General features: G+C 35.1%; 5 protein-coding genes across 5 annotated transcripts; 2 read left to right on the top strand and 3 right to left on the bottom strand.

Annotated features, from left to right (window-relative positions):
- Nucleotides 1–5,640: 5,640 nt before the first annotated feature.
- On the bottom strand, nucleotides 5,641–6,661 carry LOC131046526 (protein SRC2-like). The gene has a single exon (XM_057980289.2). It carries the CDS (start codon nucleotides 6,529–6,531, stop codon nucleotides 6,019–6,021), a length of 513 nt encoding a protein of 170 aa, XP_057836272.2. The 5' UTR covers nucleotides 6,532–6,661; the 3' UTR covers nucleotides 5,641–6,018.
- An 8,269-nt stretch (nucleotides 6,662–14,930) lies between these two features.
- LOC131859938 (BON1-associated protein 2-like) lies at nucleotides 14,931–15,866 on the bottom strand. Its single transcript, XM_059214233.1, has one exon. The coding sequence runs from the start codon at nucleotides 15,714–15,716 to the stop codon at nucleotides 15,078–15,080; it is 639 nt and encodes a 212-aa protein (XP_059070216.1). The 5' UTR covers nucleotides 15,717–15,866; the 3' UTR covers nucleotides 14,931–15,077.
- A 22,954-nt stretch (nucleotides 15,867–38,820) lies between these two features.
- On the top strand, nucleotides 38,821–39,749 carry LOC131046530 (BON1-associated protein 2). The gene has a single exon (XM_057980294.2). The coding sequence runs from the start codon at nucleotides 38,971–38,973 to the stop codon at nucleotides 39,607–39,609; it is 639 nt and encodes a 212-aa protein (XP_057836277.2). The 5' UTR covers nucleotides 38,821–38,970; the 3' UTR covers nucleotides 39,610–39,749.
- A 14,688-nt stretch (nucleotides 39,750–54,437) lies between these two features.
- LOC131046536 (protein SRC2-like) lies at nucleotides 54,438–55,507 on the bottom strand. The gene has a single exon (XM_057980301.1). It carries the CDS (start codon nucleotides 55,377–55,379, stop codon nucleotides 54,795–54,797), a length of 585 nt encoding a protein of 194 aa, XP_057836284.1. The 5' UTR covers nucleotides 55,380–55,507; the 3' UTR covers nucleotides 54,438–54,794.
- A 3,373-nt stretch (nucleotides 55,508–58,880) lies between these two features.
- LOC131046538 (BON1-associated protein 2-like) lies at nucleotides 58,881–60,031 on the top strand. The gene has a single exon (XM_057980303.2). It carries the CDS (start codon nucleotides 58,929–58,931, stop codon nucleotides 59,496–59,498), a length of 570 nt encoding a protein of 189 aa, XP_057836286.2. The 5' UTR covers nucleotides 58,881–58,928; the 3' UTR covers nucleotides 59,499–60,031.
- Nucleotides 60,032–72,089: the final 12,058 nt, after the last annotated feature.

Raw genomic sequence — 72,089 nt, 5'->3', positions numbered from 1 at the left:
TATACATATACATACATATATATACACACACACACACACATATATATATATACATACATACATATATGTATATATACACACACATATGTATATGTATACATGTATACATATACATATATGTATATATATACATGTATATACATACATATACATATATATGTATATGTATACATATATACATGAATATTCGCTATGTATATATGTACATATGTGTATGTATGGGTGAACTCACAAAGTTGGTTCCCACTTTTGCCAACGAAGGAAATTGGTGAAAGTGGAAAATTTTGTTTACGAGGGGTTCGAGCGAAGTGGGGGTGTTCGAACGGAATGCCCTTTGGGGTTCGAGCGAAGTGAGGGTGTTCGAATGGAATGCCCTTTGGGGTTCGAGCGAAGACCCCACTTCGCTCAAACCCCATCTTTCGAGCGAAGCACCTTTAATGCCTGTTTATGTCATTTTTCAGTTATAGCGTGGGGGTTCGATCGAACCTCCCTTCATTCGAACCCCCCTAAAAATGGGGGGTTCGCTCGAACCCCCCTTCGTTCGAACCCCCTTTTTAACACTTCTCTGAAGATTTCTACATTTTTTTGCAGATTTTTGGCCTTGAAACCCCTGGTTGAAGGCTCAAATGGAATGATCTTGACAACCCAAAATGTAGTATTATAGTCCCCGAAGCAAGCTTTCCAATGAATATATTTTTATTACATATTGAGTTTATTATGAACTTGTTTTTTTAATTTTACCAAATATAGGTTTTTCACCAAACACGAACTTCTTTGTTCAACGCATTGGGAAAAATAGGAAACTAATTCAAAAAAATTCTGAAAAATATCTAAGCCTGGGTATTGATGTCTTCTTTCTAACAAAAAAAATAAAATTGAATTTCGATATATATAGAATAAGTTATGTGTTCAAACGTAAACCTATGTCTGAATTTTGACTAGTCGGACTTCAAAGCTTAATAAAATGAAAAATATTGAACATATCACTATCAAACCAACTGCAATCCTTGGATATTGATGTTACAAACCAAAATTTGAAAGAATTGAGTTTTGATCATTTATAGAAAAAAATTTATGCATTTCGGGAGGCACATCACTTTTAAAAAATGTAGTTTGTTGTAAAAAACTAATTTTCGAGGGAGATTGAAAAATTAAAAAAAAAATCCTTCAAAAAAATTTGAAAAAAATACATACAGAATCTACAGACAAAATTCTACAAATCACTAATTTACATCATCTTCAAATTCTTAATAGTTTAAAAGTTATAGTTGTCGGAAGTTGAAGATTATTTTAAAATTGTTCATCTGAGTGTCAAAAGTGGCAAAAAAGTGGGAACCATTATTGTGAGTTCACCCGTATATATATATATATCTCTGTGTGTGTGTGTGTGTGTGTGTGTGTGTGTGTGTGTGTGTGTACATACATACATACATACATACATACATACATACATATACATATACATGTACATGTATCTGTATATGTATATGTATATGTATTTGTATACATATACATATATATATACCCATGTATAAAGAGACACAAAATTTATATATGTATATACAGAAGCACACGCACATGCACACATACACACAAAATTGGAATTGCACGTTCATCAAAAGCAATAAAAAAAGGTAGAATCTTCAAACATTAAAATTGCAAAAAACCTCAACTCTCCTTCCATAAACTCAAAAATGCATAGAATTTGCAATGTCCTTTCATTGATTGCAACTAAAATCAAAAAAATAAATAACCATAGCTATGTATTTCCAACCACTACAAATTAAAAAAGGATAGACCTTGCAATGTCCTTTCATTAACGACAACTACAATTAAGAAAATAAATTACCATAGCTATAAATATTTCCAAATGCTAAACTAAACAATGGAAATAGTGCATAGCAGAAGTTTGAAGCCCTAAAGAACAATGCAAACCTTAAAAAAAAACCCACACTTATACAACACAGAGAATTTGAAAATTTACGTCCATAGAAACAAAAAAAAGTAGAGCCCGCAACAGATGCAAACAGTGGTATCTTGAAACTCAAAAACACAGAGAACTCCAAATTTTCTTTCATTAACCAAGAAGGTAAATAATTTAACACATAGAATCGGAAATGCACTTTCATAAAAAAAAATCAAAATGTAGACCTAGCAACAAATGCAAATAGTGGAACATTGCAACCCTAAAAATGCAGAGAACTTGAAATTTACTTTCATTAACTAAAAAGGCATAGAACCTTATATTTCTTTCCATAAACTACGACATTAAGAAACATAGCTATATATCTTAAAAAACAACCCACACCAGATGCATATAGCGAAATTCTGAAGCCCTAAAGACATTGCGGAGTAGAAAAGAAACCCTTGAACAGACTACAAGAGATAGACTGAAAAGGTACTTGATTTCCATAGCTCAAATGAATTACCTCCCTTATGCACAAACAGACATTTAATCCAAACACACCCAATAACTAGCGTTTCAACGAAACCCACGAAAACCTTCAATAGGTCTAGACACCATGAAAACAGAGAAGTATCCAAACAATGAAAACCCAAAATTAATTTTGAATTGTGAATGAATGCAAAGAATGCAACCCCAAAATTAATAATAATATGGCATTCAAAATGATAGAAAAGATAGACACACTGCCCAAGTACAGGAAACATCCCTCATAACAACCAAGTTTTCAACCGCATTTAATGTAGGTTCCTCCCTCACGTGACCACCAAAGACATCAATACAAGACGTGGTGAGTGATATATGATCTCAGCGCCACGTTCCTCTCGCAGAACATATAAGACGATGTGGTTTTAGCCATCTTGTCATCGGGTATCGAGCAGACAACATGACAGAATATGTCTACTCATCGCCCGACAAACAAGAACTCACCGAAAACATGCCAGAAAATGCACCTCGCTGGAAAGGTGACACTTTGGCGGGGAAAAGCCCCCACTATAAGCCTATTGGCTAATTAGCGAGTGGGTTTTACTTTAAGGTTCGCTAATAAATAAGATTTTTATAACTCTAGAATTTGAATTTATTTTAAGGTTGGAAATAAGGGATCCCACTTTTAAAAGATGTATCTTTTATCTTGGTTAAGTTTGTGTGCATACACACACATTATTTTATTAGTTATAAATTTTCATACTTTGATTTGTTGAATTTCTTGATATTTGTTTTATTATCTAAAGTAATAGTATTCAAGAATATTTTTAGTGGACTATTAGTTACTTAAGGGACAAGTTCTTCTCAATTGACTCCTTTGATTAGATTTTCTTTATGGTTGTGTAAAAGATCGACATCCAATAGACAAGAATGCAAGTGATCTAGATGCTAATTCAAGGAAAAGTACCCCTATGATTACTACTTGTATGTTCTAGGATTTCATATGATTCTAAGATGATGAAAAAAATCCAAATGAATGTTTTAAATACCTAGATATTACAAATCATTGCACAAATGTGCACCAAGGCCACTCTTAATGACTATGATGAATCGACGAGAGTTGACTATGAAGAATATAATGCACCGATAAGGAACTAAAATTGGGAACTTGTGTCTCTACCAAAGGGTAAGCATATCATCTTTCATGAATGGTCTTATTAAAATAATAAATTAGACAACACTATAGAAAAAATTGGAGTTAGATTATTGCTAAGGAAAAATTGAAATAAAAAAGAGGATATTGTTTATGATGAAATATTTGCTAGATCATATTCAAAATGGATGTTAAAATTCTCTCTTGAATGGAAATTTATAGGAAGAAATTTAAACATACTAGGCATCTAATTTTAATATGGATAAAAAATATCTCATCTATTTTTACAAATTGAAGAAGTCACTATATGGTTTCAAGAAAGCACCTATAGCATGAAATGAGAAGATTGATAGATGTTATCAACTTCACGGACTTTTAAAATGTAAATCAAATTTGTATCTTTATGCGAAGAAAGTTCAAGATGAGATTATTCTCGTTGTGGTTTATGTAAATTGTTTGTTCATTGTTGGACCAATTAGTGGGCTAATAAATTATTTGAAATTAGATCTTAAAAGAGCATTTAATATGTGTGATTTGTGAGATTTAAACTATTGTGTTGTTTACAAGTTTGTAGGCTATACACAATGGATTATTCCTCACAAACAAAATATGCAACATGTTTTTTTAGAAAAGTTTAAAATGCTTGATTGCAAGCTTAATTTTTATCCCTTTATTCTAGAGTTAAGATTAGTAATAATTGATCTACAAAGATGGTAATTGTCACAATATATGTGATTTGTGAAACCTAATTTTATTTTTGGTTTACAGGTTTGTAGGCCACACAAAGGATTATTCCTCACAAATAAAATATGCACCAGATTTCTTAGAAACGTTTAAAATGCTTGATTGCAAGTTTTCTTCTACTTCTTTTTAGTCTAGAATTGTTCTACAAATAGGAGAAATGCCACATTATGGATGTAAGTTGTGGTAGCTTTTTTTTTTAATTCTGTAACGTAGTCAACTAGATATTTATTTTTCAATCAATTTAGTTTTTAGATTCATGCAAGAGATCAAAAGAGATCAAAGAAAGCCATTAGCTAGTTGCTGAAAGGATTTTTGGTATTTGTGGAATGATTCACTTGGACATTTATTATGCATTCAAATATTAAATTTCTTTGAAGATTATACACATTCAAATCATGTTGGTGATATAGATGAAATGAAATGAATCAGTGGTTGTGTTTTTCAGCTTGTATCAAGTCTTATTACATGGAGTGTCATTAAACAAATAATTACATATTATTCTTCATGTGAAATAGAATATAGAGTAGCAAAAGAAATAGTTTGGATATTTTGTAGAATATTTTGGTACCATTTAATTTATGATAAGTAAAGTGTCTTCCAAAATTACAAACAATCTAGTTGTGCATGTTAAAACAAAGAATATGGAAATTCATCATTCAAGATCTTGCTCAAGCAAAATTATATGCGTACAATTATGTCCTACTAAAGAAAGAAAATCAAATATATTTACCATAATACGACAAAAAGACTGGTTGACATGGTAGAAGTGAACATTAAAGATAAATAGTAATATAACATTTGGCTTCTCCTTTATAACTTTGTTTATTGTTCTTACTAATCTTAAAGAATTATATTAGGATAAAAATAAAATAGAATAAGATTGTCTAAAATTTTCTGTAAATAGAAAATAAAGCATTCTAAATTTTAGAAGAAACTATTAATTGGACTTTTTCAAATATGCACCTATAAAAGAGGCTTGGGCTGCCATTGAGATGGAGGAAACATCAATTGGATGTAAAGAGTTGAGTTCCGATATGAATTCGTAAGTGAAAATTCTTCTTTTTGGTGTAAATCAATTTGGTAGCATATGTTATTTATTTATTTGTGCGCTGCCCTGTTTTTCCTCTGTTCTTCTGTATTTATGACAGTTTCAGTTAGAAATCATTTGGTGGAATGTTATTAATTCAAAAATTCTTTCAAAACAAAAGGAGGATAGAATATGTGGCGGCGAAAGCTTTTGTAAGCGCAGCAAATCTAAAATTTCTGATTTTTAGTGTAAATCGATTTAATATTTGTTTTCTATTTATTTGTGCGGTGCCCTGTTTTCCCCTGTTCTTCTGTATTTGTGATAATATTAGTTACAAATTAATTGATGGACTATTATTAATACAAAATTTGTTCCAAAACAAAATGAGGACAGAAAAGGGGGTAGAGAAAGCATTTACAAGGGCAGCAAATCTAAAACTGCTTCAAACAACAACTGTGTTGGCTTCTACTAACGGCAGGCAATGCTACACCTGCTCTCAAGCTGTTTGAGATGAACAAAAGTAGCAGCTAAAGCCACAAAATGACAGATAACTGTTAGAGTTTATCAGGCCTGTGATATAACAGCTAATTTACACAGCATAATTCTGTTTGTGGTGTGGCGGTGGATAAACAGAGAGCGGGATAGGATATAAGTGGTTGGCGTTGGCAAATGGAGTAGAGGAAGGATAGCCCATCGACACGCCACTTAAACTCGCGCTCCCTGTCGTGTTTTGCTGCTCAATACGAGAGGCATTTTCATAACTCCCATGCTGTGGAAGTTAATTGGAGAATTGGTGAAGAATTGAGGGGGATTAACATGTTGTAAGAAACGAAGAGAGAAATGGATGGTACCATGAGGCCTCCCTTTGCCCGTCTTCAAACGATAGCTGAGGCAATGCAAGCCATGGGGAGCTCCGAATCCATTCAAGATTTCAGAGAGAGGCACTTTACTCCATCCTACGCTTTTCTTGCCATACCTCGTCTTGCAAAAGATTTGTATGTTGAGAGCGATGGGCGACCCCTTGGTGAGGGTGAGCAGTAACTTGTCGTTCCAGACTGGATCGCAGCCTCCTTGTGCGTCAACATGTGTGGATGCAGAGTGCGACAAATCATTATCGGTGCACACAAGGGCGTATGTGCGCATCCTACTTCCCAACCTCCTTACATTCTCAAGATCATCAGCAGATATCCCCGTTATCTCCAGAGTCCGTGTGTCCATTAAAATAGAGGTGAATAAGCAGTATCAGGTATTGCGAGTAATTAGAGATATAGGTATCACGAAAGCTCGTAATTTGCTCCCTAGGAGGGTTTCCTTTTCTGAGAAAACTATGTATATATGAGTAAGAAAGTTAATTCTGAGAAATCAAACAGACTGCTGAGTATAAATATGAGTGATGAAAAGTGGTCAAATTTGGAGGGTGGACGTCAAGGAAGTTGCAGACTGGGTGATTGTGCAGTTTCTTAGACAGAAGTTTCGCAGAGAGTACATCCTTTTTCTTAGAAGTTTCGTAGAGATACTTTCTTTTTCTTCTTTATCCGACGCGGTATGACTTCCGTACAAGAAAAGTGTTGATTCCGTCCACTGCTTTGCAAAGAGCACACGGTGTTCGAAAACAAAAAATATTCTCTATCGTAGCAAGTTCTGAGTTCAATCGGAGCACTTGCACCGTTGTTTTTAACAAAGTGGCATTTTTTGTTTGCGGTCTCATAATAATTTGATTGATTTTTTCTTTTAATTTATTTATTTATTAAAGAGATTCGAAGTTGGTAATAATCTGATTGTTAATTTAGCCAGTCTATGTATCTTATCATTAATCTATATAGAATATACTCTCTAAAAAAAAGAAAAAGTTTTGCAGTTAAAAGTATTAAAAATAGAATGTTACAATCATTAAAATCAAATCAAATCTAATATGAAATAATTAAGTTTATAAAAATAGAAATATGTCTTTATTTTCTCTTTCAACGATAAAAATAAAAAAACAAATGAAATCTAATATGAAATTAAATCTTCTAATAGAAACATGTCCCTATTGTTTTCTTTGTTTACTCTTGACTTTTTGTTTTCTTTGATGAATATGTTGTAGGTCACTCCTATCGACATAATTATAAAAGTTATTTTAAGACATATTTAAAAGGGTAGATGTGTGTACTAGTACTATGCTTTCTAGAAACTTTTTTTCGTGGATGGGGGCTTCCTAAAATTTTTTGTGGGTGTTGTGGATCAGGGCTTCCTAAAACAATTCACCAACCACAATATCCACTTCCTCACATTTATCGCATGTTGTCTACTCTTTCCCTTCTAGCCAACCACATTAACTACATACCCTTTCCTGTTTACTCAAGTGTCTTGGCACACAATTTCAATACATCTATCCATTGAGTGATTCACAACCTCGCACATCCCACTCACCCACATGCATCTTTGGAGTGTTTGTTGCCTTAGGCACTAATACATGTCTGATTCTATTATGTGAAGGTTTTGATAGGCACCAATACATTTTTGGCAGCACTCTATGTTCCTTGCAACACTCGGCAACGGTGTGTTGTTGGTTCACCATCGACTTCACCAGGTTGCTCTCCATTAAGATAAAGACATCAACTCTTTTCTTCAAGCTACCTTTAATGGTTTACTATTTTTTTTTAATACTTACCCATTCACTATCTTCTTGAATGCTTCCTCTAATAGCCTTTTTTTTTTTTTTTTTTCATGTTTTGCATGCATGATTTGATTGTCTATTGTTGCTGGGTTTACTAGGACCTCATCAAAGTAGTGTTTGGCCTAGGTGTGGTTTAATAACCTCACTAAGGCAACATCGTATTACCTATTTGTGGGTGCTTCTTTCATTTATGTTTTTTTTTTTTTTTTTTTTTGTCTTTGCTCTATAATCTATAATTTGAAGGCTCTATTGTTTTGTAGGTTCTTGTTTAATGAATGTGTCTACGATTTATCTGGTTTTGGGTACTCAAAAGTTTTTCTCTTTTATGGGTGCTTCTTTAATGAATATTTTCTGACATAGTCTACCTTTAAGTTGAGGTGCATTAGGTTTTTTACGAACACTAAAAAAATTGTGTTCATAAACACATTAAATTTTACCAGGAATTATAATATTTTGTTGGGGCATCATTATAACTTAACTTACAATTTTAAGACCATCTTTTGTTCAAATGTCTTATGGAAATGGGATTTGAAAGGTTTATTATTGATTAAGAATATAGTGATTTTGTTATTTTAATGCAAATTGGAAAAGGGTTTTCAAACACTTATGATTTTCAAATGAGAATATTGTTAGCATTTGCTTCTTTTTCTTTTGTTTTCTAGATTACAATTCATAATTTCTTTTTTGATTATGGATTACAACAATTTTTCTTATATAATTTTTTTGATTTTTTTGTGTATGATTAATTTTTTTGTTAATATTATTTGTATTATAAAAATATAGAATGTGAATTTTATTGTTATGTAATATTTGACATGTAACTAGGTAGAGAGGTGTGAGTTTTTTATATTATAGTATGAAACTTTATTTATAAATGAATGATTTGGAGTTATTTGAGAACAATTTACTTATTAGAAGAATTAATATATAAACTCAATATGTAGTAAATAATATTTAACTATTTTTTTATGAAGTGTTTATATTACAATATCATAAATATATTAAAATTATTTTATTTGGGAATCAACAAAGAAAAAATGAGAATTGCAACTTACTCTTTTAGAAGCTTAACTCTCTAAGAAATGAGGCCACCCTCAGTTTAAAGAAAAAAAACAAATATGCAATTTTAAAAAACAATAAAAAAATAAAAACTAAAATATGAATTGCATTGCCATTTCAAACAAAAAAAACAATAAATATACGATTTTTTAGCTTTTCTCAAAATTAAAATTAAAATATGAATTGCATTGTCATATAATATTTGGTACATAGTTTGGTTGATAGGTGCGAGACATAAAAAATTGAATGGAATATTTACCCAAACATATGATTGGAAGCTACTCACAAATGATTTAGTTGTTTAGAAAATTAATATAGCAGTAATTAAGACCTAAATTTAATGGTTGATCTTGCCTATCAAGTAAAATATTTGTGACAATTATTCATTTGAAGTTACCCTTTACCTTTTTTAATTTTTTAATTTTTATAATTGAATATTATATAAATTATATTTTTGAATATGCAAAAGAATAATTCTATAAAAAATTTGAGAGTCCATTTGAAATCATCCCTTTCATGTTATGCAATCTTTTGTAACTTTTTATTATTATTGTGTCTTAAGTAATAAAATATCAAAATATGATCATATGAGCATCAAAATTAAGACCTCCTTACAATAAACAAAACTAGAACATTATATTAATAAATAATTCAAAATTATCAATTTTTTAAAAAAATGATTTTATTAGGTTTATAAGTTTTACAAATTATAAAAATATTTTATTATATACATGTATTTGAATTTGTAGTTTAATTCATAAATTAAATTCTAAATTTTGAAATTACAATATTTTCTTTCATCCAATCATCTCATCCTTTTTCCATTATTTTATACATTTTGTTATACTCTTCTCTTTTTTGTTGAGTAGATTATCATCAGGTATTAAAATTTTATCATACCAAAATCTCCTAAGTTATTATAGGGTTGTCTGTTTGGGTATAATAAACATATATGTATGCATGCATGCATATGTATATATGTATGCATACATGTATGTATGTATGTGTATGAAATATTTAGATAACTCTTACTTATATTCTTAAATTCTTAACTAAATCGTTTGTATGTATCTATACATGTATTCTTAAACTTTGATTTAGTTAACTCTGACTTAGTCAAAATTGACATTAGACATGTTTATAAAATAAATTTTTAATTGCACCTTTACACATTGCAACAAAAGATACATTGCTTTTTATATTTTCCCTTAGATAGATTTGTGCTATATAGATTTAGCATATGCAGATGCAATTTTTTCACATGTATGTTCCTAATTGGTCCAACATATTCAATAGTTTCATGTTTGGATGGTTGATTGATCCTTCATTTTAATCATATCAATATTGTTGGTTTGTGTGGGAAAATCAATAGTTTTTACATTTTGCCATGCTTCAAATATTTTCAAATTAATAGATATATATCATAATCAGTATATATAGAACAATAAATTGCACAAATAATGCAAATTAATATAATACATATCATTTTCAATTGAAACTTTAGCCATATCTCTTGAGTGAAAGTATCACACTTTTAATTTCAAAATCTAGAGCATAATGCAAAAATGATGAATACGATGCGCGAGTAAAATTCTTTTGATAATATCTTTAAACAATAGTTATGTTCTTATTTGATAAAACAGGATAGGGCATGAAACCTTACATAAAAACCAATTGGCAAAAGAGAGGGATCTCACAAGTAGTGAGATGACCGAAAAAAATAAAAATATAGAGACTTTTCTGAGGACAACAAGCCTTTGACTAGAGCAGTGAATCGATGTAGACAATTACATCAAATCAAATAGAACTTGCAAGTTTCCCATAAGACCCTAAAACCTAAGACTAAAGCCACCTTAAGTTGGAAAGAAACAAAACCAAGAAAAGGGAAAGGAAAAAACTAGGTTTTGAAAGGAACCCTTGAACCTTCTACTTTTTAGATCACTTTGCACTGTTGGATGAACAACCAAAGAATGAACTAGAATGAAAATGACTAACAAATTTTGATAAATTCTGATATATTTCTTAATTTTTTAAAAATAGAATAAAATGTCTACATTAATTACTAATACAATGTAGATGGATCTATTAACACATACACATAGTCCTCTAGGTGTTGGGGTCAAAATGAACTATAACTCTAATAACACATTGAACTCACATGAGATGACTTTTATTGGCAAACATATTATATATGTAAACAAATGAAAAATCATTAAGTAATCTCAATGGAAATTTAATACATTGAATTTTATTTTTAAAATAGTACTTTCACTTTAGAAAGTAAATCTATCATAGTAATTTTAAATAATATTCCACTTTAGTGAGTATAATTATTTTATGTATTATCAATCATAAAGTTTAGTAAAGAATTCTTCACTAAATAGATATAAAGGCAAAACACCATACCATATATTTTGTACAAATTGTCATTAATTTCCCATAATTAATTATCATTGATTAAAAAGTTTGTCCAAACTGAATATAGATCCAAGCACATAGCTAGAGTAGATTGATTTTTTTCACACCATCATCTCATAATAGCTTAATTAAATGCTATCATTAGATATAAAGTTACTAATATTTTGTAATTCATGTATCACCGCCTAATGACTAAATTTGTAATGCCTTTATTTCTTAGAAGAATAGAACTCACCACTATGTAAAGGCTAATGTCTACCTTCTTCCATTTATTGTTTTTTTTTGGATTAGATATCATATAAACATTACATATCATCAGGAAAATATGAGTTCAGCAGTATCAAGGCACCAAGGGAAGGTGCATGCACAAAAAATATACAGTTAACGAGCACCTCCTCTATAGGAAGATGATTACATTAGATACACATATTTATAACAACAAAAACAAAAAAGACAATCTTAGAGAACTAGGTAAATAAGATTTCAAATTCTGTTGAAGAGTAGGCTCCTAGTGGGGGGATCCAAGCCACCCATCCCAATTTTCCATCTTGCCATACTTCCACTTGACCATCAAGTATATCCTGTTTATGGGGGTGCGAGGTGCGCTCATGGATTAGATCAGCCTCCTCCCGAGTGATCTCCATGTGTAAGTGCCTACGCTCCATTTGCCTCATGAAGGCCATTAGTGCTTGCCCAAATGCGGCCTTGCTCAGTTCATCCCTCTCCCAAGTGAAACCATGAGATAACTCTCAGATGTACACAGTGGTAGCTCCTTCTTTTATCCATCTGTCAAATTTGTCTAAATCCAGCTTAATTACAACAGTGACCCGTATAGAGATAGTGTAAAAAATGAGTCTCCTAAAAGACTCGGTGAGGTGCCTGGTGCTTCTATTAAAGACATCATCATTATGATACTTCCAAATGAGCCAAAGAACCTTTAAAGAAAATAAAGACCAAAAGATATTTGCAGTTTTCCTACAACCCTTAATATAGCCTAGAATAACATCTATGTTTTCAACAAAACTAGATTCCAGATTAAGGTCGAACAATCTCCATATTTCTTTTGCAAAATGACATTCAAAAAATATATGTTTCACAGTTTCAGGTACTCTACATATGTTGCGGTTTAAGCAGTTACCCTCCTTATCTTTTATGGGGAGTTTATTTAACAGGAGGCGCCAGCCAAAGAACTTTTTTTTTGGTTCATTTTGGGCCATCCAGAACTTACCCAACCTATCTTTCCAGTCCTTTGGTTCCCAGTTTAGACCCCAACAACTGTTAAGGTGCAAAAATATGGTATCAACCTCGGTAAGTGAAGAATATATGCATTTGGCTTTAAGGGCGGGGAGAGGTGTGCCATCGGCCTAGCAAAGTGTAGAGAGGGGGGTGAGAGCGGGGAATAACAGAAGATAAAGCCATTTTAAGGATGTTATAGGTCTTGCTCTGGGATGTCGGGACAGAGAAGGTAAGTTTCAGCTCCCCCCATGATCTCAATTGGCCATTCTCAAATATATGTTCAAAATATTTAATACCCATATTGTTCCATTTCAGTGCAGAGCATCCTTGGAGAGTGGGTAAAGGTTTCCAATTATGAAATAGATTCAACCATATTGATCTGTTATTGGCAATATGCCCTTGTACAGTGCCATTCACTTTGATGTGTACCAAGTGCTTCAGTTGTTCCCAAGCTTTCCATAGGGACTTAAAGATCTCAAAAGCGGTTGGGGATACCTCTACCTGTCCAAGAAGAAGGTCAAGAATGGGGAGATCCTTCCATTTCCTGGCTTTCTTAGGGATCGAGGATGCAATATTATTTCTTAATAGAATTTTCCATGGCTCATCCCCTTCCATGGCCTTAAGAATCCACTTGGAGGTGAGGACAATGCCCTATAGTTTGAGGTCTTTCAACCCCATCCGGCCAGATAGCTTATGCATAGTGCACCACTCCCATTTCACTGCATGCTGCTTCCTAGCACCCTTTCCATCTGACCATAGGAATTCCCTAATCCATTTTTGGATATGATTGAATTGGTAGTTTCTAAAGAGCCAAGCAGAGGAGAAATAGATATTATATGATGCCAATATCTTTTGACAGACCTGAAATCTTCCAGCCAATGATAGAAAGTTCCTGTTCCATTTAGAGAGCTTCTTCTCTATCTTATTCCTTACCCATTCCCACATTTCTTTTAAATTTGGAAGGATAGAGAAAGGGATACGTAGGTATTTTACAATCTGGGTAGGGCCCAGCCAATTGAGAGAGAGTTTTGAAAACCAGTTCGGGGGGTTGTCATCCCAACCAAGGAGATTGGATTTGTGCATAGCTATCTTACTGCCAGAGGCTAGGCAAAATATATCTATATTTTTCAGCAGAGCAGTAAGGTTTTCTTCCTCGAGTTTAATTAAAATTGCAGTATCGTTAGCAAATTGGACATTATAGATTTCCTTTTTGTTAGGTAAGGATATGCCCCTAACAGGAGGAGTGATAGAGGAGTCTTTAAGTAAGTAGAACATTGCATCAACAACTAGAACAAATAGGGTTGGAGCTAAAGGACATCCTTGCCTGATAGATCTAGTTAGTGTAAAGTTGGAAGACCTTATCCCATTTACTTCAATAGAGGCATTGGCATCACATAATAGTGTTTTGACCAATTTACAAAATCCAGGGGGGAATCCTAATGATTGAAGCATCTGAATGATATATTCCCATTCTATTCTATCATAAGTTTTCTCAAAGTCTATAAGTAACATAGCTCCATTTTGCCCTGATTCCTTTGCCCAATGGAGTGATTCCCAACAGGTGATTAGGTTTTCTAGTAGATACCGTCCTTTGACAAACCCTGTTTGAGTAGTACTGATAATCTTAGGTAAGATTTTCTCCAATTTGCATGTAGTCAATTTCGCTAAGATTTTATATGACACATTCAACAGTGTAATAGGTCTCCAGTTTTTAATTAGGGTTCTGTCACCCTCTTTAGGAATAAGCTTGATTAGACCTTGGTTAATGTTTGTTCCCAGGGATCCAATGTGAATAGCCTCAGTATATAGAGAGTGATTCTTTCATTTATTGTTGAGATAAAGACACTATACCATAGTACTTAGAATACAAAACTAGACACATTCTAATTAAAAAATGTTTAAAGAGATTCTACTTGTTTACATGAGAAATGAACCAGGATGATGACACGACTATAAAAATTCATCCAAAACTAGAGTAAATTCTAATAAATTCTGATACATTTCTTAAGAGTTTTTAAATAGATTAAAATTTAAATGGACTAGGATGATGACCAAAAACTAGAGTAAATTCTAATAAATTCTGATACATTTTTAAAGATTTTTAAAATAGATTAAAATATCTGAATTAATTAGAAAAGTTTTAAAATAGATTAAAATATCTGAAGTAATTAGAAAAGTTTTAAAATAGATTAAAATATCTGAAGTAATTAGAAAACCAATAATAAAATTTCATCTGAACAAATTATGCACAGCTGTGGAACTTGATAGCCCCCACTCTTTTTAGTAGTACAGTTGTCTTGTAACCTGAATAACGCGTTTACAAAGGAGAATTTGTAGGTGCAATAGGGCGATTACAGAGTATTGAATGAGTCATAGATATGATATGATACAGCTAATATTGTGGCGGTGGATAAAAGGAGGGAGGAGCAGATAAGTATGGAGATGAGTGACTCTGACTCTGAGGGTAACCCATACACGTCGATGGCACCCCATTCACTGCTGTATTTTGCTGCAACTGATGACGCCCAGGTGCCGACATTCCGTTTGAGAAAGGATGACTGTTTTGATAACTTCCTTGGCCTGGAAACTTTGAAATGGAAGGATTAAACATTTGAGGGCGGTTAGGCTGTGTCAAAATCCGCAGAGAGAGATCGATGGTACCACTGCGCTTTCCATTCTTTGTCCTCAATCGATAGCTCAGGTAATGTAAACCGTTGGGTGCTCCGTAACCCAATGTTATGTCGGACAACGGCACTTTGCTCCTTCCCACTACTCGCTTTCCAAAGCTTGTCTTGCAATAGATTTGAATGTTTAGAGAACAAGCATGCAATCCACTGCTAATCCTCAGCTGCAGCTTCTCATTCCAAACAGGATTACACCCATCATCTTTGTTAATCCGCGTAGATGCACTCGAATTAACGTCGTCGTTACTGCATACAACTGCATAAGTGCGCATTCTTCCCCCCAACTTTCTTACGTTTTTCAGACCATCCGCAGATATAATTGTGACCTCCAGCGCTGCTGCGTCCATCGAGTGGAGAGGCTACGACGACGACAACAATTTTCAATTGTGGCTTAAACCTTAATTTGCGTTTCTTCTCTTCGAAGAAAACTATTCAATTTCCTCAACCCTCCTAGCACTCTTAATTTGCTTTTCTCTTCTTTTGAGAAAACTATGTGTTGATCAACAGAATTTGCAATTTTACTTCCACAGGCTGGACTATATATCAGGCCATTGGCCGCGTACCGACCGTTTTGGAGTCTAAGAGAAAAATGTGACCATTCAAATTTAAAGTCTGGAAGAAGTAACGTCGCACATTCAGGATGATTCCAGAATACGTACTCCGAAAGAACTCGTCATGTATTGTATTCCTTAAATAAACTTTCTTTAGCTCTAATGGACTGGGCGGTTTGCATGTGTAGTTATCAAAAGAAAAAGTCATCATTAGTGGGTAATTGTTCGCTGTTTAAAAGCAATTAATAATAAATGCCTGAATCTTCCTCTTGGAGTACCACACTTGCAGGCTAAGAAAGATGGGTTTCCTAGAAAGATAGGATATTAAAAAGGCAAGAGGTATTCTGTTAGGCACACATTTCTGTTACACTAAACTGGTAAGAGATGGTGGAAGAGGTCATTGAACACGCGTGGTTTGGCTTTCCTTTGTCTTTGTAAGTTTTTGGTGGACGTTACAACTGCCAACTAAATTCACCCGTTGTGGGATGACAGAATTTGTGGAGAGGATGTACATGCAGTTATATTACTATTAGTATATCTATATTTAAAAAATATAGATAAATTATGTGGAGAGATATTTTTAATAGAAAGGAATCTGACGATTGCAGCAATATTATTAGTATATAAGAGTTTCAAAAATATAGATAATAATAGAGTTGCTTAGTATGTAACAGCATTATTGATTGTTCCCTTTTGAATATTATGACACTCTTCTACTATCATTTGAATGTAACGGTTTCATATAGTTGGAAACAAGTGGGGAGGGTTTATTTTATTTGGAGTAATAAAATAACACCTTCACAAAAACCAAAAGATGGCATATTTCATGTATTTACTCGTCATTTGCATGTCAAATTGTTTCAAAATTGAATTTTTATTTACGAACATTTTGATGTCATTGTAGATGCCTCTCAACATAATAAATACAATAATAAAGTATCGTTTCACATCACAATGGTCGAAATGCATTTCTGTATTGTGAACGACTGTTTATAATCCGTTGGGCCGTTTCAATCCACTACGAAGGCATTTACAACAAAAATAGGGAGTTTTTGGGCTTTTCCCTAGCCATTGTGCCCTTTTAGGCTTTTGCTTACTACCTCGCCCAGTTAACATTTAGGATTTTTGCAGATGAATTTAATACATTTGAATTAAAAGAGGATACGCATGCTTTTCAGTGGATAGTGCTTGACATGCACAGGTTTTCATTCTCTAGTTAAAAGAGAAATTCATTTATGTAAAGTCTGCTTAACCACTTGTTTGAATCAAAAAGTTTCTTTTATATTTTGATTTTCATAATTTTTTTTTCTAAAATTCATTGTTCTTTTTGTATGTAAAATGATTATGTAATTAATATTAATTTTAAATTGATAATCATTTTATTTGAATTAAAAATTTTAATTTAAAAAAAATTAATGATATTATTATTATACTTATAAATGTACAACCTTTTCAAATTTCATTTCTCATTGTGTAGTAATTGTCACATTTCAGTTTCTAAGAACATAGACATGTAGAGATTGGGAGTTAGTGCGATATTTTTACAACCCTCTTTATGATACTATTAATGTTTTCTTACATGCATATTAATTTTCTGGTGAAAATACAAATAGATGTAGAATTGCACTAGTTAGTTGTTTCAAATGAATTTTCATGCAACGAATGTTTAACTCTAATGACAAATGAGTATGATTAATGCTTTGATGTTCATTGTATTGGAAATGGTTACATGTTATGACCTAACTACAGTCATGGTTCTAGGTTGGCTATAGGGCCTACCACCCCACCCTTCGAGAAGAGAGGGAGAGCATCACTGGAAAGAGGGTTACAAGCGCAAGAACATGCCGAGTTATGATTTGAGTCTTTGCATTTAATCACGATGTTTAAGTTATTTTTGGGTAAAGGTTTGGTTGATTTCCTTGTACCTTGCCAGGTAAGTGTTGGTGATTTAAGTTGACCCAAGCATTAAGACCTAGACCTAGTGTTTGTTAGTTTATTTTATGCCTAGATTGTCACCCTCTAGGTCTTATATTATTATTATTTGTAAGGTGTTGGAATTAGGACTTCACCAACTAGATTAATAAAGCCACTAATTTCACATGTGACCAACCTTACATTAAGGAGGGAATTGAATTTGATCGATCCAATACTAAAAGGGCTAAATGCATATCAAATTAATCATCCTTGTTTGAGTTAAAACTGAATTTGAATTAGGGTTAAATTGCAATGCTAGATCTAGGACAAACAATGAGAAATTGACATAAAATAACATTAACAAAATGTTCCAAATATCATGTAGAGCTTTAAACCTAGATCCGAGGATGGAAAATAGATCAGAACTTGGGACAAAATGTTTAGGCATAATTGTCGGGACCAGGGGAGCAAGTCATCCTGGTCCTCTATATATCGGGGGTAGACTAACTTGATGTTTTTCGGATCAGGATGACACATAAAATCCACTATGAGAAGATTGTCAAAAGTCCTTGGGACCGAGGGGAGCTGATGATCATGGTCCTCTACTTTTCATGCTTTCATAAAATGAGTCTTATTTTCGTCATCTACTTTGTTAGATTTCTCGCTCATAGCTCTTGAGATAATTCTCGTTGATTGAAGTTGATGATGCAATTCTCTTTAAATGTGATCACAAGTGTTGTTACAATAAAATGACAACACTTAGAAAACTCAAACACAAACATACGCTTGCATGAAAGTTGATGTGATTTGTTCCATGATGCTTAAAGGATATGGTGGTATGAAATGCTACCTTGAATGCTTGAGAAAGCTTGATGATGGTTGCTTGGATGCATAAATGTTATGCTATGAAAGTGATATCAAAATGAATTGATAGGATGTCTTTATATAGGCTTCCTTATGTAAATTATTGATTAAGCTGACCTCCAATGGTCACATTAAGGCATAGGGACCAAAACTCATTGGGTAGGGAAAATGCCCTGACCTATTTGAAATAGGACTTGTTTAAGGAGGACCAAGGCACCTAGGGTGCCCTAGTTTAGACAGGGGCACCCCAAGCACCCTTGTCCTCCCAACATAGGGTAAACAAGCAGACAAATAGGAAGACATAGTCCTAGGATGGGGTCCACTCAGCCATGCAACCAAGTGACATCAAATTTGGAGTAAAAAGGGTCAAAAGAAACATAGAGGAGAACTAGGATGGGAAATGCTAGATTAGGGACAAAAAAGGTGGTGTATATTATACAATGTTACAATTTACAACGCTAAATTATTTAAATTTAATTTATCAATATTGTAATTGTTCATCTTACTCCATCAATATGAATGTAAGTAGATATATAGCTACGTACTATGTATGTACATATACTTGTACACACACTAGGAATTATAAATGTAAGTATATGTATGTACATACATACATACATACATACATACATACATACATACATACATACATACATACATACATTGGAATTAATATAGTAAGAAAAAAGATGATTTTAAAATTAATTATTGATGGAAATAATTTCTTATGATAATAGAGATAAACTAAATGACATAACAAATGACTAAAAAAATCAATTAGTTGATGGAACAACTCCTGATTTTCCTTCCTCCCATCAACACTTCATGAAATAATGTTTGAGACTCATTAAATTTAATGAGTCATCGCATCACTTGTGAATAAGATACATGTTTTATGTCAAGCTCATAAACAATTCAACCATTATTATCAAATTTGAAGTTTAAATGTTAAATAATCTATTGCTAATTGTTGGTGTATGCATTTATGTTGTATAAATATTCTTAAGTTTACTTTGGAATCAACATTATTCTAGATGCATACATCTGTATATTCACTAATTAAATTAGGTATATATATATTTTTTGCCAAAATGGTTAAATACCTACTCTTCTTCCTGATTGGGGCATTTTGTCCTCGTCACTTGTATTCTTTTCTCCCATATTCTACTTTATAAGCACAAGGTTTATATAGTGTAACATATCTCATACACATCAATCCGTTTGTTCATTAACAGGTGAAATAGCTTCTTGTGGTTGCATCTCATTGTTTGGTGGAGGTTTTGTTTTGGCTTGCAACACCTAACACACCTTGTCAAAATTTTGGTTGGAATTGTAAGAGATGTCATGTCCTAGGAGTTATTGGTATGCATGTAGATGAAATCTTAGAGTATATTGTTGGTTTTGAGTGTCCTCATGCTCTTTGGACTATAATTTCAGAGTTATATGGTGATCATGATTCTAAGCTATTCTTAAATGATCCCTTTTTAGATTGTAGTATGCCTAGATTCATCCTTTAGAGAAGATACCTTTCATAACCCTAAACTTCACTCACTATTTTAAACATTTTTTTAAAGTTGAATTGTAATGTGTGATGCATAAAAATGGAACCAATTAGCTAAGACCTAATCCCACTCTCATGTGCACATTGGAATACGAAAGAGCCTAGGGAGATGATTCACTTTGACCACTTCTTGTGAGTGAGAGAGAGAGGTCAAGGAATATTTTTAGGGTTTCTATTCCTTTGCTGCAAATGAGGAGGGGTGAACCCACAATAGTGGGATACACTTTTTTGCCAACTTTGACACTGCAATATTCATTTTCAGAAAAAAAAAAACTTTAGATTCAGACACCTATTACTTCTAAACCATAAGGAATTTGTAGATGATGTGAACTGGTGATTTGTGTCATTTTGTATATAGATTCTAAAAATATTTTTTGATAATTTTTGGAATCAATTTGTTTCCCATTTTCTATCTCCCTCGAAAACTAGTTTTTTTTCAAAATACAACATTTTTAAAGAGTGACTCTCTCTGTATAGCATATATATATATTTTTTCTATAATAGATATGGATGTTATTCTTTAGAATTTGGTTTTGTAACATCCATATCTAGTGTTTGCAATTGGTTTTGTAACATTATCTTCAATATTTTATATTTTATTAAGATTTGAAGTTGAGTTAACTGTAATTTTGACATATGTCCATTTGATATTACATAACTTGTTGTATATGTAACGTAAATCAATTTTATTTTATTTTGTTGGAAAGAGGACTTCAATACCTAGTGCATAAATATTTTTCAATTTTTTTTGGGTGATGTTTACTATTTTTCCATAAGCATTGAACAAGGAAGTTCATGTTCGCTGAAAACCCTACATTCATAAGAAATAAAATAAAAATGTATTAAAGAAATTAAATATATTACAAATTTTACAATTTGGAAAGCTTATAATAAGGGATAAATACTTAAAAAACAAAACTTCTAAATGAATTCATTTGACCCCCGAAAAGCTAATGTAAAATTGGTTTTTTAGCAGCATTTGATAGATGCAAAGGAGACTCCATTGCAAGTATGACTTAGAAGTAGAGAGGTTCTATCCAATAAATTTTGATCTAACTTTCTTCAATTAATTACTTCAAATGGGACCTCATAAAGCTTAAATCATATTTTCTTAAAAATGAATGATTTCAGCAAAAATCAGGATGTACGAAAAAGTGGGAACCAACATTGTGATTTCAGCTAGAGGAGATGTACAAAATATGATGCAATGATCAACTATGCTAGTAGATGAACAAGGAAGCACATATAAACTAAAAATGCAGAAAATGACTAAACTGAAACTAAGAAACTGAGCACAAAGAAGGAAGGGGTATTTTGATGTGTACTCGACACTGAAATTAGGGGCTGATTGAGTAGGATAAGGGTTCCAAACCTTGGTCCATGACATCATGGAGGGTTGAACTTTTGGATTTTGGATTCTAAGAGTCAGAAATGTTGATCTGCCAATAAATGATGCAAAACAGGGAGGTCCAGGGTGCCACACCCTAGTCCTGGTCTAGGACGCCATGCCATGGTTCCTAGAAATTGGGATCTTGCTTTGAGACCAAGTTTGCACCTGTGTGTTTCGTCGGTCCCAAAATTATGTGGGATTTCTATACCTACACCTGCAACTTGAAAAATGGTGTCTAGGTGGCTATATAGAGTTTTGCCTTACTCAAACCCCTTGTTTTGGTGATTTCCACCTCCACAAATAGCTAATAATGTATTGAAAATGTGTATGTAAGAATCTTGTGTGTATGTAAGAATCTTGTGTGTATGCAAGATGCTAAATGAACAATAAAGTAGATCTAGAGTTCTACCCTACACTTTGGAGAGTAAACCCTAAATGATTGTTAATGTAAATGTGAATGCTTCAAATCACAAATGCAATAATGGATCTAAAGCATGATTGTGAATCTAAAAATGAATGTTATGAAGCTCACACAAAGACATGAAAATAACATGCAACCATACCAAATCCTAAGGGAGAGGTACAAGCTAATCAACAGTCAATGATCTCCTATTATTCTTCAATGTCTTAATAAATGCTTGATGAATTCTTGACTTTCTGATTGTAGACTCCACATAACCTATACTTTCACTTCATAAGAGGCTCCTTCAATTGCTTGTAGATGGATCCCTCAAATGAGGAAGGGAAAGGCTATATGTATGAAACACTAACTTTTTTTTAAGTCATAGGCCGACCTAGAAATGATTTATTTTGCCGATTTATTATATTTAAACATTAAAATACTGCCAAAACATGCTCCCAAAATTTGGGGCGAAAAAGTCAGGACCAATGCCTGATCTGACCAACTTTTTACCGAATTTTCGGAGAAGCAAGATATTGTGATTTTAGAGACAATTCTAAGAGTATGTGGAAATTCGAGAAATCTAGATATGCAAAATTGGGCCTTGAAGGTCAAAATAGGACATAATTAGGGCTTTTGATGAATTAATTAATTGGAGAAATAAAATAAAAAGGGGCACACTTAGGGCTAAGAGCCTGATTTTATGATATCTAGAGTGATAAAAGAAGACTTTAGATTAAATTAAATTAATTAATTAAATGCTTACAAAGAATTTGAAATGCAAGATGCAAACACACTAAGGTGGGTGCTAACGTAAGCATGAGATTGTACTACCCAATTAGGGTGTACAATTTACGAAGCTACAGAATGATTAGGAATGGATTTCTTTAGAAATACTAAAGTAAATTATTTTCTTGATAAAAAGTTATGTTTAAAACTAAATGTTAAAATATTTATTTTAACTATGATGTTTCAAAATAGAATGTTTTCTTTAGATATATGAAATAAAAATAAATTTAGAACAATAATAGATTGTATATATTTTATACATATAAAAAAATGCTTTTATGGAAAATATATATATATATATATATATATATATATATATATATATATATATATATATATATATATATATATATATATATATATATCTTTTTATAATTTATAAACTAAATGTCTTATTTAAAATGATTTATTTTATTATAAAGTAATAATAAAAGGAATAATCATGCATGAAATGCAGTAAGGGAATAATCACGCATAAAATGCATGAAGGAAATAATCATAAAATGCATCAAGGGAATCATGTGTGAAATGCATGAAGAGAATAACCATGAAATGCATGAAAGGAATTATCATAAAATGCATGAAGGGAATAATTATGACATGCATGAAGGTAGGATTTATTATTTAAAAGGGGGAGTTTTCCAAATCATGGGAGGAGATAACATTTCATTATTTATGCAACATTATTTTACCAACAAAAAAACAACCAAATTTTGGAGAGAAAAGGTCTCTTCTTGCTTGCTTTTTGGATTTTGAAGAATGGATTGGTTTGTGGGTGGATTTGAATGGGGTTTGTTGCACTGGAGTAGGAATTGGGAGGTCTTCAATTGTGACAGTTAATGATGAACAACTCATTTAGACTTTAAGGTAGGGGACAAAGATTAATGCATCATTTCAAGGGAAAATTATAATATCATGATTCATGATCTTGGACATTATCATATATAATTGGATATATTTATCTTATCAAGTAGTTTTCTATTATTGACCCATGAGGAGTTGGGAATGAATTTGAATCTTGCATGGTCTCAAGTTATTTCGTAATGATTAATGCTTACCTATGGTTTTATATGCTTATACATGCTTCCTCAAGCTTTTATGCTCTCTATATCTCTCTCATCCATGTTTGGAATATGAATGTGGCAATGTGTTGGATGATTAAACTTAAAGAAGAATGTAAAATTGGCATGCTAGAGTTGGTTTGATATTATTTTAAATGTTTGACTTATATTGATTTGGATGATTGATCCATGTCTTCTTGGGTACCCAAGGAATTGATGTTTATGTTGTGAGTAATTGAGAGAAATGCAAAATGAAAGTGATGTGATTGATCCATGTGTGTAATCATGTGATTGCATTTGATCTCTTAGCATATGCTTACTAATTGAATCAACATGTTTTGCACTCTCTTCCATATCATAGTTTTGGTACATTAGTATCTTAGAATGTAGATACACTATGTCACACAAGATTCCATCACCTTGCTAGTTTCGAGTTTTTAGACAACCTCATGTAGGTTGGGCAGTTCTTTGTGTCATGAAGAAGTCTAGGAAAGCATAATTGCTTCGTGGTTTGGCGGAAAATCACTCTGACAATGTTCTCGCTCGTGGTGTGCTCGAGGGAGATAGATGTTGGAATCTCCTATAAGGATTACCATCAGCTATATACATTATGTATTATTTTAATCAATCATATTAATGAAATAATTCCCTTATGTTTGCCTATTTTTTGGCTCATGTACTTTGACAATACGTCAAAACAGAATTTTCTCTATCTTAATATATGTTGGAGCAAGTTGTGTTAATGTCTTCTTAATTATGTATGAGATTAAGTGTAATTATGTAATTTAATGTTTTAAATAAATGGAGGTCCTTACAATACCCTATGATTATGATACTAGTATGAAATTCTCTACTTTGGAGCATTTTGAGACTTCAGATGCAGTTGAGGTTTATGTTGGCTTTGGCATGTTTGTTATTGATGTCAAAAGGTGTTGTATTAGAGTGATGTTGTGAGATGCTCAACATGTCTTCACTGGTTACTATCTTATCAGGATGTTAAGTCTTGGGCAATTTTGGTGTGTTTCAATGTTGATGCTATTGAGGACTTCCAGAGAATCCTTTGAGTTGTAAAGTTATGTTTGAGACAACAGAGTCACTAAAGTTTGAGGCATTTGATATTGATATGTTTGTACTGGAAAGAGGATCATTGGATGGTTGCCAATTATTTCTCGGTGTGTTTTCCCTTGAAGACACAATATGTTTATGATGAAGTTGCATTGGTTGATACCACCAAGATGTTGACATTTCATTGGATTTCAAGTGATTACTATGTAATAAGATTTTATTGATATATATGTTATCTACAAAAGGGTTAATGGTTGTCAATATACATTAGATACACCACTGATATGATCATCTTGATGTTATAATGTATATGGAGCAATTGGAGTTTGTATCAATGATCTTGTATTGCAAATCTCTTATTTTGTCAATAATGTGATAGGAAGGTTATTGATAATTATAAATAGCGTGGTTATAAATGTTGATATCATTTAACATTTTGATGGTCTTCATTTTCTTTTGTGTTTGGTGATATATATATATATATATATATATATATATATATATATATATATATATATGTGGGTATAGTCGATCAACTATTCTTAGCAGAAGCTAAATAGACAAGCCGTTGATTAGTTTTAAACTACATCAATTAATTGTTTTCGACAAAAGTTGATGGATCTGTTGTTGATTCAGTTATAGTTAAGACATTTATTTTTATCAGTATAACTAAGGAGATAGTAATATAAAACACAAGAAAGCATATTACTAATCATGATGACGTGCTGACAAACAATTTGCAGTAAATGCATACATTCATATGCCATATAGAAGTAGTCTTTTGTAGAGATAATAACAGGGTATAAAAGACACTTTTATTGATTAAAACATGTTGACAGAAGGAATGACCTCTATTGTCCTATGTTGGAAATGACAAGAACTAGTATCTACTAGTTTGGTAAAGTTTGAATGCTCACTTTATTCATTTTAAGACTTGATAAAATAATTCAGAGGATATTTATATGTTTCAAGGGCTTTGAAGTCTTGACAAGAATCAATATAGAGAGTTTGGTGTTTTTATTTCTAATGTGAATTGTTTCATATGGAAAACAGAGTTGTCCTTTTTATACATTTAATTTCGTTTTCCTCTTGATTGGAGTTGGTGCTCCTAGTTCATATAAAAGTTGGAGTTGGTGCTCCCATTGTCAGTGAGACATATTGTAATCAATGAGATTCTAGTCAGTAAGATCTTAATCAGATTCATTTGCATAGTGGTTTTTTACCCTTCAAGGGTTTTCCATTGAAACACTTGTGTTATGTGCCTTGTCTCTTACATTCATTTGTTGTGTTGTTTAAATTCAAGCTAATATTGATGATAATGGTTGTAAAGCAATGCACTACCATGGAACTTGATATCATTTTATTTTGAATATCGTCTCAATAAACTTAGTGAAATTTTATCGTGCATTGATTTGTGCCCCCCCTCTCTCTGCCCAAAGTATTCCAACAATTGGTATCAGAGCATTCAAGTTCCTTGTTTTGGTCTAATAGCCTTAGGTTGATCCTGGTAGGAATACTTTTGTAATGGCTCAAGAAGATTCTTCTATTGTAAGAGCACCCCTGTTTCATGGGACTGATTATGCCTTTTGGAAGATAAGAATGCAAACTTATCTAATTTCTTTAGGTGTGGAAGTGTGGAGTACAATTGTACATGGCTATACTATTCCTGAAACAATACCCACTAATGTAGATGGAAAAAGACAATATGAAATTGATGCCATAGCAAAGAATGCAATTTTGTGTGGGTTGATCAAAGATTTCTTTGTGAAAGTGATGCATTGTTCATCTGCACAAGAAGTTTGGAATAAGATGAACAATATTTAATATGGAAATGATAAAGTAAATCAAGCCAAGATACAAACCCTCAAAGAAAAGTTTGAAGGGTTAAAGATGAATGAAGATGAAAAGATAGCTGATTATCTTTTTAGAGTTGATGAAATAGTTAATGGCATTCGTGGTCTTGGAGAAAAGGTAGAAGATAAAGATATTGTTATAAATATTCTTAGATCTTTACCTGCAAAGTATGATTCTAATATTACAGCAATTGAAGAGGCTAGAAATCTTGATAGTTTCACATTAGATGATTTACATGGCACCCTTACTATTTATGAAATGAGAATATGTAAGGAAGATTGTACCAGCAAAGAGGAAACCTTCCAAGCTGAGAAAGAGGACAAAAAGATTAAATCAGATTTAGATGATGATATACAAGAGTCTAATTTTTTTTCAGGAAATTACAAAAGGGATCAAGAAAATACAAAGGGAATCTTCCATTAAACTGTTTCAATTGTGGCTGAATAGGACATTATGTTGCAAAATATCTCTATGATGAACCAAATGAAGACAAAGATAAGTTTGAAAGACAAACCAAAAAGAAGACCTTCAATCCAAGGAAGAAGTTTTCATATAAAAAGAAGAAGAGTCTCTATGTTAGAGACATAGATGTATCATATAGTCACGCTTTTGAAGATTTTGTTGGTGAAGAAGGGGAAACTTTTCTATGGCATTGGATTGTTCAAATGCTAATCCACAAGATTCACCGAATGAGGATAGTGATCTTGAAATTGTTGATGTAGATCTTGAAGGTGAACCCTTATGTGAACTCAAGGAGATAAGGATTCTAAAAAAGGAAGTTAGTAAACAAGAAGCCCAAGTCAAAGAATCAAACCAAATGATCGTTTCTTTAAAGGATCAACTTGAGAAAGGGAAGAAAGTTGAAGAAAGCATCAAGAATGAATTAGCCATCAAGGTTGAAGAGTGTCATAAACTAAAGGCTGAAATAATAGAAATAAGAAATAAGCTAGAAATGTGTGATAGCACTAACAAACTAGATGATATTTTGGGTAAACAAAAGAGGTTTAATGACAATACTGGTTTAGGATTTGAAATTGGTCAAAGTTCTAGTTCCAATGACAATAAACACTTATTTCTTTGCAGAAAAATACCCCTATCTTCAGGAATATCAAGATGTCTTTCCTAAAGAGTTACTGGGGCTACCTCCTAAAAGAGTGTTTGAATTTTAAATAGATCTAGTTCTAGGAGAAAAACTATTATCCAAATCTCTTTATTATGTCATAATGATAGAACTAATGAAATTAAAAGAACAAATTTTGGAGTTATAGATTGAGGGTTTGATAAGACCTGGTGTGTTACCATGGGGAGCACCTGTGACCTTTGTGAAAAGGAAACATATTACCTTGCATTATGCATTGACTATATCATATGCTTAATAAGGTAACAATAAGAAACAAGTACCCTTTGCCACGTATTGCCGATTTGTTTGATCAAATGCGAGGGTTCGTAGTTTTAAAAGATTGATTTGTGGCCAGGTTATCATCAGTTAAGGCTAAAGGATGATGACATCCATAAGATAGCCTCCAAGACAAGATATGGGCACACTATGAGTTTACACTATTACCTTTTGGGCTTATAAATGCCTGGATATATTTATGAATCTAATGAATAGTGGCTTCCAAGACTCTTTAGAGAAGTTTGTCTTAGTGTTCCTAGACAATATCCTTTTATACTCCAAGAATGAGGAAGAATATTATCAACATCTTTAGATGGTTCTTCAATGCTTATGAGAATATAAGCCTTATGGGAAATTGTCAAAGTGTATATTCTTCCAGAAGGAGGTTCAGTATCTAGGTCATATTATTTCTACTAGTAGAATAGCAGTGGATCCAACCAAGATCAAGACTATACTTGAATGGCGAACCCCTAGAAATGTACATGAAGTGTGAAGCTTTATGAGATTGGTGGGTTATTGTAGGAAGTTTGTGTTGAACTTCTCAAAGATAGCCAACCCCATTACCTCTTTCTAGAGGAAAGGGAAGATAATAGAATGGATAGAAAAGTATGAGCAAGGTAGAAAGGGAAAAAGAATGGGAGCATGCTATGGAAGAAGAATATAATGCATCGATAAGGATCTAAACTTGGGAACTTGTGTCTCTACCATAGGGTAAGACTATCATATTGCATGAATGGTTTTATTAAAAAGATAAAATAAAATGACACTCTTAAAAAACCAGAGTGAGTGGTTGCTAAGGGATTTGTAATAAAAAAGATGATATTGATTATGAAGAAATATTTGCTCCCATTATTAAAATGGATGTTAAAATTCTCTTTTGAATGGAAATTTATATGAAGAAATTTAAACATTTCAGACATCTAATTTTGTGGACAAAAAATATCTCTTCTTTTTTTTACTTGTTGAAGAAGTCGCTATTGGACCAATTAGGGGGCTAATAGATTATTTGAAAGTAAATTTTAAAAGTGTATTTAATATTTGTGAAACATTGAGATTTAAATAATTGTTTTTCTGTACAAGTTTGTAGGCTACACAATAGTTTATTCCTCACAAACAAAATATGCACTAGATTTCTTAAAAAAGTTTAAAATGCTTGATTGCGAGTCTACTTCTACTCCCTTTTAGTCTAGAGTTAAGCTTACTAAAAAATGTTTTGTACAAAGAGGTTAAATGCAACATTATCCATGCAAGTTGTGATAGGTTAGTATTTTTTATATGTAGTCAACTAGATATTTATTTTACAGTCAATTTAGTGTTTAGATTCATGCAAGAGCCCAACTCAAGTCATTAGTGTTTAGATTTTTGGTATTTGTGGAATGATTCACTTTGGCATTTATTTTGCTTTCAAAATCCTAAATTTCTTTGAAGATTATACATATTCAAATCATGTTGGTGATATAGATAAAAGGAAATCAATTAGTGGTTGTGCTTTTCAACTTGGATCAAGTCCCTTTACATGGAGCAGCATAAGATAAACAATTACATATTATTTTTTCACGTGAAATAGAATACAAAATAGAAGTAGTTTGGACTTAAAATATTTTAGTTCAGCTTAATTTTGTAAAATGTTTTGTTACTATTTTATTTTGTGACAGTTAAAATACAATACAAATTACGAACAATCTAATTTTGCAAAAACAAAACAAACATATAGAAATTGATATTTATTACATTCAAGATTTTGATTAAACAAAATTATATGCCTACAATTTTGTTTTACTAAAGAAATGCAAATCTAATATGTTTGCCAAAAGTATGATGTTTGCCCTCTCCTTTATACCTTTCTTTATCGTTCTTACTGATCTTAAAGAAGTATATTAGGGGAAAAACTATAATAGAATAAGATTGTCTAAACTTTTCTGTAAACACTCTAGAAAATGGAACATTCCAAAGTTTTAGAAGAAACTAGAAATTGGACCTTTCAAAATATGCAACTGTAAAACAGGTTTGGGCTGCCATTGAGATGAGGAGACAATCAATCATCGATTGGATGTTAGGAGTTAGATTCCGATATGTGTTTGAAAGGGGAATTTCTAAATTTTAGTGTAAATAACTTTGACACATTTTATTTATTTATTTGTGCAGTGCCCTGTTTTTCCCCTGTTCTCCTGTATTTATGAAAGTTTTACTTAAAAATTATTTGCTGGAATATTATTAATTCAAAATTTCTTTGAAAACAAAAGGAGGACAGAAAATGTGGTGGAGAAGAGTTTGCAAGCGCAACAAATGTAAAACTGCCAGGCGTTTTCCCCAGCTTTTACTAACGGTAGTCATTTCCGGCCGTCATTTCTACACCTGCCCTAAAACGTTATATGAATGAACAGAAGTAGCAGCTAATGCCACAGAATTACAGAGCCCCTGTTAGAATTTATCATATTTGCATTACAAAGCTAATTTGTGGCATAGATCTGTTTGTGGTGCGGCGGTGGATAAACAGAGAGTGGAATAGGATATAAGTTGTTGGCGTTGGCAAATGGAGTAGAGGAAGGATAGCCCATCGACACGCCACTTAAACTCGCGCTCCCTGTCGTGTTTTGCTGCTCAATACGAGAAGCGTTTTCATAACTCCTATGCTATGGAAGTCTGGTGGAAATTGGAGAATTGATGAAGAATTGAGGGGGATTAACGTGTTGTAAGAAACGAAGAGAGAAATGGATGGTACCATGAGGCCTCCCTTTGCCCGTCTTCAAACGATAGCTGAGGCAATGCAAGCCATGAGGAGGTCCGAATCCATTCAAGATTTCAGAGAGGGGCACTCTACTCCATCCCACGCTTCTCTTCCCATACCTCGTCTTGCAAAAGATTTGTATGTTGAGAGCAATGGGCGATCCTTTGCTGAGGCTCAGCTATAACTTGTCGTTCCAGACAGGATCGCAGCCTCCTTGTGCATCAACATGTGTGAATGCAGAGTGCGAGAAATCATTATCAGCGCACACAAGGGTGTAAGTGCGCATCCTTCTCCCCAACCTTCTTACATTTTCAAGATCATCAGCAGATATTCCCGTTATCTCCAGAATCCTTGTGTCCATTAAAATAGAGCTGAAGAAGCAGTATCAGGTATTGCCACTAATTAAAGATATAGGTATCCCGAAAGCTCGTAATTTGCTCCCTAGGAGTGTCTCCTTTTCTGAGAAAACTGTTTTTGCTTGGAGTATATGAGGAAAAATGTTAATTCTGACAAATCAAACGGATTGCTGAGCATATATATCAATCCATTTGCCGTGTCTCAAATCAAATCTGAGGAGTCAAATTTGGTGTGGAGGTGTCTTGGAAGTTGAACAGTGGTTACATAGAAGTTTCGTAGAGAATACTCGGAATGCCCAAACCAACTAAGCGTCACCTTCCTTTCCGTCCCATTGAATTCCTCTGCTTTAATCTCCAATGAGCCATTGACGCGGTCTGACTACCGTACCAGAATAGTATTGATTCCGTCCACGGCTTTCGGTAAAGCTGGCATCTAACACATGGTTTATAAAAACAGAACTCTCTTTTATCGTAGAAAATACGGGAGGGGCCATAATGGTCGAGGTGAAGGGAATATTTATTAAAAACACGTCAGAATTTTAGTGATAGACCCAACAAAAATAATTTATGTTATATGGATGCAAATTCGTTACGTATACATTAGTCTAGCATGTTCAATAGTTATCTATTTGGATGGTTGACCGATCCTAGGTCAGCCACACCTTTGGAGATTGCATTGCACACCATGGGTCCTTGATCCCAACATCACATGGCTAACAAACAGTTGAGCACCTTGTAGGGCTTTTGTTTTGTTGGTTCACACGTGGCATTGCTGAAAGCAAAAATTCAGGTTGAAATTCAAGTTGAAATGATAGATTGTTGGAAAATGATTAGGAAATGAAAAGAGCCTTTAAGGGCCATTGTTTTCCATAATAGAGATTGTTTCTCCTTTTCATTCTGTGAGAAGTTCTTCTTTCAGGGTTGTGGCAAATATCTAGGTTTCTTTCTCGAAAAGACCATAATTCAACTGGACAAGATATCATACTAGCTAACAGGTTTGATGCTTTGCCACGAGGGGAGGATTTTACTAATTTTACTTAATCATGAAGTTTAAAGTTTTCTCTTGGAATGTTAGGGGGACGTCACTTCCCCATCGCAAGTATGAGGTCAAAGAATCTTTGAATAAATGGAAACATAATATTGTCTTTTTACAAGAAGTAAAGCTCAGTGGTAACCATCTCCTTTCTTCCCTATCCAATGTTTAGAGAAGTGCTTTTTTTCTTCATATGTTGCATATAGAAGGAAGGGGGGTGTTGTTATTGGTGCAGCTTCTTGGATCAATAAGTTTATCATTGATAAGGGGGATGATCCATCACATAGTTGTGTGTGGATCATGTTGTTTATCAATGGACAACTCATTGGTTTATGTTTTGTCTATGTTTCAAATATAGCCAATGACAGATGTGATATATAGGAATGGATTAATAATAATTTACCCAAGCTGTTTGGGTGATTGGTGGTGATTTTAACATGGTAGATCACCACTTTGATCGCAGATGACATAATCATGTTAAATTAAGTAATGAAGAGTTTGATAGATGGCCTTTTTGTTGGAATTTAGTGGGTGTGATTGATCTTATCCACAAAATGTTTTCTAGCTATCACCATAATTGGTTTACTTGGACTAATTGTAGATTGGGAGTTGATCGAAAACTAAGTAGATTAGATAGGTTTTATATCTCTCCCAATCTACATTTATTGCAAGATTCCAGTGGGTTTTGTGTGAAAGTTGATTATTCTACTTCATTGTTAGATCACTTTCCTATTATCTGTGTCATTTCAAGGGATGATGTTATGGAAGTTGACTATTAGCTTCCTTATAAATTGAACACTTCGCATCTTAAAATCCATTCATTTGATACAACCTTAATATAAATCTAGAACTCCATTCCTAAACCTAAAGAAGGAGAATCTTATAGGAAATGGTGGCATGCTGCTTTATGTAAATGTTTTGATTTTTTACGATCCTTTAGTAAAAGGTTGGCTGGTTAACGAAAAAAGGAAAGATAAATCTCTTCAAGGAAAGCTAGTGCTCAATAGAAAATTACGCACCTCAGATCCTTATAATATTGCAATTTAGTCTTCCATAGATTCTTTAGAAACCCAACTTCATAAATTGGGTATTTATAATAGTTAAGGGGCCAAAGTTAGAGTTAGACTTCACTAGATTAAGGAAGGCAATTGAGGCTCTAAGTATTTCCTTAACTTTATGAGTTATACACATAAAAAGGAAATGATTGGTACAATTAAAGATGAGGATGACCATGTCCATACAATCTAGAGGATATTAAGTCCCCATTTCACAATTTCTATTAAACACTTTCTAAAGAGGATCACCATTTTCAAGATGCTCAATCTATCTTGGAAGATATGCTTAAAGACTTTATTCCAAGAAAGGTTGATCAAGATTACAATAGATTTATTGATAAGGAGCTATCCATAGAAGACTTAGAACATGTTGTGTTTGCTATGGCTCCTAACAAAAGCCCAGGTTCTGATGGGTTGCCATTTGAATTTTATCAAAAAATGTGGCCTCACATCAAGGAAGACTTTTATATGGTTTACCTTGAAGATTTGGAATAGTGTTCTTTAGGGGTTGATATTAATGTTCAGGCCTTATGAAATTGAAGCCTAAAGGAAAAAATGTAGATTCTATTTCTAGATGGCGTCCAATTACTCTCTTGAATACTTCATACAAAATAATTGCCAAACCGTTAGCATTAAACCATTAGCTAAGGGGATAGTTAGGTTTGAACAAGTGTCTTGGTGGAAGATATATTTTAGATAATCTAATTTTGGCTTGGGAGACTAGTGAATGGGCACACCAATTAGCGTAGGATGCATTACTAGTAAAATTAGACTTTGACAAAGCTTATGATGGAATGAGATGAAGTTTTAATCATCAAATTGTTGCAATATTTGTGTTTTGGACGAAACTATGCAAGTATGTTCAAATGCTTTTTAAAGATGTCAATGCTCATTTGGTGATCAATCTCTCATTGACTGAACTGTTCTTTCTAGAACACTCTATTAGGCAAGGTTTTCATTTGTCACCTTTTCTATATGTCTTGGTAGTTGATGCTTTGGGATATGTGCTACAAACGTATAATCAAATGAATTTGATTAAAGTTATATATATATTCCCAACAATGCAATTGTATTGAATTAACATTTTGCTAATGGTAGTTTGCTATTCATTCAAAGTTATGAATCTAAAATCAACAAAGTGTTGGGGGTCCTTAATTTATATTGTTCTATTTTGGGATCAAAATTAGCTTACTGTAAAACTGAATTCTTTATGATCCAATCAGACCTAGTACCCCATTGGATTCTACAGGAATGGACACAAATTAAGCATTGGTAAGATCACAAGATACCTATGCATCCCTTTTAGATTGGGAGACAGTTTGTTTGATATGTGGAAATGATTCTTATGTAAGCTAAAAAATAAATTGTTCACATGAGGGAACAAATTTCTTTCATTTGTAGGAAAGATACAAGTGGTTAATAAGATATTCTTGGCTTCTCATGTTTACTACTCATTGTGTTGGATGCCTTCCAAACAAGGCTATGCGGATCTAAACAAAATCATTTGTCAGTTCTTGTGGACAAATTTGGAGGGAAAAAAAGGCTTCAAAGTAGCCTCTTGGTTACATTGTATTCAACCCAAAGATAAAGGTGGGTTGGGTCTGTTGGATTCAAAAACATAAGGGATTTGTTTAGTGTTGAAGAAGTTGAGAAAATACAACTTTAGAGATCCCAAGAGCACCTACAAGCAAAATACTTGTCACAAGAGAATATTGGAGACAAAAACACAATAATGGCTCTGAAGAAAAAGATTATCATTCAGAGAGGGAATTGAAAAGAAAAATGCAATACAGTCCTTATAAAAGGAGAATATGCAACCCTAAAGATATGCAACCCTAAAGAAATCCTAAAGGGATTAAGTATATTTAATAATTAGAATAATTATTAAATACCTACCATATTATTAAATGCCTAAGTTTAGCTTAAGCGTAGAGTATAATAGATTAATAATTAAATAAATAATTATTAGCTAATACAAGATAACTCTAACACCCCCCTTAAGATAAACTTAGTGAGTAGCTAAAAAAATAAATGCACAAAAGAAAAATGCAACTACATGAAAAAGACAAATTTGGGTCCTGACAACAAATCCTGATGAGGTACCCAAGTACAAAAGAGTCTCTGTAAAGCGAAGAAATAGAGAAAACCACATGGGAAAAAACTCTACTCCAAAAAGAGATGAAATACAAGTGAAGGACTGAAGAAGCCTCCAAACAAGAATGTTCCAAAAGATAGGAACAAAAGAAAAGCAGAAGAATCACTGAAGCATGAAGAACCTGCAAACATTGTCAAAGAATAATTGTTGATCTGAAGAACCTCCACTAAAATAGAAGATGATAAGGTAGAGAAGACTGTAATCTGCATGAGTTCCCTCAAATAACTCTACTCGAATCAGATGGCAAACAAAGGCAAACAACTGAACTTGAAGATACAGATGGCAAAAAACACCAAAGTCTGAAGAGCTGATCAATTGAAGATGGAAGGTTGCCTCCAAAAATAGGAATGAAAGAGTGTCCATATGGTAAATGATCCATCTCACCGAAATGCATAGGTAACTAGCCACTGCATTCGCCTAGTACATAGGAACAACTACTGAATACATAGCTCACTCCAACGAACCAAGGAAGCATTAGAACCAACAACGAACAGGAGAAACCCCGTCATAATGCTGACAAGGGAGAGGTGACAGGTACACTGAAACTGAATGCCAAGAAAAACTGCATGATGAAGAACCAGGAACATCGAGAGTGCAACAGAAAGTACAAACACATATAAAGGCCAGTGTCATGGAAGGAACACTCACTTGACAAAATCATGAGGCTAATATCATGGAAGGAACACTCACGTGACAAAGGTAGATGGCAAACAAAGGAAAACATCAAACTCCCCATGGTACTTTATAATGGAGTGCAAGTACAATAAGGCACAAGATGTGCAAGATCAAAAGCATGCAAGGCATAGTGGCACTTTATCTCAGTGCGTTGGCAAAAAAGAAAATGCTTACAAAATGATGTATACAATGCTCTAATACCATGTAAAAGTTGTAGAAATACAACCTCACAAAACCCAGTGAACACTTGTATGCAAATAACCTGTCACAACAATAGAAGATTCACAAAATACAAAGATTGCTTTGAAAACCTAGAGCAAAAGAATGCAATTAATGATAATCAGATTGGTTTACAAAAGAGATCAATCTTTATATAAGGAGATGAAACCTAAAAAGGAAAACCCTAAAAACAATTAATAATTAATAATAAATTAATTATTAATATTCCTAAGTTTAGCTTCCTAAATTTAGCTTAAGTGAAATATAGAAAAGGTGACTTAATTATTAAATCAATATAATTTAATTAATTAAGTAAACTAATACATTTACTCTAACATCCCTCCTTAAGATGAAGTTAGGGAGAAGCTAAAAAACAACTAAGGACTAGATGCATGAAAGCCAAAATGGGTCCCGACAACAAGGCCTGATGAGGTACCCAAGTACAATGAAATCTCGATAAAGTGGTGAAAAGGAGAAAATCCTGTGGCAAAAAAACTCCTCTCCAAGAAGAGATGAAAGCTCAAGTGAATGACTAAGAATCCTCCAAACAAGAATGTTCCAAAAGATAGGAACAAAAGACGAGCATGAAGAAGAACCAAGAACATCTGACCGTGCAGACATGAAAGTACAAGCAAATACAAAGGGTGTGCAAACCAAGGCACACACGCATGAGAAAGGTATGAAGGCAAACAAAGGAAAACATCAAACCCCCATGACACTTTATATCATAGTGCGAGTACAATAAGTAACAAAACTGATGTGCAAGATCTCATACAACATGTGCAATACAGAGGCACTTTATCTCAGTGCGATTACAAAATCATAAGTGCTTACAATGAAAGCTCAAAATGTCAAAAAAAAGACATAATACTGGAAATACATGAATAACAACCAAAACCAAGTCATCCCACGCAAATGAGAAGTTTCCACGATCTCATATGTCCAAGTAATTCACTAGAGTATGAAAACACAAAAAACTGAATAAAATGCACCTGGAGTAAAATCTGGAAAAAGTGCATGGATGGTTGTAGAGAGCTCTGAAACACCATCCCAATGCCACTAGAATCATGAAAAACAGAGAAACTGGTTAAAAGTTATGAGCTCGGGACTAGAAACAACACCTCTGACTTCAAATGGTGGTAGAATGTACCAGCAGAAAAACTAGGTGATGAAACATGCATATATGGAAACTAGACAAAATCAGCTTTCCAAAGATATCTTGTTTGCCAAAAAACGATGTTGTATGCTCAAGTTATAGCCAAAAGAAAAAAAAACCCGTCTTTTATGGCACAAAGAGGGTAAAAAAGGGCCATGAAGAGCTGACTGTACCGCTAATGTCAATATACAAATGTGTAAATGTGATACAAGTAAAAGTATTTTGTTTACCTAACATTTGAGAAGGGAAAAAGTGGATGTGGATTGTGCTTTTACAATGACATCAAAATGTTCGTAAATAAAAATTCAATTTTGAAACAATTTGACATGCAAATGACGAGTAAATACATGAAATATGCCATCTTTTGGTTTTTGTGAAGGTGTTATTTTATTACTCCAAATAAAATAAACCCTCCCCACTTGTTTTCAACTATATGAAACCGTTACATTCAAATGATAGTAGAAGAGTGTCATAATATTCAAAAGGGAACAATCAATAATGCTGTTACATACTAAGCAACTCTATTATTATCTATATTTTTGAAACTCTTGTATACTAATAATATTGCTGCAATCGTCAGATTCCTTTCTATTAAAGATATCTCTCCACATAATTTATCTATATTTTTTAAATATAAATATACTAATAGTAATATAACTGCATGTACATCCTCTCCACAAATTCTGTCATCCCACAACGGGTGAATTTTTTTGGCAGTTGTAACGTCCACCAAAGACTTACAAAGACAAAGGAAAGCCAAACCACGCTTGTTAAATGACCTTTTCCACCATCTCTTACCAGTTTAGTGTAACAGAAATGTGTGCCTAACAGAATACCTCTTTCCTTTTTAATATCCTATCTTTCTAGGAAACCCATCTTTCTTAGCCTGCAAGTTTGGTACTCCAAGAGGAAGATTCAGGCATTTATTATTAATTGCTTTTAAACAGCGAACAATTACCCACTAATGATGACTTTTTCTTTTGATAACTACATATGCAAACCGCCCAGTCCATTAGAGCTAAAGAAAGTTTATTTAAGGAATACAATACATGACGAGTTCTTTCGGAGTACGTATTCTGGAATCATCCTGAATGTGCGACGTTACTTCTACCAGACTTTAAATTTGAATGGTCACATTTTTCTCTTAGACTCCAAAACAGTCGGTACGCGGCCAATGGCCTGATATATAGTCCAGCCTGTGGAAGTAAAATTGCAAATTCTGTTGATCAACACATAGTTTTCTCAAAAGAAGAGAAAAGCAAATTAAGAGTGCTAGGAGGGTTGAGGAAATTGAATAGTTTTCTTCGAAGAGAAGAAACGCAAATTAAGGTTTAAGCCACAATTGAAAATTGTTGTCGTCGTCGTAGCCTCTCCACTCGATGGACGCAGCAGCGCTGGAGGTCACAATTATATCTGCGGATGGTCTGAAAAACGTAAGAAAGCTGGGGGGAAGAATGCGCACTTATGCAGTTGTATGCAGTAACGACGACGTTAATTCGAGTGCATCTACGCGGATTAACAAAGATGATGGGTGTAATCCTGTTTGGAATGAGAAGCTGCAGCTGAGGATTAGCAGTGGATTGCATGCTTGTTCTCTAAACATTCAAATCTATTGCAACACAAGCTTTGGAAAGCGAGCAGTGGGACGGAGCAAAGTGCCGTTGTCCCACATAACATTGGGTTACAGAGCACCCAACGGTTTACATTACCTGAGCTATCGATTGAGGACAAAGAATGGAAAGCGCAGTGGTACCATCGATCTCTCTCTGCGGATTTTGACACAGCCTAACCGCCCTCAAATGTTTAATCCTTCCATTTCAAAGTTTCCAGGCCAAGGAAGTTATCAAAACAGTCATCCTTTCTCAAACGGAATGTCGGCACCTGGGCGTCATCAGTTGCAGCAAAACACAGCAGTGAATGGGGTGCCATCGACGTGGATGGGTTACCCTCAGAGTCAGAGTCACTCATCTCCATACTTATCTGCTCCTCCCTCCTTTTATCCACCGCCACAATATTAGCTGTATCATATCATATCTATGACTCATTCAATACTCTGTAAACGCCCTACTGCACCTACAAATTCTCCTTTGTAAACGCGTTATTCAGGTTACAAGACAACTGTACCACTAAAAAGAGTGGGGGCTATCAAGTTCCACAGCTGTGCATAATTTGTTCAGATGAAATTTTATTATTGGTTTTCTAATTACTTCAGATATTTTAATCTATTTTAAAACTTTTCTAATTAATTCAGATATTTTAATCTATTTTAAAAATCTTTAAAAATGTATCAGAATTTATTAGAATTTACTCTAGTTTTTGGTCATCATCCTGGTCCATTTAAATTTTAATCTATTTAAAAACTCTTAAGAAATGTATCAGAATTTATTAGAATTTACTCTAGTTTTGGATGAATTTTTATAGTCATGTCATCATCCTGATTCATTTCTCATGTAAACAAGTAGAATCTCTTTAAACATTTTTTAATTAGAATGTGTCTAGTTTTGTATTCTAAGTACTATGGTATAGTGTCTTTATCTCAACAATAAATGAAAGAATCACTCTCTATATACTGAGGCTATTCACATTGGATCCTTGGGAACAAACATTAACCAAGGTCTAATCAAGCTTATTCCTAAAGAGGGTGACAGAACCCTAATTAAAAACTGGAGACCTATTACACTGTTGAATGTGTCATATAAAATCTTAGCGAAATTGACTACATGCAGATTGGAGAAAATCTTACCTAAGATTATCAGTACTACTCAAACAGGGTTTGTCAAAGGACGGTATATACTAGAAAACCTAATCACCTGTTGGGAATCACTCCATTGGGCAAAGGAATCAGGGCAAAATGGAGCTATGTTACTCATAGACTTTGAGAAAACTTATGATAGAATAGAATGGGAATATATCATTCAGATGCTTCAATCATTAGGATTCCCCCCTGGATTTTGTAAATTGGTCAAAACACTATTATGTGATGCCAATGCCTCTATTGAAGTAAATGGGATAAGGTCTTCCAACTTTACACTAACTAGATCTATCAGGCAAGGATGTCCTTTAGCTCCAACCGTATTTGTTCTAGTTGTTGATGCAATGTTCTACTTACTTAAAGACTCCTCTATCACTCCTCCTGTTAGGGGCATATCCTTACCTAACAAAAAGGAAATCTGTAATGCCCAATTTGCTGACGATACTGCAATTTTAATTAAACTCGAGGAAGAAAACCTTACTGCTCTGCTAAAAAATATAGATATATTTTGCCTAGCCTCTGGCAGTAAGATAGCTATGCATAAATCCAATCTCCTTGGTTGGGATGACAACCCCCCGAACTGGCTTTCAAAACTCTCTCTCAATTGGTTGGGCCCTACCTAGATTGTAAAATACCTACGTGTCCCTTTCTCTGTCCTTCCAAATTTAAAAGAATTGTGGGAATGGGTAAGGAATAAGATAGAGAAGAAGCTCTCTAAATGGAACAGGAACTTTCTGTCATTGGCTGGAAGATTTCAGGTCTGTCAAAAGATATTGGCATCATATAATATCTATTTCTCCTCTGCTTGGCTCTTTAGAAACTACTAATTCAATCATATCCAAAAATGGATTACGGAATTCCTATGGTCAGATGGAAAGGGTGCTAGGAAGCAGCATGCAGTGAAATGGGAGTGGTGCACTATGCATAAGCTATCTGGCGGGATGGGGTTGAAAGACCTCAAACTACAGGGCATTGCCCTCGCCTCCAAGTGGATTCTTAAGGCCATGGAAGGGGATGAGCCATGGAAAATTCTATTAAGAAATAATATTGCATCCTCGATCCCTAAGAAAGCCAGGAAATGGAAGGATCTCCCCATTCTTGACCTTCTTCTTGGATAGGTAGAGGTATCCCCAACCACTTTTGAGATCTTTAAGTCCCTATGGAAAGCTTGGGAACAAGTGAAGCACTTGGTACACATCAAAGTGAATGGCACTGTACAGGGGCATATTGCCAATAACAGATCAATATGGTGGAATCTATTTCATAATTGGAAACCTTTAGCCGCTCTCCAAGGATGCTCTACACTGAAATGGAACAATATGGGTATTAAATATTTTGAACATATATTTGAGAATGGCCAATTGAGATCATGGGAGGAGCTGAAACTTACCTTCTCTATCCCGACATCCCAGAGCAAGACCTATAACATCCTTAAAATGGCTTTATCTTCTGTTATTCCCCCCTCTCACCCCCCTCTACTTCACTCCCCCCTCTCTGCACTTTGCTGGGCCGATGGCACACCTCTCCCCGCCCTTAAAGCCAAATGCATATATTCTTCACTTACCAAGGTTGATACCATATTTCTGCACCTTAACAGTTGTTGGGGTCTAAACTGGGAACCAAAGGACTGAAAAGATAGGTTGGGTAAGTTCTGGATGGCCCAAAATGAACCAAAAAAATAGTTCTTTGGCTGGCGCCTCCTGTTAAATAAACTCCCCATAAAAGATAAGGAGGGTAATTGCTTAAACCGCAACATATGTAGAGTACCTGAAACTGTGAAACATATATTTTTTGAATGTCATTTTGCAAAAGAAATATGGAGATTGTTCGACCTTAATCTGGAATCTAGTTTTGTTGAAAACATAGATGTTATTCTAGGCTATATTAAGGGCTATAGGAAAACTGCAAATATCTTTTGGTCTTTATTTTCTTTAGAGGTTCTTTGGCTCATTTGGAAGTATCATAATGATGACGTCTTTAATAGCAGCTCCAGGCACCTCACCAAGTCTTTTAGGAGACTCATTTTTTACACTATCTCTATGCAGGTCACTGTTGTAATTAAGTTGGATTCAGACAAATTTGACAGATGAATAAGGAAGGAGCTACCACTGTGTACATCCGAGAGTTATCTCATGGTTTCACTTGGGAGAGGGATGAACCGAGCAAGGCCACATTTGAGCAAGCACTAATGGCCTTCATGAGGCAAATGGAGTGTAGGCACTTACACATGGAGATCACTCGGGAGGAGGCAAGAGGTATTCACATTTGTATAATATATATAATGTAATATGTAACATATAATATATTTTTTAAATTAAAATTACAAATAAAAATTGGATATCTGAGAAAATCGGATATCCAATTTGCATAGGTAATTACCAGGCCAAGGTGTACTGACACCTAGGCCAAGCAAAAAGTCAACACGGATTTTTCACGTTTTTAGGCGAGTGAGGAAGGCTATTTTTTTCACATCGCCTCTTTTTGGCCCCCCTTGATCCTGCACTAACCCCTACTCATAAATAATTTAATTATTCATAAAATTAACCAAAGTAGTAATTAGGATCTAAATTTAATGGTTCATCTTGCCTATCAAGTAAAATATTTGAGACAATTATTCATTTGAAATTACCCTTAAAATATTAATTGCCTATCTAAATTTTGAAAAGACTTGATATTAATGCAAGAGTTATCAATCAAATCACTAACCTTCCATCTAAATTTGGCTCTGCTAGTCAAAAGATTAACCACATCCAAGGAGTCACCCTCAATAATAATATTTTTCAAAACTGGAGTTTTAGCTATGATGATTCCATGGAAGGCCACCACCACCTCAACAAAATGTGAAGTCTACACTTCAAGGTTGATTGATTGCATATGCAAAGTTTATCCTCCCATCATGGTTTCACATGCCACCACCTCTACCTGCCTACCTTGGGTTCCTCTATGAGGAACCATCAAAGTTAATATTTAACCAACCATAGGTAAGGGTACCACGTAGTTCTAGTCCTGATAGTTAATTTTATATTCCCATTACATAGGGGATCCCTTATTTTCCATGTTTTGGAAATTTGAAATTCCAACTTTGTTGGGTTTTTATTGGGCTTCTTCAAAGTAGACTCTTTGATGTTTTCATTGATAACATTACCAATTGACTCCACCAATAAATTCTATGACCTCTTTTTGCTCCTGAAAATCTTATTGTTTCACTCCTTCCAAACTCTCCAACCTGTATCAAGAAGAACCATCCATCATAGCCCCTCAATGAGAGGGTAAGAAAATGGTGGGTGCTAGCTTTCAAACATACGTTTATGGCCACACCCATGAAAGGAGAAGACAACCAAAGAGATTATATTTTATATTCTAAGTATAATTGTAGTGCACTAATAGATGATCACTAGATTCCTCATCTTGTTCACAATAAAAAAAAAACTATTAACTAACTTCATACCATGCTTCTTGAGGTTGTCAATTATAAGAATTTCTCTATGACATGCTATCCACCAGAAGAAATAGATTTTAGGAATAACATTAGGATTCCATAGTCTCTTCTAGTTGAAGGTGGGCGACCAAACCGGTTCGATAAGCTTAAGGCCAACATTCATAGAATAGCCCCCATTACTTGACTTAGGCAAATGAAAACATGCTTGAGATGAGTTATCAAGAACTTTTTTCTAGAAAGACATGTCATGAGGTCCTTTACAATTGGGGAAAAAAGGGGTTCAACCCAACTCTGAATAATTTTCCAAATAGGGGGAATAAAAAGAGGATCCTAGTAGTCCTTAACTGGCCTCCTAAGTCTACTCCCTAGAGCCAGTCTAATTGCATTGTAAATTGGATGCCACTCTGGAGGAATATTTAAATTATAAGGATCTTTCTAGAACCTGACTATATCACCTTTCCTAACTTTCAATCTCACCCCTTGGAAAATTATATATTTGATTTTCACTAAATTTTTCCAAATATTAGAACCTCAAGGTAGATATTGAGCATAAAGAAAGGCTATGCCATCCTTCCCATTTATATGCTTACATTTCATAATGTTTGCCCAATCCAAATCTTGACTAATCAAGTTCCAACCAATTTTGAGAAGCAGGGCTTAACTCATGAGACTTTATCATACCCCATTGCATATGGAAAACACATAAGAATCTATATATACATGGGTTGGCAAATTATACCATCATAATCGATTATTTATCTTAGGATTATTATAACTATCCTTCATGACCCAACATTGTCTTTCAAATGAAAGCAATTAGTGAATATTTAACCCAATAAAGGAGATGATAATTAGACGTTAAAAATGGATAATGACTTTTCAATTAAGTGATGTGTATCATTCAAAATATTATTAAGAAGGCAATGGTTGGTATGGTATTAATTGGTATAAAGGAACAAACATGTCACTTGAGGGAGAGGTATCATTTGTGAAGAATGGTGACTCCCCATCCCTTTGTGGGGAATATAAAAAGAGTGGGGTTTATCCATGAAGAGGATAATGAAGGAATAAAATCTAAGTAATTAGAAAAAATAAAGAAATTAGAATAGAAATTGGAATACATATAATTTGCATATAGGAAAATATAAATACAAGGAAGAAATCTAATAAGATTAGATATGCACATATATATTTATAAAATTTTCTTATTGATAAGACTTCACAATTCTCTATATGTGAAGTCTTATCAATAATTATTATCATTAGCTTCAAGTGATTACAACAATTAGTAAAAGTGATATAATATCTCAATCAAGAAAAGACGTTTGTGAGTAGCAGATGCACAATCAATATTGGACCTCTAATTGATCCAATTGAGATCTATTATACAAACAACTAACAACCTTAATAAATATCTTTGTGGTACATATTTAACCTATGCACTATATGCTAACTATAATCTATTATATATGCTAAATATAAAATACATATACATCATTACGAATTTGTTTGTAAACCCCCATCACATAGGGAAGGATGAAGGTGTAAGTAAGGGGAGTATTGATAAGATCTCCATCTAAGTAGGCCACCCCAAGTGGATGTCCATGTTTCTTGCTACTAGGGCCAAGAAGACAAAGTTCCACTCTTGGGCTTAGATAGTAAGATTAAGAGACTCCTTATTATAATCTTCTCTCCAACTCTATAATGATTGATTATTGACCTTAGGGGATGAGTCATGGATATGGAAAGTAGGTACAAGCACCTCACTAGGTAGACCACATGGTGTGGATGTCCTTCTTGTCTACCATTAGGGCCAAGAGGGTAAGTGTCTTCTCTTGGGCCTAATGTAGGGGTGGCTTTAGGTTGACCTATCATGCTTCTTCCTGCAAACCCTAATGTGTTTTAATAGTAGGGAGTGAAATGTAAATTATCTATTTATTTATGTGAGATTATTGCGTGAGAAGTATGTGTGTGTGTGTGTGTGTGTGTGTGTGTGTGTGTGTGTCCTTGGTTATGGTTTTTAACTAGTTTGTTGTGCATTTCCAAATTTTGGAGTGATTATTCATATTTTTGATCAATGTGTGAATAATGGACTGTTCAGAGGTCCACATGTGTGTTTGGTAGTCATTTGAAGGGTGACTGTCACCAAGGTTAGTTTGTTTTCCCAGATTTGGCCAGTGAGCCCTTGTAAGCCTAAAATGACATTATTTTGCATTTTAATGTAAACTGTCTTGTAAATAATCCTAGGGAATTTGGTCATGTAATTTTTATGTTAGTGAATCATTCTAGGAGGTTTAGAATGGAGAAAAATGCCTAAGTTGCAAAAATGCAAAATTGAGCAAAAAGTTGTCATTGTTGCTTGACAACTTTTTGCAACTTTTGAGCAACTTTGCAAAATTGAGAAAATTGGTGGTTAGGAAACCAATGAGGAGTTGGATATGACCAATAAGGAATATAAATTTTATTTTGAATAATTGTGCACAGGTTGGAAAATTCAGGAGCAAGTTTGAATATAATTTGAAGACAATTTCCAGATTTTGCCATATATTTTGTCATTTTTGTAGCAGTAGTCTGTACCAAATGGATTGACCTTGTTACTGTTCTTTCATGGTGGTTTAGTGTATTATATTGTGTTTCTCAGGAAGTGTTCGTATCTTTCCGTAGTGCAGGATTGGTGTGTGTTTGCAAATTGTTTCTTACTGCATTGCTCTCGGTCTGAGCAAGGTTTTAAGACCCTAGACATGGTTCCAACTTGAAATCCCATTGTGTTTGTTCAATGGCCCTTGGGATTCAAGTCATGGAACATTTTTATAGTGTATATATTATTTGGAATATCCTGGAGGCTGTTTGGAAGCAACTTGCTATCATATCCTAGGCGAGCTCTACCATAGCCCGACTAGGAATATGACTGTCAATTTTGACTTTACTTGCAGGGATGAGAAGATGTGAATGTGCCAAGTGTTTGGCATGGAAGTATGATGCATAGAAGAGTCTCAGTGAAAATATGGAGGAGTGATAGGGTGAGGAAGCAAACAAACCCTTTTGGTGAAGATTGTTTACTCTAAAACCCTCAAAAGTGCCATTTTTGGGATCCGTACTGGTACGGTTAGACGAGACAGCCTACCTTGGTGAATCCAAAAGTTTGTCCAAAAGGGTACTCAGATTGCTAAATATTTTGGGAGGTCCTTTGAAGACTTTTTGATTAATTCCCCCAAAAACTGATAAGGTAGGGCTAATAGGGGCTCTAGGGCTACTAGGCCTAGAAAATAGGAAGAAGAGGAAGCGATGGGAAAATGGAGGAAAACCACTTGAATGGAGTTGAAAAACTTACTAAACACCCCCTAGGACCCTTTCAAGCATGTGTTGGAGGTTTGGATGATCAAATGGTTGGATTTACTCTAGTGAATCCTAGCCATGCTTGAGAGCAACTGCAGAAAACCAAGTGATAGGGAGCACTCCAATGGAGTTTAAGTGTTTGACTTGTTAACGGAAAAATGAAGAGTGATGGAAGCCCACTAAAACATTCTTTACCTACCTAATTGAGCTAGGTGTAACTTCTTTGTGAGAATCTCCCCATCAAAGTGGTATCAGAGCAAGTTAAGAGTTGGGTAGAAACCAGTTCATGTCAGAGACTGAGTCGGTAGGAGAAAATAGCCTCATGATGGTGACCAATGCAGAGTTAGCCAAAAAGGTAGAAGATCAAGAGGAAGAGAATAAAATACTCAGGGTAAGATTGCAATAGTTGGAGAGAAAACTAGGTGAAGTTGAAGACAGGACTAAGAAGGTAACAATCAAAGTAAATGAAGGGAAGGGTAACGAAGTAGTAGAAGAGGATGACACACCTAAACTAGATCCTATTATACCTGAAGAACCTTTCCTTAGAGCCATCAAAGCCTTAAGAGGGAAGTCCCTAGAAGGAGTGCCACTTTTTTGTGGAAAAATGGAACCTAAAGTGATCATGGAATGGATTGAAGGATTAGAGAATCACTTTGAATATGATGGAATTAGTGAAGCACAAAAGGTGAAGGTGGCTAAATCTAGATTGAGAGGAGCAACCTTGACTTGGTGGAAGTTCATCCAAGAGGAGAGGTAAAAGGAGGGTAAGAACCCAATTGCCACTAGGAAAGGAATCCTAGCCAAGGTGAGAGAAGCCTATATCCCTGAAGACTATGAAATTCAATTGCACAAGAGGAGACATAACTTGAGACAAAGAGAACTAGATGTGACTAGCTACACTGAGGAATTTCAGTAGTTGTGTCTGGGATCTAAGGTGGTGGAAGATGAAATCATCAAGGTAGCCAAGTATTTGAATGGTTTGAGATGGAATATACAAGAAGAGTTAAGTTTGTTGTGTCCTAGTACTGTCCACAAGTGATATCAATTGGCACTCAAGGTGGAAGAGAAGAGTAAAAAGAAACAAGAGCATAGAAATAGAGGTAGAGGTAGGGGAAGAGATGGCAGAGGTCATAGAGGTATCTATGGTGGAAGAAGTGTAGACCAAAGATCCCAAGGGGAATCCAAGTTGGTAGAGAAGAGTGGGAATTCCAATAGCAAGAGCATCTATAAAGGAAGGGGATCTAGCAACTCTAGTAGAGGAAGGTCTAGTGGATCAGGAAGAGGGTCCTATTTCACCACAATGAAGTGCTACAATTGCCATCAACTTGGACACCCAACCTATAGATGTCTTGAGAATTCTTCTTCATCCCAAGGAGGTGAGAGGAGAGTAAGTTATATTCAAGAAGATGCAATAAATATGAAGGCTTCAGAGGTGAGTTCAGATTCTAAGGTTGGAGAGAATCTCATGATGAGAAGAGTCTTGATCAAAGAACCGGTTAAGGAGTAACCTAGCCAAAGAAGATCCTTGTTTAGGATAAAATGCAAGATTATGGGTAAAGTATGTAGATTGGTGGTGGATTCAGGTTCCACTAATAACATAGTGTTAGAAGAAGCAGTAAGTAAGGTCAACCTACAAAGAATCCCACATAGTGATCCTTATAGGGTTACTTGTCTCAACAAGGGGCATCATGTTCTAGTGAATGAACAAACTTGGGTGGAGTTCACTATAGGAGGATACAAGGACAAAATATTGTGTGACATATTGCCAATGGATGCTTGCCACCTACTCCTAGGTAGGTCTTGGCAATTTGACAGGAAAGCGATACACCATGGAGAAAGGAGTGCCTATACTTTTCAAAAAGATTGGATTACCTATAAAATTCAGTCCATAGGAGATCAAGAAGAGTGTAGGTCTAAAGGTACCAATGTGATGCTAGTTGGTGAGAAGCAGCTCATTAAAACTCTCAAGGAAGGAGAAGGAGTGGGGTTTGCACTTGTAGTGAAACCAAAAGAGGAAAGTAAGGATAAGAAAATATGCATTCCCAATGAAGTGCATCAGATTCTAAATTAGTTCAAGGACATTATAAGTGATGGAACACCTACAAATTTTCCTCCTCAATATGCCATAAGTCACCAAATTGACTTCATACCCAAAGCCTCATTGACCAATAAGGCAGCTTACAAAATGACACCGGAGCAGAATAAAGAGGTAGCTAAAAAAATCCAAGAACTCTTGGATAATGGTCTGATAAGGAAGAGAATCATCCCATGTGCAATTCCCACCATTTTGGCACCAAAGAAGGGAGGTAATTGGAGACTTTGCACTAATTCTAGAGCCATCAACCAGATTACAATCAGGTATAGGTTTCCCATTCGAAGAATTGAGGATTTGATGGATTGTTTAGGAGGTGCTAAGTATTTTACCAAGATAGACCTCAAGAGTGGCTACCACCAAATCAAAATAAAGGAGGGAGATGAATGGAAGACAACTTTCAAGACCATAGAAGGACTTTATGAATGGCTTGTTATGCCATTTGGACTCACAAATGCCCCTAGCACATTCATGAGACTCATGAATGAAGTAGTCAAGGATTACATTGGTAAATTTGTTGTTGTTTATTTATATGACATCTTGATTTTTAGTAAGTTTAAAGATGAACATATGAAGCATATAGAGATTGTATTGAAGAAATTATGTGATGAGCAACTAATTATCGATTTGGAGAAATGTGAGTTCATGAAACAAGAGTTGATATATCTTGGGTTTGTAATCTCAAGTGGTCATTTGAAGATGGACACCTCCAAGGTGGAAGCCATAATCAATTGGCCTACACCTAAGACAACAAGTGAAGTGAGGAGTTTTCATGGCTTGGCACAATTCTATAGGAAGTTCATCAGAGGGTTCAGTGAGATATGTGCACCTATGCTTGACACAATCAAAGGAGGCGTGAAGACTAAGTTTCAATGGACAAAAGAAGTACATAGAGGATTTGATCTCTTAAAGACAAAGGTGGCTACTCAACCGGTACTAGTTCTTCCAAGCTTTGACAAGCTCTTCACCATAGAATGTGATGCAAGCAACATAGTAGTTGGATCGATACTAAGTCAAGACAATCGACCAGTTGCTTTATTCAGTAAAAAACTCAATGATACCAAGAAAAGGTATTCTTCTTATGATTTGGAGTTATATGCACTTGTTCAATCACTTAGGAAATGGAGGCATTATTTGCTGCCTAAAGAAGTTATGATTTATACTGACAACCAAGCTCTTAGTTTTCTCAATTCACAAGAAAAGTTGAATCGTAGGCATATCAAATGGGTAGAGTATTTGAAGTCATATACTTTCACCTTTAAACATAAGAAAGGTAAATGCAATAGAGTTGCTGATTCATTAAGTAGAAGGTTGCTAACACTCCAAGAAGTGCAGCTCAAGAGTATTGGAGTGGATAGTTTCAAGGGGTTATACCAAGATGATGAAGATTTTGTTGCCATCTACAAGGTTTGTCAAGAGTTTAGAAATCATTTTCATGGTGAATATGCAGATTTTACCTTACAAGATGGTCTTTTGTTTAAAGGAGGACAACTTTGTGTACCTAGAGGGTCCATGAGAGAAAATTTAATGCAAGAGAAGCATAATGGTTGTTTAAGTAGATATTTTGGATAGAATAAGACTTTAGAACTTGTCCAAAGATTCTACTATTGGCCAAAGATGCAAAGGGATATCAGAAAATATGTGGAGCAATGTGTGGTTTGTCAAAGAGCCAAAGGTACTTCTTCTAATGCTAGTCTCTATCAACCTTTACCTATCCCAAACTGGCCATGGGAATCTGTAAGTATGAATTTTGTTATTGGTTTTCCCAAGACCAAATTAGGATTTGATAGCATCTATGTTGTGGTAGATGGATTTAGCAAAATGGCCAATTTTATTCCATGTAAGGTGACTCATGATGATAGTCATATTTCTCACTTGTTTTTCAAGGAAGTCATTAGGATTCATGGCTTACCTATCAGTATAGTATCAAATATAGTTGCAAAATTTATTGGTCAGTTTTGAAAGACTTTATGGAAGAGATTGGGTACTAACTTGTGTTTCAGTTCAACCTACCATCCCCAAACGGATGGCCAAATAGAGGTGGTCAATAGAACACTTGGGAACCTTCTTAGGTGTTTGACAAAGGAGTATGGACAAGCTTGGGATCAGATCATCCATCAAACTGAATTTGCTTACAATGACAGTATGAATAGATCAACCGGTAAGAGCCCTTTTGAGGTGGTTATGGCCTTCATCCCAGAGGTGTGCTAGAGCTCAAAGATATTGAGAAGATGGAAAAATAGAGTGGAAATTCTCTTGACATGGCTCAATCCATGCAAGAGATTCATGAGCAGGTTAGGAAAGCATTACTAGACACCTCTCAAAGTATCAAAGATAAAGTAGATGAAAAGAGAAGGGATATTCAATTTGCTGTTGGGGACTTGCTCATGGTTCAGTTGAAAAATGCAAGGCTCCAGAAAGGTTTCCCTAGCAAGATTCAGATGAGGAGGATTGGACCTTGTAAGGTCTTGGCTAAGTATGGGCAAAATGCCTACAAACTTGATCTACTCGGAGACATGGATTTATCTTCTATTTTTAATGTGGCATACTTGGTGTAGTATAAAGGCACACTTCCAGAGGAATGTAGTCGAGTATCAGAGGTCTCTCAAGAATTTTCAAACCTTCCTTTATTACCGGCATCCAAGTTTCAAGCCGAGAAGGTGCTAGACATAGGGATTCTCAAGAAGACTAGGCACACTGCCTATATGGAACATTTGGTCAATTTGCAACATCTTCCAGATTCTGAAGCCACTTGGGTACCTAAAGAATACTTTCCTAAGCTTGGCATTCCCCTCTCTTTGTTTCCTAAAGGAGTCACTTGACTTCTTTCTCATTGGGGGAGTATGGTGCAAGAGCACCTAGTTTTTAACTATTTTGTTGTGCATTTCCAAATCTTGGAGTGATTATTCATATTTTGGATCAATGTGTGAATAATGGACTATTCAAAGGTCCACATGTGTGTTTGGTAGTCATTTGAAGGGTGATTATCACAAAGGTTAGTTTGTTTTCCCAGATTTGGCCAATGAGCCCTTGTAAGCCTAAAATGGCATTATTTTGCATTTTGATGTAAAACATCTTGTAAAGCCTCATAGTGCATTTGGTCATGTCATTTTTATGTTATTGAATCATTTTAGGAGGTTTAGAATGGAGAAAAATGCCTAAGTTGCAAAAATGCAAAATTGAGCAAAAGTTGTCATTGTTGCTTGACAACTTTTTGCAACTTTTGAGCAACTTTGCAAAATTGAGCAAATCGATGGTTAGGAAACCGATGAGGATTTGATTATGATCAAGAAGGAATATAAAATTATTTTTGAATAATTTTACACGAGTTGGAAAATTGTGGAGCAAGTTTGAATAGAATTTGAAGACAATTTCCAGATTTTGCCTTATATTTTGTCATTTTTGTAGCAATAGTCCGTACCAAATGGATTGACCTTGTTACTATTCTTTCATGGTGGTTTAGTGTATGATATTGTGTTGCTCAGGAAGTGTTTATATCTTTCCTTAGTGTAGGTTTGGTGTGTGTTTGCAAATTGTTTCTTACTGTATTGCTCTCGGTCTGAGCAAGGGTTTAAGACCCTAGACATCCCTTGAAATCCCATTGTTTTTGTTCAATATCCCTTGGGATTCAAGTCATGGAGCCTTTTTATAGTGTACATATTCTTTGGAATGTCCTAGAGGTTGTTTCGAAGCAACTTTCTATCATATCCTAGGCGAGCTCTACCATAGCCCGGCTAGGAATATGAATGTCAATTTTGACTTTACTTGCAAGGATGAGCAGATGTGAATGTGCCAAGTGTTTGGCATGGGAGTATGATGCATAGAAGAGTCAGTGAAAATATGGAGGAGTGATAGGGTGAAGAAGCCAATAAACCCCTTTGGTGAAGTCCGTTTACTCTAAAACCCTCAAAAGTACCATTTTTGGGATCCGTATCGATACGGTCAGACCAGACAACCTACCCTGGTGAATCCAAAATTTTGTCCAAAAGGGTACTCGGATAACCAAATATTTTGGGAGGTCCTTTGAAAACTTTCCGAGTATTTGCCCAAAAACTGGTAAGGTAGGGATAATAAGGGCTCTAGGGCTACTAGGCCTAGAAAATAGGAAGAAGAGGAATTGATGGGAAAATGGAGAGAAACCAATTGAAGAACCACTTGAATGGAGTTGATACACTTACTAAACACCCCCTGAGACCCTTGCAAGCGTGTGTTGGAGGTTTGGATGATCAAATGGTTGGATTTACTCTAGTGAATCCTAGCCATGCTTGAGAGCAATTGTAGAAAACCAAGTGATAGGGAGCACTCCAATGGAGTTTAAGTGTTTGACTTGTTAATGGACAAATGAAGAGTGATGGAAGCCCACTAAAACATTCCTTACCTACCTAATTGAGCCAGGTGTAACTCCATTGTGAGAATCTCCCCATCATAGGTTAAACTCAAAAGGGGACATTATAGACTTATCTTCCTTATCCCCAAACCCTCATTAACTTTTTGTTTGCAAAGAGTGTCCTAATCTACTAAGGAGATCCTGTTCTTCCTTTCCATTTCTGACCATAAGAACCCTCTTTGAATTTTCTCAAGTTTTGAAGCCATTTTCTTTAGAATAGCAAACACAGAGAGAAGATACACCAATGTACTCTAAAGGGAAGATTTGAGAAGTTGAATCTTACTAGCACTACTGAGAAATGCTCCTTTCTAGTCTACAAGTTTCTTGCTAGTACATTCCCAATGGTATTGTGAGGGGCATACCTAGATAAGTGGAGGAGTGGTCTCTAAACTTGCAATTAAGAGTATCAGTAATTTGACTTAAAGTCTAAGAGGCACATTCAATTAAAATATAACTTTTGTGATTTTTAGATTGAATTTAAAAGAATTTAAAGGACTCATTATTGTAATAATGATCAATAATTTATATGCATAACATGAAATTTGTACTAGGTTCATGAATATGGATCAAGACAAAAATTCATAAACATAATTAATCACATAATATAGAGAAACACAAACATAGAATCCTAAGTACTACAACACAACTTTCATTTATCTTGATAAAAATGATCACAACTTCACATAGCTTGAATATTAAAACATTCACATTCTCCTATTCATGATCACTTGATCATATGAACATCTTAATAACCTTGATGACACATCAACACCTTTGATTAGAAAAGATAAACATCTTAATGATAAAATCATTACATTATGTTTCATTATATAGAGATCTTTGAGATTACAAAATAATTCTAAAACTTAAGCCTACTTACTCAAAAATATCAAATATTTAATATTTTTCACTTAGTACTTATCTCGCTTCCTTCTAGAATAGAATATTTACACTTTGTCACTTCCATTTAATGAATCGTGATGGGAGAAAGTACATATTCCAACAAGCTACACAGCCGAGAAACATTGTTAAACCACTGCGATTGCATCCTCTCGAAAACCGCCTCAACAACTTAAGTGGTAACTGGGTCAAGCTTTGTGATACATCTGGATAGAGTTTAACAGCTCGTTCCTCAACTAAACAGCAAAGACAAATAGCGAAAAACATAATTCAACGCTTCCAGATTGTGATGCAAAGCTAATCTATGGCATAAATCTGATTATGCTGCGGCGGTGGATAAACGGAGAGTGGGATAGGATATAAGTGGTTGGCTTTGGCATTGCCAAATGGAGATGAGGAAGGATAACCAATCGACACGCCACCTTGCTGTGAAAGTCTTGTTGAAATTGGAGAATTGATGAAGAATTCAGGGGGGTTAATGTGTTGTAGGAAACGAAGAGAGAAATTAACGGTACCATGAGGCCTCCCGTTGCGCGTCTTCAAACGATAGCTGAGGCAATGCAAGCCATGGGGAGGTCCGAATCCATTCAAGATTTCAGAGAGGGGCACTCTACTCCATCCCACGCTTCTCTTCCCATACCTCGTCTTGCAAAAGATTTGTATGTTGAGAGCGATGGGTAGTCCTTTGCTCAGACTCAGCTGTAACTTGTCGTTCCAGACTGGATCGCACCCTCCTTCTTCGTCAATATGTGTGGATGCACACTGCGAACAAACATCATCCGTGCTCACAACGGCGTAAGTGTGCATTCTTCTCCCCAACCTCCTTACATTTTCCAGATCATCAGCAGATATTACTGTTATCTCCAGCGTCCTTGTGTTCATAAATATAATTGAAAAGATACTATCAATTGTTGCCAATAATTAAATGAATAGATATTACGAAAACTCTTAACTTGCTCCCTCTGAATCTCCCTTATTCTGAGAAAACTGAGTATCAGTTTCTTTCAAGAGTATATAAGGAAAAAACTGAATTGTGTTAAATCTGGAACATTGTTACAGTATAAATAACAATCCGTTTACCGCGTCTGAGTCAAATGCGATAAAATCGGTCAAAGTTGGTACGTGGGTGTGTTGGAAGTTACAGAGACAATTATGAGATAGAACTTTCCTTGATAATTCTTCGTTCTGTCCCACTGAATTCTTGTTTGGCTTTGGTTTCCCATGAACAGATGGTGAGGTTTGGCTAACCTACCAGGAAAGTTTGTTGATTCCACGACACGGCAAATTATGGTATTTGAATTCAAAGTATTCTCTATATCGGAGCAAGTTCCACCATTTTTTATTAATTTAAAACTTATTTATTAAAAGAAACACTAATGTCATGTTGTCATGTTGGTCTACTAGTGAAGTTGAATGGTTCCAGATGTGCCCACCAGGGATCAAGTCTTGCTGAGTGCAAGGCTCCGACATCATAAGGGATGAGGCCGGGATTGTGCCTCGGACGAATTTGGCAGAATGGATACCCCTCAGTCCTTGCCTCTTGGCCGAAGAGGTTCAGCCTGTTGACTTGTGCCCCCGTATCGGGTGGCAAAAATTACTTCATGAAGGCCCTCGCTGGGTTGGCAGCTCACGAGCTTCATGCCCTTGTTGGGCTATCGTGCTCGCAGGTCTGGACCTCCAACTCCACACACTCTCCCTCGTGCAAGGATGTTGTAGCTTGCATGCATGCTTATTGTTTTATCATAAGATTTAGGACTTCTTTTTCCATTCTAGGGTTGCCCTAGAGCTCTGCAATTGAGAAGGAAATAAGAGGGGTTTTAGTTTTTAGATGGATTCCCCGTTGATCCCTTGTTGATCATTTTACTCCGTGTTTGACAACAAGTATAGACAAGGCACATGAACTATTTGTAATAATACCACAAAGAAATGTGTTCTCATGGAACTGATTGGATGACATGCACAAGGTGGATTGGTTAAGAAGTTTTTAGAAACTTTCAAGCAAACACAATTGGCAGATCTAAAAGCAAATTCCACAACCTTTGCTAACATCCTCCTTGCTTGTGCTGAAATGGGAGCTTTGGAAGAGGGTATGGACATCTGTCAAACATAAAGGATAAAGAAATTTTGTTAGACGATGTAGTTGCTACTGCTTGGTAGACATGTATGCAAAACGTGGAAGAATAGACAAGGCACTTGGATTGTTCAACAACATGCCTCTAAGAAATGTGGTCAGGTGGATTGCAATTATTGCAGGGGCTTTGGAAACTTTCAAGAAAATGCAATTGCGGGTGTAAATCCAAATTCCACAACCTTTGCCAGCATCCTTCCTTCCATGTGCCAAATTAGGAACTTTGGAACAAGGTATGGGTATCCATGAAACACACATCCAAAATGTGGAAGAATAGATAAGGCACATGAACTATTTGATAGATTTCCTCGAAGAGATCATCTCATGGAATCTCATGATTGCAGGATATGGAAAAAATGATATTAAAAATATCATTGAAACTTTCAAGCTAATTATTCTTTTTATAATTATCATACATATCAAGAATGGGTGTTTGGCAGATGCTCTTTAAGTGTTTGATCACATGAAAGAATGAGACAACACTCGTGGAATACGATTATCACAACATACTGAAGACATGGGTATCTCAATGAGGCAGCTACACTGTTTCACCAAATGCAAAGTGTGGAAGCATCCAAAAGGCAGGTGAATTGTTTGACAAAATGCCATCTCATGATTGTAATGATTGCAGGATATGCAGAAAAGGCTTTAGAAACTTTCACGCAAATGTAATTGGCAGGTGTAAAGGCAAATTCCACAAACTCTTCTAGCATGCTCCCAACTTGTGCCAAAATGGGAACTTTGGAACAAGGTATGGGCATCCACGAAAGCATTGTGGAAGGGGGATTTTTGTCACATGTTGTAATTTCAATTGCCTCAGTAGACATGTATGCAAAGTGTGGGTTGCCTTGGTAGACATGGTAATCACAATGCCCCTATAGAGGAATGGTTGTCATGTACCATCCAATGCAGGTGAAACACCATATTTTAGTGTATGATGTTATCCCATCATTCAAGTTCTGTTGTGCAAATTATGGGATACCAACTCTCTATGTTATGAAGTTAATTGTTTGGATAAAAGTGTGCCAACTTCTTCATGAAAATCACTCATCATCATTATACAATAGTGTTTATGAGAATGATAGTTTTGGATAGGACAATCAAAAACTGTTTACATGTTCTATAGTATGACTTTTTTGATACAACTGTTTACTTGCTATGACTATAATGTATGCTGAAATAATGAGATTTCTAGCTATAATAGATGACTTCATTGTTATAAAAGATAGATCATTATTATAAATGATGGCACACTCATAAAATATAGGTCACTGTTATAAGAAATAGGTCACTATTATTATAAAAGATTGGTCAAAGTTGATATCAAATGTATTTTTATAAAACATATTGTTGTTAGTATGTTTCAAACACTTCTCCAATGCATTCTACATTTGAAACTTAATTATTATGGATCTGATTTGGAAGTTACATTATTGAGCTCTTCTTCTCTTTGCTCAAAACAAAATATTTTTCATTCATTCAATTACAATTTACATACCTTGGAATTAGATTTCATATTTTGACAAAAATCCTTTGTTTTTTAGGATATAAGTGTAACTTTTGTATTACTTTGCAATTGTTTCTTCTTTAGAATGATGTAAAATAATTTTGATACTTTTGAGAAACATGACATTTTTTTTTGTCGTGTTGCTATATCAATTTGGAATCCTAAATAGAATAAAACACAAAGATCTTCTAAAATTTGAAAAGGATGTTAAACTCCTCTAACAACATTTGTGTAAAGAATGACAAACTCATATAAGAACATTCATATTTTGTCTTGTATATATTAATTTAAATTACACCCGCGTAACCCTTACACCCAATTCTGGGGCAAGTGGTAGTAATAGTTGCAAGCCAAGTTGAAATGTAATTAAAATTATAATAATTGCGAGCCCAAGCTGAAATATTTCAGTCAAAAAAAGAGGCAGGTATGGTCTGTTTTCTTGCGATCTTCGTCGAAGGTCGAAACTCTGGAGATGAACATCATCTTCCAAATACACGGTCTCTATTATTAGAACCCTGTTCAGCTACAAATGGATTTTCCAAGAAAACGATGAGAAATTTCTCGGTAAGACTGTGTGACCTTGTACTATACATATTAGAAGCCTGTTCAGTTAGAAATGGCTTTTCCACAGACGATCTCAGAAAACCATGAGAAATTTCTCATGAAGACTGTTTGACCTCGTAGAATACACATCCATTTCTATATAACCACTCGCCATTACAAACTTGCTTCACCAGTCTTTCCTCATATTAGTGAAGTTTGTATTTCTTATTCACCGTATTTTAACAAATTGCGAATGGATAAAGTTGCATTCGAAATTGAGATAATCTCAGCGCAAGATCTCAAATGCGTGACAAGTTTTGGAAGGCCAATGCGCACATATTCAGTTGTATGGAGTGACTCCACCGCTCAAAAGTGTACGAGAATAGACAGAGAGGGTGGCAGTTACCCCACCTGGAACGATAAGTTCCAAATGACTGTCACCAAGGGATTCCTCAAGCAAAAGGGCTCGGCTGCCTTGGTACAAATATACTGTAAAACTATGACGGGCAACAAGAGAGTGGGAAGCGCTCGAATGCCTTATTCCGACATTTTGGAGGGATTCACTAAGCCCGAGTCCATTCACTTTCTGAGCTATCGAATTAGGACTCCAAATGGCAGGCCTCGGGGTTACCTTGATTTGTCTGTGAGATTTCTGGAGAAAATTGATCCACGCTTATACAACTCAACACCTCAATTTCAGATGAAATTCCCGGCCTTTCCTTCGAAGCCCATTATACCTGCGAGTTCTAGCGGGCAAGGTAATCGGAGGCCACAAAATGGTTATTCGATTGGCATTCCCCTTCGAACTCCTATTCTTCCATGAACGCAACGATTTTGGAACCAGCAAACTCATCGTATGGTTATCCATACAGTGCCCGCGTTTCTCCATTTAATTTCTGATAAGCTGTAATGCCCATTATTATCTGTGTCGTTTTGAATGAGACTTAAAATTCACTGCAAAACCTAAGAATAAGTTAGCCTCTATGTGTTATCATGTTTACCGTATGTGGTCTGTAGAATATCATAATTCCTGTAAAATATCAAGAGTTGGAAGTAATAGTGTTCCGACAAATAATTTTTAACTGGAACATTAACAAACACGGCAAATTATGTTGGAATAAATTTCTCCCACATGAACAAAACCTGATTATAAAATCAGATGGTGATAAGATTGCCCGGCTATGTTCTTCATCGCCTTACTGCCGACTATGATGGAGACCGACCAAATTCACCGACTTCTTCACGGCCAGTGGAAGACCGCCTTGTATCCACCGCTTATCTTCTTTGCTGACAACCTTACATAATCTCAAACTCATGTTTATCTTCTCTTAGCTTGTCGTGCACTGCAAGTATGGAAACCGCCTCACTGCAACTATAAATAAAGTTGCCTTGCATTGTAATAATAAAAATTTAGAAGCCAACGCAGATAGGTGATATTGGGAGAACTCTGTAGAGTTCTGTATCTGCCTATGTAATGGTTATCAATCAATATATATCATGTTGCACCAGCAACCTGTTTAAGTTTATATTCTGGTTTGTTTCAATGATTATGTGTTGCTGTTTGTTATTAATATTCTGCTTCGTCTTGTTGCTGTTATCTACTCAAACCTCCTACAAAATAAAGGAAAACAAGTTCCTGCGCGGATAAATAATCTCAACACTTTATCAAATTAAATTATATTAAATGAAATTAAAAGATTGACGAATAGGTGTTTAATGATCATTTTTAAGAAATAATTTAACACATTCACAAAGTAAAAGCGAGTGGGTATAAAATCACACTTCTAATATGAGGTTAACATCTTGATAAAAATAAATAAAAATGAATAGTTAGACAACAGTATAAGAGGGTGGAAGAGGAAGGTTCTAGTCATTTATGTTTGGAATTATAAAGATCAATTTGAATGAATGTCTACAAGTTGTTTCAAATCATTGGATAATTCAATCTCAACACAAAAACTTAGTAAAACTTATCGGATTCACACAAATAACCATTCTTAAGGAGGTTGCAATGGTATGTAAAATGTTTTAACATACAATGGATAAAACCTAAGAAATCATGTCAAATTGGTGCATGAAGTTCCTCTTCATTAGAGACAACAAAATATCATATCCAGGGTTGAAAGATGCGTGTGCATACCAAGGGGCCATGCATGAGAATAGCTTCAACATAGCTGACCTCAGCAAAACAAAAATAAAGAATCCGATAGTGAGGTCCTAGACAACATCAATTCAAACCCTATGCAAGATCTAGAGCATGTTGTTGGTGTAATTAATTATTCATGTTGGATATTATTACATCTTTCTTAAGTTTACTTAGGTACATGCATTTCATAGTAGTTTGGGTATGAGACACTTCGGTGTTTGTGCCACATTGGATAGTTTGTGTAGGAGAATTTCCACATTTTATGGTGTGATCTTGTTGTTACATTCCACCTTCGGTGGGTGATCCACATCATGTGGAATATTATATTATTTCTCCTACCTACGCCTACTTATCCCTACCTACCCTTGTTTTTTTATTGAGCCACATTTCATGTTTGTGTGCTCACATATCCATATTGCCTTGCTTATATAAGCAAGCTCATATTCATTGTATGTAACGTTTGATGATCTAGTTGATCAGTATTTTCATTTTGATAGAATACAGTTTATGCCTATCATCTATTTTGTCTCTCTATTGTACTTTTCATTGAGCTCTTGATCTTGGCAAAATCTCACATGGTATCAGAGCCATTAGAGTGTCAATGGTTTGCCAATTGAGAGAAATTTGATGCTATTTGGGGTTGTGTATTTTGGAGCTTTCTATTGCAGGTTATTATTGAAGCTTGATGGATCAAATCTGAGGTCACTAATGGATTAAGGAGGTTAGAGAAACTTAGTTTTTCCTTTTGTTTCATCCAAATCGAACTTCGGAGGCCAAATCTAGAGGCATTTGAAGTTTGAAGTTGCGACGAAAATTTTCCAAAAATTATAATTTTGCAGGCAATTTTCAAATAGTGATATCTCACTCATCTAGACTCCTTTTTTCGAGAATTTTTTGTTTGTTTTGGGGTAGCATTTTGTGCTCTTCACAGTGCTGGAGGAATTTTCTGATTTTTATAGATGGATTTTTAGAAATTGTAGATCTTCATGACTGTACCCATCTAATCCCCGATTTTGCAACTTCAGAGACTTCGTTTGGGGTCATACGACCTCCTTTTCAGGTGCCATTTTTTTTTAAAGTGCATATTTTTTTGTCTACTTTAATAATCTGCCATTTGTTTTCAGTGATTTTGAGTATAAATTGTACTTTCAATATTTGGTCATTTTTGGCCTATTTGGTACTTGCATTTTGCTTGGATCTCAGTTTAGATCATTTGCAGTATTTTTTGAAGTTTCTTATAGCCTATCTGAGAAGTTGTAAATTGAAATTAGATGTCCACTTTTCCTTGTTTTACAAGTGGCTCACTGTATACACACTAAGTATAAAGTTCCAAGTCACCATTTTGGGGCGAGTTTCTTGATTGAGTATTTTGGGGGGGTGTCTTGTGTGATTGTGCCTCTTTCCATCTTGTGTTTTTTTTCATTTTGGTGCTATGGGTTCTCCTAAATCTCCACTTTTAACTCCTCATAATTAGGCTTCATGGAAGATTAAGTCTTGGAGTAAACTAATAGAAAAAGGACTCATTCATTATGTAAATGAAACTATAACAACACCACCTAATCCTAAGGCTAATCCTAATGATCAAATTAAATGGATCACTAAGAATGCTATGGCACTTGGAACTCTTAGAAAATATGTATCAGATGATCTCATTTTTCACATTGAGAAGTGTACAACAATTAAAGAGGCTTGGGATATTTTTGAGAAATTGTAAGGTCAAGTTGATGAGATTAAGGGCTACAAGCTTGATAGTGAACTCACAACTTTGGATCCCAAGGATTTTGATACAATTCAAGATTATGTCACAAAAACAATTGAGCTAAGAGCAAAGCTAACTGATTGTGGAATTGACAAAAATGATGCTGAATTGGTTTATAACTTATTGGACAAGCTTCCTTTAGAGTATGCAGCCTTTGTATCTAGCTTTCACACCCACAAGTTAGCTCAAGGTTCCTCTTACACTTATCCCTCATTTGATTCATTCACAGAGATGTTGATACTTCAAAAATCTAAGTTGACCAAGATGGGGATTCTCAAATCTTCAAAGTCACAAGCTTTGGTGGCTAACAAAGGGAATCAAAGCAATCAAGGAAAAGGCAAGAATCAAAAGCAACCTAAGTCAAAACCACAACAAGATGGAGCACAATCCTACTCTCCACAACAAGGTGATTCTACATCCTCACCTAAGAGGAAATTATATAAGGAAAATATGTTTTGTGCATATTGCAAGAAGTCGAGACATGATGAACATCATTGTTACAAGAAGGATATTGATGAGTTGAAGAATCTTCTTGAGAAAAACAAAATCAACCTACCTTCTAGAATGTCTACATCGACTTCTTCCAAGGATAAGGATAAAGGAAAGGATCATTCTTTTGGGATAGATAAAGGAAATGGACAAGCTCTTTGTGCTACTACAAGTCATGATTCAGGGAGATAGCTTCTAGATTCAGGGGCTTCTCATCATATGACATATTCATAGTCTATGTTCTCTTCATTTGAGCCTTGCACCATGCCGCAGATTTTGATGGGAAATCATACATACATGGATGTGATTTGGAAAGGATCTATTTCCATTGGGTATAACTCCTTCAATGATGTGTTGTGTGTACCCCACTTGACAAACAATATTCTTTCCATCTATCAAATCACACATGGCGCAACTAAGAAAACTGTGGAGTTCACACTTGATTCAGTTATCATTTGAGATTTGGAGACTAGAGCTATCATTACGACTGGGGTGGTTGATCATGCATCTCAGTTGTACTCCTTTTCATATTTTTGTCCTATTGATGAGGTTGATTCTTCCTATGTTGATGATTTAGATTTTGAGGAGAACTTTGGGCACTTGAACTTGGGGATTCTCACATGTGACCCTGGTCTTGATCTTTGCATTTAATCTCCTCCTATTGATATCACATCACCTATTGAACCTGATAATGCAGCTAGTGTGATAGTTTTGCCTTCTTGTGATTCAGTGCAGTAGGATATTACTTGTCTTCCATCTTCAGTTCATTGGGATGACTACTTGACAGACATTGGAGGTTTGATTGTGGAGTCCTACATTGCAGATTTGGGACACATCATTGGTGACATTCATCTTCTCTTTGATGAAGATGACCCTTCTTTGATTAAGATGACCCTTCTTCGATTGTTGTGAGGCCACACTTTGAACCTCTTGTGCATTCTCTACATGATCATTCTTTTGAGGTTGACATGATTGTGGATACTTTTGTAGATCAGTCAGACGAGGTCTCTTTATCCTTAGAAGAGACATATGAGCATTTGGATATTTATCTACATTCTTCTCCACTAGATGTTGGAGTGCCTTTTTTAGTAGTGTGGAGCAGTTTACCACCTTTGGAGGGGGTATCTTTCAGCATCGACATGGGGACACCTGAGCAGTTTTCAGAGACTTCATTCATCATGAGTATTTTTCATGCATCTTCCCTTCATGATTGGGGAGACTTCATGGATACACCTTTGTTTTTGTTTCTTTGTAAGGGGAGGAACGGTGTTTGACATTCATGGAGCATTTTTTTCATACATCATCGAGCTTCTATCATTGGTGCAGATTCTACATTGAGGGGGAGCTACCTAGCTTTTCTTCTTCTCTCATATGGGGGGGGGGACTTTTTCATCACATGGGGTTTTGTTCCCCACATACTTTTATGAGATTTCTCTTGTATAGTTTTTGATGCTCTGCAAAAAGGACATTGTTAGGATACAAACACAACCAACAAGCAAGAAACCAATTGTTAGTGTTAGAAATCACAATTTAAACAATAGCCTAATCAAGCATATCAAGAGAGATACTAAATAATAAATGGAAAGCATACAAAGAAAAAAGAGGTAAACTAAACTCCTCCAAATGCTGACCAAAACATTCATAGTGGCTCCTCTCTTGTTCCTCTCCTCTCCAAGTTCCCAAATGAGTGTAGCTCTTAGTAGCTTTTTGCACTATTTTTTTGGATATCTTATGGAGATTCAAAATTATGAATAAAAACTCATGAAAATGTAAACATGAACAAGCTAAAAATGAGATATTATCTAATCTAGTGTTTATTTTAGTCCAAAAGAGTAAATGTAAATGATTAGGCTAAATGCTCTCTAAATTTCACTATAAGTTACATGCATATAAGTTTTCAGGATCTGGATTATGAGGAAATGAGCTCTATTTATAGGTAAAATGGAGCAATGGAGGGTTGAGATTGAGTATTTTCATCAAGGGTCAGGATTGATGGGTTTATGATATATGTGAGGAATTTCAACCCAATCCTAGGATGACAAATGTCAACAAGAGATGGGTTGAGAGGAGAGGGAATAAACATTAAATGTTTGACATGACTTGAGGGTTAACTTGGGAGGTAAGGTTAATGTTGAGTTGAAAGAATAAAGCCATTATCCAATAAATAATGTCTTTATCCAATGGATAAACTCTTGTGCAAAAGTTAGCGAGGATAACCATGGTCAAAGCAATAAATGCTTGAAGAGACCCATGGGTTAAATGAGGGTTGAGTTAGAGGTAAAGTCTCTAACCATGGGAGCAAGTGGATTTAACCATAAATGGTTATGTAAGAGCCATTAGTGGTTTGGAAGACTTTAGGAGTTAGCTTGTTGAACACATAAAGCATTAAATGTTTTTTAAAGACTTTGGAGTCTTTGAGAAGTGACTTCAAGTTTCTTATGAATGTGACAATATTTAGGGGATGGATCAGGCTAATTAGGAATGATTAGAAAGTGATTTAGAAGGGTCTAGAAGGGGATTTAGGATTGCAAGTGGATTTGGTGGGTGAGAGAAAATAGGATTTAAATTAAAATAAAATTAATTTATTTCAACTTGTGGTTGCAACTTGCATTTGTAGGAGAATGCAAGTAGGGGGGTTTAATGATTTTAAATAAATGTTTTAATTATTTATTTAAAAGAGGAAAGGGGATTAAATTAAATAAATATGATTTATTCATTTGATTGATTGTGAATTTTGTTTAATGAATTAATTGAAATAAATTGAATAATTTATTTACTTAATAGGAGAATGATTGAAAATGAATTAATTAAATGTTAATTTAATTAACTATTGGCTAGCGGGTTTATTAATCAAATAAATAGAAAATATTCATTTAATTAAAATAGACAGATTTATGTGACTACATTTGCCCCTCTTTGAGATGATGTGGTCTATCGTGTCGTTTCAAAGAAAGAAAAATAGGTGCGAAGAAATATGCCCCATAAATGTTAATTTAATGGGTGGTATGCTCCCTCAAGAGATGGACCGAAAAATTTCAAAAAATCGAGCGATCTCTCGAAAAAGAACGAGAATTGGTGAGGAGGTAGAAGATAAGAATTTAGCAATAATGGTGAAAGAATAAAAGAAATCAGAGGCGTTGGAAGTTCACGAGGACCATGGCGGTGAGTGAGGTAAAATTAAGGTTAAGGTGAAGGGTATATATGGGGGTGAAGGGTTAAAAATAGGGTCATTTGCATCCATCTCCATAGTGATTTAGAGCTCTGATAGTGACTTTTGGGAAAGAGCAAGCAACAATCAGGATGCCAGTACTGATAGCAGATCATCGACTAGAGCGGGTTCGTCAACTCCAACAGCCAGATGACTACGTACCAGTAGTACGCCAATTTGAATTTTTTCTTTTTATGCATTTTTTATGTCTTTTCTCCAGTGTCCAAGTTGAGTCAAGACAATAGTGCTAAAACTGTGTTTTAGTGTTGTTGTCACTTAAACTAGCGCTTTTGTGCTGCTATAGCACTATTGCATAGTGGTTTTAGCGCTATCGCAAGGTTTAGCGCATTCGTATAGTTGTTTTAGCACTATTGTAGTTGTAGCGCAATTGAGTCAATCTTGTAGCGATATTGATCGGGAATGGCACTCTTATGCGATGGTTTTAGTGCTATTGGTTTTGTAGCACTAATGTGTAGTTGTTTTAGGGCGATTGTTAGCAGAATAGCGCTATTGTCTAAAAATAGATGCCCCAGTGCTAGAAAAAGTAGTCTCCTGATGCTGATGGGGGATGAATGGATAGGTTAGTTATTTTGAACCATAGCAGCCTCATTGAGACTAGGTTATTATGATAAATGCCTATTGTAGTCTAGGTTTGTCACGATTGCGTACATGTTGAGACCCGAAGATACTTGATCAAAGTATCTGTTGATAGTCTAGGTTTAAACTTAAGAAAGTTTGAAATAAAACAACTGATGATGATGTGAATGTGTGATGACATGTAGGAGGATCTTTTCGTCTTACAGACGCGGGAGAGGCATTAAGCGATGCAACAATTGATAGATCAGTTGATGGAGGTTGAGATTGATTGCATTGCGTTGACTGGCCTTTATGATGTGATGTACATGCCCATTATTCGAATGAATCGTGGCTTGATGATGATATTAGCGGAGCGGTGGCACAATGAGACTTGCACATTCCATCTGGATATGGGGGAGATGACCGTGACATTGGAGGATGTGTGGTGGATCTTGCGCATCCCTATTCGAGGGGATTTAATGACATATGACCGAGCATGGGAGACAACAATTGTGCATCGGATATTTGATGAGGATGTTTTTATTAATGATGATTTGGTAGCTTGGGAGGAGATAGTTGTGTTATATGAGCCACTTCCAGCTATACTATCAGGGATTGTTGGGGGCCTGTTGTGCCCTGATCGATGATCACATGGACTGGCCGTGGGTTTAGGCCAGGTTATAGAGAAGATGGCGACTAAGGGGACCCACTTTGCATGGGGATCGTACATTCTGGCACATTTATATCGGGATCTGCATGAGGTGGTGTACCGAGAGATGATTTCTCTAGGAGTTGGGATCACTCTACTGCATATCTGGGCATGGGAGAACCTACCCGTGACATGACTTGTTAGTCTGAGATTTAGGGCAGTAGATTAGCCCTATGTGTATATGTACGGAGGTATGATGAATCAGCCCCACCTGGGGAAGTTAGAGTGGTGGCAGTGGACATTAGATAATTTAGATATAGTGATCTGGAGGCCTTATATTGAGTGTAAGCTCTGGGATGATGATGCAGAGGCCTTGCCTTATGTATTTATGACATGGTACTTGATTGGTAGGACATCCTACAATGTGGAGAGACAGGTACTTGGTAGAGTGATGAGGCAGTTTGGTCGGAGGTAGGGATTGCTGAGTGGATCAGGGGAGTATGCACGGGCAGTACGGGAGAGATTTCAGTGGGGGCCAGTGTTACCGTATGATCAAGCCTTAGTGGAGTTTCAGACTTTATAGGTGAGCCCATGGCATATGAGGCCAGGGGTTGTAGATGTAGGGGTTACAGATGAGTATACATAGTATATTACTGCACATCCTATTCCACGTATATCGGATCCGGCAGAGCCAATTCCATCTTTTGAGGATGATAGGAGACAAAGATGAAGGAGAAGAGGAGGTCGAGGACTTGTAGTAGATGGATGAGGTAGAGGTGATGGAGGAGGAGGAGGAGGTGGAGGGGTGGTGGTGGATTTGGAGGTGGGGGTAGATTTGGAGGTGTAGGTGGTGGAGGAGGACAGTTACAGTAGAGAGGGAGAGGTGGGCAGCCATTGCGACTGTCATAGGGGCCTTTGATGCAAGGAGGAGTCAGATTAGGTGGTAGGGATATGGGGGAGGGAGATGCACCTATGGATACGGGAGAGGGAGCTACAGGTGGAGGAGAGTATCTGATGGGGATGGGAGATGTACAAGAGAATATGCTAGTATATATGCAGACTCAACTTACAACAGCCAAGGCACGAGTGGAGGAGATGGAGGCAGAGGTTGCAGCTAGAGATGTACAACTATTTACATAGGAGTCAGAGTTGACTGTAGTGTTGCGAGAGAGAGAGAGATGATGTAGTGGAGAGATTGATGGAGCTGCAAGAGAGAGTACGAGTTGGGTTAGGAGCACATGGTCCTACGGGGGAGGTGATGAGGGAGATACGGCAAGCTCAGGCATATATAGAGTATTGGCAGGGTTTATATGAGCAGGCGGTGCCATCCAGTCAGCGGGCACTGAGCTATTAATAGATGCAGTGGGCGAGATCAAAGCAGTGATGGTGTGATGGGTCCTCCACGGTGAGATAGTGCAGGTGGTGCAGGGGGTAGTGGGAGAGCAAGTGGTGATGGTGGTGCAACATCTAACCAGAGTGCCATTTGACAGAGCTTTATGTATTTTATTATATTGTCATTTTGGACTGTGACTTGGATGGCTCTTGGTAGCCGATATTTTTGACATCACTGTACTCTGATACATGTATGTTTTGGCAAGATGATATATGATGTGATATATGAAGAGATCCCATATTTTGTGATGATATGCATGTTTGATGATATGTATGGATTTATGCAGGATGATGATTTATGAATTATGCTTAGATGGATGTTTTTACTTGATAGATGTATATGATGATGAAATGATTTCTATATGCATTTGATGATGATTTTATGATGTCTATATGCATGTTTATGAATGTGATGCTAACATGTGGATGCAGGTTAATATATGTATGATGCATTGTTGTAATGTTTTTATGTATGTAATACCATGATGATGATGTATGCAAAATGATGAACGAATGATGTTGACTATGAGATAGATAGTACTTTATGTTGATGAAATGATGATATGCAACTGTGTTTGATATGCTGAAATGCAATAAATTGAATGGTTTGTGTAAATGTGTATAGATGGTAAAAAATGAATGCAAGATGGATAAACAAATGTAAAGTACAAATGTTTATGTGATGATTTCTAAATGAATGCACTTGTAAAAATGAATAAACAAATGTTGAGACAAATGTTTATGTTATGTTTCTAAATGAATTAAAATATGACTAAGTGAAATGATAATGCAACTAAGGGGTAATGAATAACTACACCTTAATGCAATTAAAAGGATAGTGAATGCATCTTTTAATGAATCCAGAGAAAACTTGTAAAGATGAAAATGAAATGAATGAGTATAAGAATATACTAGATTGATAGATGAATGTACTTAACTAATAGATAGATAAATGCAAATGAATGCAACTAAATGAATCTAGATGAATGTATTGGAAACACACGTTAAATGACGATGAATTATTTTGAATGATGTAAAAGACATATAACTGTACCTAGATGACTAAATGAATGTATGTTTAATGGCTAAATAATGGTAGTAAATGATGGGAAATTTATACAAATGAATCTAAATGCCTTTATTTAGCAATGATGAAATGATGCTAATGCAAGTAAGTGATAATGAATGCACCTAAATGATTTTAAATGCACTTAAATGAATATCTAAAATGGATGTAATGAACCTACATGTCAGTAAATGATAATGAACTAGATGCTTTTAAATGCAACTAAATGTAATGGAATGATGATATCATGCATTTATGATAGATGAATGCTAGTTGGTGAGAATTGCATGATGCATTGATGATGTATTAGAGAACTCTGTCATATTATATCCAGGACCAATTGATATTAAATAACTTCTCGTATTTTAACTTGTTCACACTTGCATACAAAACCATAAATATGAATAATGAATGATCAAATGGATGGGTGATATGCAATATAAACAGATGAGATGAAATGATGATCCATGGTGCTTTTATTTTTCATCATTGAGCATGGTAGTATCAATCTTGGATGAGGCAGTAGGAACCAAGTTTGGAGCATTGTACCTGTAAGCAAGCATCATAGATAAAGAATATGGACCCTCCATAATGGTTCATGCTCATATGGTCGAGGTATACGCTGTAGTCAACAAGCCGTAGTGATCCATGATTGTATTTCACTTAAGATCACGTACCTTAGTGAACTTCCCAAGTAGACACCATTAGTACATGCCCCAAAACTTCATTGGAATAATTCGTAGAAGATAAACAAATAATGCTTAGGAACCATCCCGGTTACTCAAATCACTTGTGGATGTCCTAGAGTAGCGTAGGAACCTGATATAAATGAATAAATAAATTTATCAAACTGACCAAGTAATTGATAGTTTAAACAAAATTTTCTTGTCAAAGAAAATGTTATCATGTCTTTATTTTGGTAAGGAAGGATGCATCCTTGTTAAGACAGTTGCGTGTCGATGTTGATTGTTTGGTCGATGTGATAAGTGATCATTGTTTGAGTAGCTCAAAATGTTTGTTTAATGTCTACTTTGATGCGTATGTACAAAGTATTTTTACGCTTTGCCATGTTTTTGATCGATTTTTAATGTTTTTTGAATGTTTTTGGATTTTGTGAGTTGTTTGAATGTATTTTTATTTTGTATGACAATTTTGAATGTTTTTGGATTTTGTAAAACATTTTTTGAATATTTTTTGATTTTGTGAGACAGTTTGGAAAGTTTTACTCAATGAATCACAAGTAATGTAGAATCCACTTCCATCAATAGGTTAAGAGCATTGCCCCCAGTTTAGACATGACTATGAAAAAGCAAGATGCAAGATGCATGAAGTACTAGCCTTGATTGCAGATCAATAACAACTGGTTTTTTTTGGTTTTTTTTTCCTTCAGGACTTTTATCTAAATCTGGTATGCATTGGAGCCTGATACTTTGTACAGCTTATGTATGAAACCATTTGAGGTGCATGTTGTTGATCAGATTTGCTAGCGGTTCACCTTTTGAAGTAGCCAACTGATATGCCACAGACCCAAATACGACAGTGATAACATATGGACCTAGCCAATTCGATTCAAACTTTCCCTGATGTTCTTTGTTTGGTTGGTTATGAGGATTCTCTCTAAGAACAAGATCAGCTACCTCAAATGTACGAGGTCTAACCCGGTGATTAGAGCTTCTGCTCATGCATTGTTGATAGGCCTTGAGATGCTTGTATGTAGCTTGCCACCTTTCATCAAGTAGTACCAATTGAAGACAAGAGACTTGGTATGCTTCATCATCTATCAGATTACGAAAGGAAACCCATAGAGATGGTATCTCAAGCTCAATAGGAAGGATGACTTCTGTGCCATAGACCAATGAGTAGGGAGTTACGTCTGTAGGGATTCAAATGCTAGTTTGATACGCCCATGGTGCTGGATTTAATTGAACGTGCCAATCATGACCGACATCATTGAATATCTTCTTGAGGATTCTTAATATGTTCTTGTTCAATGCTTCGGCCTGACCATTTCCTTATGGGTAATAGAGAGTGGAAAAGCGGTGTTGGATGTGAAACTTCTCACAAAGCTCACGGACATCCCGATTTTTGAAAGGAAGCCCGTTATATGTGATGATGGACATGGGTACACC

Source organism: Cryptomeria japonica, chromosome 11, assembly GCF_030272615.1.
Source record: "Cryptomeria japonica chromosome 11, Sugi_1.0, whole genome shotgun sequence".
Taxonomy (NCBI): domain Eukaryota; kingdom Viridiplantae; phylum Streptophyta; class Pinopsida; order Cupressales; family Cupressaceae; genus Cryptomeria; species Cryptomeria japonica.
This window is presented reverse-complemented; position numbering and strand designations above follow the sequence as displayed.

Coding starts and splice junctions, on each gene's coding strand:
- LOC131046538 (XM_057980303.2), top strand. CDS start 58,929: ATGGATAAAGTTGCATTCGAAATTGAGATAATCTCAGCGCAAGATCTC.
- LOC131859938 (XM_059214233.1), bottom strand. CDS start 15,716: ATGGACGCAGCAGCGCTGGAGGTCACAATTATATCTGCGGATGGTCTG.
- LOC131046536 (XM_057980301.1), bottom strand. CDS start 55,379: ATGAACACAAGGACGCTGGAGATAACAGTAATATCTGCTGATGATCTG.
- LOC131046526 (XM_057980289.2), bottom strand. CDS start 6,531: ATGGACACACGGACTCTGGAGATAACGGGGATATCTGCTGATGATCTT.
- LOC131046530 (XM_057980294.2), top strand. CDS start 38,971: ATGGACGCAGCAGCGCTGGAGGTCACAATTATATCTGCGGATGGTCTG.